This window comes from Perca fluviatilis, chromosome 3 (assembly GCF_010015445.1).
Source record: "Perca fluviatilis chromosome 3, GENO_Pfluv_1.0, whole genome shotgun sequence".
In the NCBI taxonomy this organism is placed as follows: Eukaryota; Metazoa; Chordata; class Actinopteri; order Perciformes; family Percidae; genus Perca; species Perca fluviatilis.
In genome coordinates this window covers 36,836,495-36,898,218 of record NC_053114.1, presented here as the reverse complement: position 1 = coordinate 36,898,218, position 61,724 = coordinate 36,836,495, and the positions used below count along the sequence as shown (strand labels likewise).

At 39.8% G+C, this 61,724-nt stretch overlaps 2 protein-coding genes across 7 annotated transcripts; both read left to right on the top strand.

Annotated features, from left to right (window-relative positions):
* Positions 1-6,914: 6,914 nt before the first annotated feature.
* On the top strand, positions 6,915-14,568 carry nod2 (nucleotide-binding oligomerization domain containing 2). 3 transcript variants are annotated; one of them, XM_039796064.1, is made up of 10 exons: positions 6,916-7,926; positions 8,738-8,864; positions 9,353-11,132; positions 11,263-11,346; positions 11,439-11,522; positions 11,642-11,725; positions 11,805-11,888; positions 12,269-12,352; positions 12,504-12,587; positions 12,797-14,568. In XM_039796064.1, the coding sequence occupies exons 1-10, from the start codon at positions 7,441-7,443 to the stop codon at positions 12,867-12,869; spliced, it is 2,970 nt and encodes a 989-aa protein (XP_039651998.1). In that variant the 5' UTR covers positions 6,916-7,440; the 3' UTR covers positions 12,870-14,568. The 3 variants fall into 3 exon arrangements, with proteins under 3 accessions (XP_039651999.1, XP_039652000.1, XP_039651998.1); XM_039796065.1 differs by lacking the exon at positions 12,504-12,587 and having other exon boundaries at positions 6,915-7,926; XM_039796066.1 differs by lacking the exons at positions 12,269-12,352; positions 12,504-12,587 and having other exon boundaries at positions 6,915-7,926.
* Positions 14,569-15,423: 855 nt separating this feature from the next.
* Positions 15,424-38,672, top strand: cylda (cylindromatosis (turban tumor syndrome), a). Of its 4 annotated transcripts, none has more exons than XM_039795051.1 (17): positions 15,424-15,777; positions 16,565-17,107; positions 19,416-19,727; positions 20,954-21,059; positions 21,892-21,993; positions 22,703-22,819; positions 26,705-27,093; positions 28,475-28,640; positions 28,732-28,873; positions 29,509-29,631; positions 30,330-30,421; positions 30,779-30,845; positions 32,314-32,446; positions 33,686-33,794; positions 34,011-34,129; positions 34,518-34,734; positions 35,609-38,672. In XM_039795051.1, the coding sequence occupies exons 2-17, from the start codon at positions 16,616-16,618 to the stop codon at positions 35,791-35,793; spliced, it is 2,871 nt and encodes a 956-aa protein (XP_039650985.1). In that variant the 5' UTR covers positions 15,424-15,777; positions 16,565-16,615; the 3' UTR covers positions 35,794-38,672. The 4 variants fall into 4 exon arrangements, with proteins under 4 accessions (XP_039650985.1, XP_039650987.1, XP_039650988.1 ...); XM_039795052.1 differs by lacking the exon at positions 15,424-15,777 and adding an exon at positions 15,908-16,033; XM_039795053.1 differs by lacking the exon at positions 22,703-22,819 and having other exon boundaries at positions 15,425-15,777.
* Positions 38,673-61,724: the final 23,052 nt, after the last annotated feature.

The following is a 61,724-nucleotide window of genomic DNA, read 5'->3' as shown; positions in this document are numbered from 1 at the left end:
AGAGCTTTGAAGTGTGGATTGGCACAGCAGGGTGCAAGCTTCTGTAAAGGCAAAATGCTAAACGCTAAGGATGAGAAGGACATGAGGTAGTCTATTACCAATACAGGAGCAAAGAGGGTAAAAAAGGCAAATCCAATGATAATGTACATCTGTTCCAATGAATTTATGAGCTTTGAACATTTTTTCATGTGGGATAAGTAGATCCTTTTTCTTACAGTATCTCAGGACTTCAAAGCAGATTTGCTTTGGATAATGCAAATGATCGGAATATGCCGGTTCCTGCCTACTCAAGAGCATGAAAAGAAAGAGGGGAAAAAAGAATTAAAGCTAATTGGCATGGCAGTCTTTTATGTGTGGAAAGAAGGGCAAAAATAAAACACTTCAATTATTGTCAAGTTCATTGAATTAGGAAACAAGCTGACAAAATATAAAGTTCAGTGTACCCGACCCTTTAGCCGTTTTCATTAAATATCACTTTTTACTGTCGACATTTCCCTTGTTATATCTGATGAAACTATAATTAGCAAGATTAAATCCAACTAGGCTGCTTTGTTCGGCTCTGATGCTATGCTGGCCAGGGCTTAGGGGAAGAAGTTATTTATCTGTTGGTCCAATATTTTGCTGTTCATGCACAGTGCTTATACCATTATTCTATATCCACAACTATCCACTTCCAGGATTGCTAGAGTGCCATCGGAAAGTCACTCTTTTCTGCCGGATGTCCGTTACCTTTCGCTTTCTTTGTGTTGGAATTTTAAAGCTCATAATATGCTTTTTGGCTTTTTCCCTGTCCTTTATTGTGTATATATCTTTTTTGTGCACATTATAGGTTTACAAAGTGAAAAAGCCCAAAGTCCACCCCAAAGGGACTTACCATCTCCAACAGAAAACACTGTTCACAAACTGCTCCAAACAGCTCTATAGTAGTCCAGCCTTTACTTCTGTGAAGAACGTGTGTCACACACGTTATAATGCTCGCCTAGCTGCTAGCATGGCACTGCGTCATGCTCTGCAACTGACAAGCTAGCAGTACTTACTGCGCATGTGCGACTCCCAACAAAGATTGAACAGAAGTGAGATGTCTCACTCTGTAGCTAAAACAGAGAGCTCAACACACAGGGTGAAAAGAGGAGCTGCAGCAATGTGCAGTACAACAGAAATATGGTGTTTTCTGAAAATTAAACCACATAAACCTATTCTGGTACAACCTCTAAATACAATTATGAACCTGAAAATGAGCATAATAAGAGCACTTTAAACTCCGGTCCATTTATGAGGACTATGGTTAAAGGTCCCATGACATGGTGCTCTTAGGATGCTTTTATATAGGCCTTAGTGGTCCCCTAATACTGTATCTGAAGTCTCTTTCCCGAAATTCAGCATTGGTGCAGAATTACAGCCACTAGAGCCAGTCCCACAATGAGCTTTCCTTAGGATGTGCCATTTCTGTGTCTGTAGCTATTGAGGAGGAGAGAGGGGGGGGCAAGGTGGAGGGTGGGGGTGTGGCCTTGACTGAACTGCCACTTTGCTTGTTTGAAAGCCATGATGTCTCTCTCTCATGGGTGGGACAAATTCTCTGGGCGGGCAAAGCAGAGAAAGGGGGGGTAACCTTGCTCCTTATGACCTCATAAGGAGAAGATTCCAGATCGGTCCATCTGAGCTTTCATTTTCTCAAAGGCAGAGCAGGATACCCAGGGCTCGGTTTACACCTATCGCCATTTCTAGCCACTAGGGGACCATAGGCAGGCTGGGGGAACGCATATTAATGTTAAAAAACCTCATAAAGTGAAATTTTCATGCCATGGGACCTTTAACTGCTCCTCAGATCTCTGCAGGGCAAATCCAGACAGCTAGCTAGACTATCTGTCCAAACTAAGTTTCCTGTTGCACAACTAAAACAACTTTTGAACGTACACGTTCCACCAAAACAAGTTCCTTCCCAAAGCTATTTTGCAACGGCACCGTGGCTCTATCCGGCCGCCCAAGACGATTGTGATTGGTTTAAAGAAATGCCAATAAACCAGAGCACGTTTTTCTCCCATCCCGGGAATGCTGTGTGGACTAGCCAGACCCTCCTCAGCAGGGCTGTGAAGGAAGGTCTGGCAAAACGAGGTTACCGAAGAGTTAATACGATGCCCTCAAAAAATGTGTTTACTCATGTTTGAGTAAAGTTATCTGACAGCCTGTAGGGGGACCGAAGAGGGAAAAGTTACATAGTATGCCTTTAAGTGAAAGTCCCCTTCTACTTTATAAGATATGACACTCACCATAGGAAGTGTAATGTTGGAAACACAAACCCCACCACCACAATGTAAAACTTAGTAGACTCTAGTAGACTTAGTAGAGCAAAGTTCAACTTTTCCAAATTTCAAATCTGCTGCCTGGACTTCTAGAGACAGACTCCAGACTTCTAGAGATAGCAAATGAATAAAACAAGGCTCCAGAAAGTTGCATTGGTTTTTAGGAGATCATTGGAGCTCTTTCTTTTTGCAACATCAAAGGCAGCCGCAGCTCTTTGATGTGGCAGCATGCTGTTTAAGGTACAGAGTGAATGGAGAGATGTCAAGCTGCAAGGTGCCTCTGTAGTTTACGTTGAGTGCTGCAGAGAGCTGCAGATGAAAGGAGCAAACAGAGTTTGATAATGAATGTCCAACAAGTAGGACCCATCTCAGACAGCGCACACTCAGCGGGGTGCCCGTCCTAACCTTGAGCGCAGCACCCCAAACCTCGGGGCAGACGCTGGAAACCAGACTCCTTCAACTTAGCCGCTCCTGAAAAAAAAGGGGGCTCTCAGATGTGCGCTTTAATCTTCCCGTCAATTAAATCCTGATTGACACACACATGGTCATGCAGATGTGCATGTTGCTATCCACTTCCTATGTTGAAAACCTCTCTTTCTGGCATGGAGAGGCCTTTTCTAATTATACACTAATCCATCAAATGTATGAGTCAATTTGAGACTCGAACGTCTGCGTTGCTATAGAATTGCAGTACGAAGTGATCCTCTTATGGTTAATGTCTCCATGAATGAATAGAGGACCCTGTCTCAGAGGAATGTGAGATTACAGGTTGTTAATGTATAACTTTTTTTTCATTGTTCTTTGCATTTTTGAATAACACTGGTAATAAACATAACACTCTCAATGCATATATAGAGTCTGAATAAATAAAATAAGAGAGAAAGATGTGTCTCCTAATGTTGATTCATCGAAATATTATCCTAAAGTTTTAGCTACCCATTGCAAATTAGTAAATATACCAGCCCTTTTTGCACTTTGCACTTTAATTATTAGCCTACCATTAATTCTCAGGATGTTGTGCTGTCATGTGTGTCCTTCTTTTGTGTCCTTGTGTCTTAGGACGCTCTGCTGATCTCACTTTATGTTGATTTTATTCTACTGTATTGTATTTTATTTTTTTAATTTGAGAAAGTTTTTATGTTACATATTGTTTGTGTTGTGAAGCAACGGATGTGGCACTGTGTCCAAGACAAATTTCCCCTCGGAGACAATAAAGTGTATTCTATTCTATACTATGCATCATATATGTAGCATAGAACCATACAAAACATGTCACATCTAACAAGTGTGCTTTTGTAGTAACTTAACAGAAAACACTGTGTCAATCCCCATGTCCCTGATATCCAAATGTATTACTGTTTCCCAGAATCCCTAACTGCATTTTGTTCAGGAGAAATCTCTAAAAGCAATACAAATCACATTTTAAATAATGATTATGGAATTCCTACACCTTTCCTACTGTATGTGCATATTTCTTCTAATTAACGTTTAAATGAATTTAACAAGGTAGGTTATTCAAAGGATAGGTTTACACTTAAATCAAAATGTACATGCCCACATAAAGTTTGCTTGTAATTGCCATTCCAATGTAATTGATGGGGGACAAAATCCATAGTCCTTGTTATGTATAAGGCTTCAGCAGTCAAATCAAGTCCAAAGTCCAAAGTCTTTTCAGTATGAAATTCCCTTTTTTATTTTGCTGACACTGCAATGAAAAAATGTGAACCTAACATTGATTGTTCAGTTAATTGATACAATTACATATAGATTGTTTTCATTAAATGAATGTTGATTGTGTTATTGTCTTATGCAATTTTGCTTACAATGATAAAATAAAGTTTTTGTTTTGTGCTGGCTGATTGATTGCATCTTTGTCTGTGTTATTTTGTGTTCCATATTGATGTTATTATGGTTGAGCATTCTTTTCAAGTTCACAATATATATATATATATATATATATATATATATATATATATATATATATATATATATATATATACATATATATATATATATATATATATATATATATATATATATATATATATATATATATAGGTAGGTTAAAAACTGAAAACATGTCTTATATTTTAGATTCTTCAAAGTAGCCACCCTTTGCTTTTTTTGATAACTCTGTGAGCTTCATGAAGTAGTCACCTGAAATGGTTTTCACTTCACAGGTGTGCTTTGTCAGGGTTAATTAGTGGAATTTTTTCCCTTATTTATAAAAAAGCAAAGGGTGGCTACTTTGAAGAATCTAAAATATAAGACATGTTTTCAGTTATTTCACACTTTCTTGTTAAGTACATAATTCCATATGTGTTCATTCATAGTTTTGATGTCTTCAGTGAGAATCTACAGTGTAAATAGTCATGAAAATAAAAAGGAAACGCATTGAATGAGAAGGTGTGTCCAAACTTTTGGCCTGTACTGTATATATAAACATAAACATTATTTCTTAGGATAATTGGTTATGTATAACAACTTGCATGTAGATTTACTTCAGAATTCATAGAGAGACGTTCTGATTTGGGAGTTCTGTGTCTCTGGCAAACCAACCAGTTCACATACTGTACATCAGTCCACCTGGCCTAACACTGAGCTCACCACATGTGCTTTTGATATATGCACAGAAAGAATGCACAGCGATGAAATGACTGGAGCCAAAGTTTTCCATCTCTGCTATGTGAGAGGGGTGGATCCAGCACTAAACTGCACTGTTATTCATTGACATACAGTTTAAAACTGACTTGGGTGGACAAGGTTATTTAGTGCTGGGCAGCAGTTTCAGTGAAGTACACAGAGCTGAACTCACTTCATATGGAGTGCGACTTAACTTTCATGACCAGTGAACTGCAAGCTGAGGAGTAGATCGCCCAGGCCAAGTTTAAGTCAACCCATCTGCGTGTCTATGGTGGAAAAGAAAATACTAACTCATATCCTGATCGTCTGTAAAGGGATTTGGAGGAAAACAAAGACCCAGAATGATTCTTTCTCTTGAAAAAAAGGCCAGACGTTGTGATCTGTCTTGACAACTAACCAAATACAACCCTAAACAGCGGAGGTTTGATGCCTTTTAATCAATAACAGAATGATCAGGCACTGCAACCTCTGACCCTTTGCTATTACAATGCTTAAACCTTTTTTTACTCTAAAAACAGTGCTACCTGGATATGTGACGTATAGTAGTCTGACCCCTCTCAACCCATCTTATCTAAACTAATTTTCTTAATTCCTAGATAGCTGACTCTTTAGAGATATGAGATCAACAGAAAGATGACAGACTATGCAAACATACCTTAATGTAAGTAGAAGAAAATAATTCAGACTTTATCCAATACTTCCTTGATAGTGATCCAAAGTTAATGAGTTACAGCCTTTGGCTACATATGTAAAAAAAGAGCTTGTGTTTCTTGGCTGGTCTAGTCTTAACAGGTCCAAAGATGTCTTCATTAATAATGATGAAAGTTATGTAGTCCCAAATGGATGAAGTTGGAGCCACACATTTCCCTCGCATTGACACATTCTGTTGCAACAGAGGATAGCAATACTCAGAGATGTCTTATGGGACCATATCTGTATTTTCTTTATTGACAATTTCTTACCTTCTTTCTTATCCATTCAAACTTGCCTGGACCCCCTACTGTGGTTTGGATGGCAGAACTCCACATTAGAGCTTTACGTAGGATGCCTGACAGAGAGCACTCTGCGGTACACTCCCCTTGGTGCCTGTTTCTTAGACTAGAGTAAGAAGAGTATTGACTAAGAGAAACTCACTTTAGAAAGTTTTATTCCAGTCTGTCTTTGATAACTCCTGCATGCCTTTGTGTGTTTGAGGATTTCCCCCAACAGGACACAACGAATGAACACAATAAACTAATCATGGTACTCAAGAGGGGGCTATAATAATAGTAATGACAAATCATCTGACTGTCCAAAAAGTCATTCTTGGACTTATTTTATCTTGACATCAAAGAATGCAAGGAGAATAAGAGACAATCACGAGCTGTTTCCAGGGGTGTGTTTTATATGCACTTTTTGAAGTTTACATTAGATACACAGCATGCTGGCTAGGCTGCATGTTCCTACAATATCATTGCTACTATAACACTGTAGAATTATTACCATACAAAAATTATCACATTGTATGTTTATTTCCAACAAACCATTAAAACCTACCAGCTTGTAACAATCAAAGGATTTCTAATGAAACTACTGAACATGAAATTGTAGCCTACATTGTGCACAAAGAGAGGGTAGGGGGTGCGTGTAGGATAGTGAGAAGTGGTCAGCCTCTGAGATATGAGAATAAAGAAATGTGACAAAAAGAGGAATTAAAAAATGTGTCAAAAGGGAAGAAAGTAAAATGTCCCAGCCTCAGGTTGGTTTATTTATGCAATAGTTCCACCAAGTGGTTGCATGAGCAAATTGCAACCAATGGATCTGCTACTTCCGCATTTAGTATATTTACGGAGGCTTTTCCTGTAAATGTGTCAAATTAACCATTTCTGCCAGAGTTTCTGCTTTTAAAAAACTTTAATTCCTCTTTGTGGTCTTCGTAAATGCAGTACACTCACCTTGAAAACTCTGGCAAGAGGATGTTTTAAATGTCATCACATCTCAGTGAAGAGTGGGCATTGGCTGGCATGTGGCAAACTATATTCAATATGTTTCATCTCATTTGCTGGCAAGGTTTAGTTTCTATTTTACAGGAGGGACTTGGTAGCCCAATCAGTATCACTTCAGCTGTGGAATGAGGAAGAGGCAAGTTGTGTAGTGCAGCGTCTCTGCCCAAATGACAGATTGAGGAAAGAAAGCTCTCTGTTACGGAGACTTTGACGTGAGTGATAATCGTACAATGGTGTTACAGTATATTGCTTGCCTCTGCGTTTGAAGTCCTTTAGATCAATCTTTTGTTTTTGTATGTATGTTTTAAGCGTGTAGCACTTACATACACAAACATGGTCAGTGTGTATGAATCAAAAACAAAAAGGCTACGGTGTGGATACTAATCCTGCGATATCTGAGTGAAACTCCTCATGACTAATCATGATAACATGCCGGTGTTCACTGTGTCAAGTTTTCAGACTGGAAGTACACTTTGGATGTACCTGAGTAGGAAAGCTGACATGCAAAAAGCATGTCTGTCCAGGAGCTTGTGCTAAGACAACGGACAGAGATACTGAATGCACTGTGCAGCAGCGGGTCAGCTGAGCTTCTGGAACAGGTTCTGGACATACTACTGGCCCAGGGGGAGCTCATATGGGAGGACTACCAGAACATACAGGTACCGGGTAGGGCACTGTATACCAATGCCAGACAGTTGCTCGACCTGATTTATACAAAGGGTTTGGAAACCTGTGGGCTCTTCCTTGCTGCTCTCAAACAGGTCCTGCCAAAAGTGCATGGCGATGGCCTCACGTTTTCAGGATGCTGTTCAAATCTAGAGGAAAAAGAAGAATATCATAGCACATCTACTCAGACTCTTCTGACTCAAAGACCAAGCCTGGTCAGCAAGCTACAATGCTGCATTGATGGTGCTCTAAAAGCTCTTGTCATATCAGGACACTTCACCTCAGCAGACTGCGATGAAGTGCGGCTACCTATACACACCCCCTCTCAGCAGGTACTGTAAATGGCCCATGTTTTATACACATTATTAAATTGACAACTTCATGTTATTGTTCTTTACCTAATCAATTGTCTTGGAATTACGAACTGAAACAGTCTCATTTTGTTTTGCTTAAAATAGATTTGGTTTGGTACCATCATAGATAGATAGACATTTATTGATCCTTTCGGAAATTCATCTTGCACCATACAGCTCATCACAAAGACAGATAACAGACCATAAACAACAAACAACAACAAGACCACCAACCCCTCCCTCTTCCCCACACAACCCCAATACACAATCCCAAATATCTGCACATCATGAAATGCCTTTGTGCTCATTCGGAAGGAACAGTTGGAAATATGCTTATTCACTTTCTAGCTAAGAAGATACCACTCTTGTGTCAGTATGGTAAATTTGAAGCTAGCTCCAGCAGCCTTTTACAAAGGTAAACATCCACCTACCAGCACTTACAAAGGTCGACTAAACTGAAGTGTTTTCCAGAAAGTTACTGCACCTAGCTAGGCAAGACATAATCTCTCACATAATCCCCCATAACACCGCAGCATGTCTTATTTTTATTTATTTAATTTTTTACACATTTTGGACTTCGCATAGATTCACCAAACAACATACAAGATGTTAATTACAGCCCCAGGCTAGCTGCTTCCTGCTGTTTCCAGTCTTTGTGCTAAGCTAAGCTAACTGTCTGCTGGGGCTAGCTTTGTACTTCGTGTACAGACATGAATTGTGGTATTCATCTCACCTTTGGCAAAAAAGGGAATACTCATATTTCCCAAAATGTCCACCTAATGTCAATCAGGCAAGGCGTTTGCTCGACCATGTCAGATCAAAAGGAGAATCAGCAGCGAAGGTTGTACTGCAGTACATTCATCAAAAACAGGAATCTGGATCTCCACTGAATCAGGAGAAATGGACTCCTCCCAAAGGTATGTCAATATTATAATCATGCTGACAACTATTACAGTATGTATATGTATGTAACTGTAATAGGAGATTCTATGTGCAAGCTAAACCTATAGCAGAAGCACGTGCTTGTTTAATCTTGTGGGTGATCTGTCTGAAATATACAGAATACACACATTTCCTTTGGAAATATAGAAGTGGTGGAACTTCAAAAATAGAACCTTTTGGTTAAAAAAATACTCTAAAAACAAATAATCTAAAAAAATCTAAAAAGACCAGTAGTCAGCACACCACATTGCAGAGATACAGTATATACAGTATATACTGTATATATATATATATATATATATATATATATATATATATATATATATATATATATATATATATATATATATATATGTACACAGTATGTATATAATTTCCCTTGCGGGATTAATAAAAAAAAAAAAAGTCTCATTTTGTGGTGCTATGTATAAAGTTTATCTCATGTGTATGCATTCTGTCACAGAGGTCTTTAAGTATCAGAAGAAGCTCAGCAGTTCTGTGTCTGCTCAGTCCTGCTTTCTCAGTACTTATGGAGGGACCAGCCACATGTCTCTGGATGACATCTACACTAAAGGTGAGCTGGAACTAGCTCATAACTGTGTTGATGTCCATGGACCTTTGGGCCTGGAGGACATACTTGGTACAGTGGGTACAGTGAACGAGGAGGCCGACACGGTGCTGGTGTCTGGGGATGCTGGCGGTGGGAAGAGCACCTTACTCCAAAGGCTGCACTTGCTTTGGGCTCGGGGGTCAGCCCTCCAGGACTTTCTCCTTCTGTTTCCATTCAGCTGTCGCAGGTTGAACTCAGAGACCAGGGAACTGTCCGTTCAGGAATTGCTGTTTCAGCACTGCTGCTGGCCAGACAGGGAGCAGGAGGAGATTTTCCAGTTCATCCTGGACCACCCACATCTCATTCTCTTCACTTTTGATGGCCTGGATGAGCTCAAGCAGAGTTTTTCAGATGAGCACAGGCTCTGCTGCCCCACTCAGCGTGCACCTGTACACATACTATTGTTCAACTTAATCCAGGGTTCCCTACTGAAGGGAGTGCGGAAAGTGGTGACTAGTCGCCCAGAGGCAGTGGGCCCTGTGTTGAAGAAACACCTCCGCAAAGAGGTCCTCCTGAAAGGCTTTTCCCCAAGCGGGATTGACTGTTTTGTGAGGAAGCATCACAGTGACCCCACTGTAGCTGCTAAGGTTTTGGAGTCCCTACAGACAAACACAGCTTTACTTGGACTGTGTCATAGTCCAGTCCTCTGCTGGATTGTCTCCCAGTGCCATAAGGAGCTGCTAGGCTGTGGAGAGGGCAGCCCACAAACAATCACAGACGTTTACCTAATGATCCTACAGCACTTTTTACAGCATCAAACCTCCCCGAAGAGCACCACAGGATTAGATTGGCTTCAGGAGCACCTAAAAACAGTCTTGCATCTAGGAAAGCTTGCCTTTGAGGGGATAGGAGCCACCTGTTACATCTTCTCAGGTCCAGACTTGGAGACATGTGGTGTAACTGAGAAGGATATCTGCATGGGCTTTCTCATTCAAAGCAAAGATATGTCCTCCACTCACAGTAAATGCTATGAATTCCTTCATGTGACTATGCAATGTTTCTTTGCTGCTCTGTACATAGTTTTGTCAAATAATACTGACCGTTCAACTATCCCTAGGCTCTTTGAGCCACGGAACATGAGGGAGACAGGTCTGAGCAGCACATGTTTCATGGCCTGCATGCCTTCCACTGACAAACAAGAGCGGGCTTTAGAGGGGGAAGCTACAGCAGCTGAAACACCAAATCTGCAAATAACAGCCACCTTTGTGTCTGGACTACTGTCCCAGCGCCACCGAAGCCTGTGGCTCCACTGCTGCCCCACTGCTGTGATGGAGAAGAGGGTCAGACAGGTGTCGAGATGCCTGTCCAAAGGCATGCAGAAACACTTTAAGTCTATCCCTCAACCTGTAGAGGGGGAGAAGAAGAGCATGCATGCAATGCCGGGCTTCGTCTGGCTTATAAAATGCATCTATGAGATGCAGGAGAGCAGGATTGCTAAATGTGCCATGAGTAAGCTTGAGGTGGACCACCTGAAGCTGACCTACTGTAACATTGGTCCTGTAGAGTGCACTGCACTAGCCTATGTTCTCCAGCATTTAAGGAATCCTGTAGGCCTCCAGCTGGACAACAACTCTGTAGGCGATGTTGGAGTGGAACAGCTTCTTCCCTGCATGCACATTTGTAATTCCCTGTAGTAAGTATGAAAAGGTTAAATTATTCCGTCCATCTATTATAATGAAAAAAGCTTCCACAATAGCATTTACTATAATGCAAATATACAGTACATGTTATGCTCAATTGTCCTGTATCTTCTCCTTTGTCAGCCTCAGAAATAATAACATTACAGATGAGGGGATCCGCAAACTGCTTGCCAAAGGTATCCAGTGTGACAACTTCCGGAAAATTGCGTAAGTGTTTTTTTAAATTAATTATCGCACTATCATGAAGTCACAAATTTGGTTTGATCAGTTACCTTTTATAATTATTTGTTCGTCTCTAGGCTCTTCAACAACAAGCTAACTGATGCTTGCACACAACACTTTTGTCATCTTCTGAAGACCAAGCAGAATTTCCTCTCTCTAAGGTCAGCACGTACAGTAATTTTTTAGCACTCAATAGATGTGACACTTAAATGGAACTATTATAATATAGTCTGTGTAGTGTAAAATGAAAAGCAAATGAACTTCTCTGTTTTCTTTTTAGGTTAGGCAACAATAATATAACAGAAGAAGGAGCAAAGCAGCTGGCAGAGGGACTGAAATTCAACCATTCACTGCAGTATTTAGGGTAAAAGTCTTCCTACAAAATTCCAATGTGTCTTATTGGCGGTGCATTTCCATTTACTAATCTGTATCTGTATTCCCAGGCTCTGGGGCAATAAGATAGGTGATGCAGGAACAGAGGCCCTTGCCAGTGCCCTAGAGAGCAGCAAATCTCTGGTGTGGCTAAGGTAATATTTACTTTAAATACTGGCACGTTAGGTAGACTTATGACAGTGTGGTATTACAAATATGAACATATTAAAATATGTCCCAGTTTCGTGTAGTTGTATAATGACCACAGTTATATGTATGTTTGTATTGTATTTATTGTAAATTGTTGTATGCACCTATGGTAGAGAAAACGTGATAAAGTCCCTCTAGGGTGCCCTTCCAATAGGCTGCTCTACATGCTAGAAAGCTTTCTGCACACTGTGCCTTTTTTTTTTTTACTTTTTTCGCCCCTGCCCCAGAGTCCGCCACTGTCTGCACCTTTTCGTTAATAGCAATACACTTTTTGCATATGTATTGTACTTGATCTGAATATAATTCAAATTTTATGTAATGGCAGCCTGGTAGGCAATGGTGTGGGGAGTGCAGGAGCATGTGCCCTCGCTAACATTATCAAGAACAGTACGTCACTGGAAGAGCTTTGGTAAGTGAGACAAGTTTTACAGGTATTGACAATGCACACAACAGTTGTATCAACCGAATGGCTGATGACTGATGGCTGATGACTGACATTTGAGCGTTCACTATACAGTAGTGCTTAAACCCTCTCTCCACCCTCTTATTTCCTGTAAAAGGTTGACAGACAACTGCATAACCAGAACAGGGGTGGAATGTCTGATTCAAGCCCTAGAACATAATACTCATGTGATATCAGTATGGTGCGTAATGTTCCCACTGTTTCTTTTTGTAGTTAGTACTTGTGCTTGTTTGCATCCTGGAATTTGGGCAAGCCATTGCCTTACTGCTACTTTCAGTGACAAGAAAGACTGTTGTTGTTGACACTGCATCCTATTTTGGCTCAAATAGAATGTTATTTTGTCTTAATGCCTCACTTCCATTGATTTTGTTTATTCTTATTATACTGCAGGTTGAGAAACAATGACCTCAGTTTGGAGGAGGTAGAGGAGATGACACAACGGGAATCGAGATTGACCTTCTGATTTTGTATAAAGTTGGCCAAGGACTGTGTATTGCATTAAGTACTGTTTCTATTTATTATAGGAAATATTTTATATCAAAATGTGAAATTTAAAATGTGTTTGCTGAAGTGTATCTTGGTTTTCTGCTTAAAAGAGCAATATGCCACTTTTCATCTATTTTTTTCATCCTTTCATCCTTTTTTTATCCAAATACACAAAATATATCCAACTTTATCTTGGGTTTCTTTTGTAGGTGTATGTGATGATAGGATCACAAAAAGCACAACACCACCAGCACTACTACTACAACCCGAATTCTAGAAAAGTTGGGACGTTTTTTAAATTTTAATAAAATGAAAACTAAAAGACTTTCAAATCACATGAGCCAATATTTTATTCACAATAGAACATAGATAACATAGCAAATGTTTAAACTGAGAAATTTTACACTTTTATCCACTTAATTAGCTCATATAAAATGAAATGCCTGCTACAGGTCTCAAAAAAGTTGGCACGGGGGCAACAAATGGCTACAAAAGCTAGCAGGTTTGAAAAGATTCAGCTGGGAGAACATCTAGTGACTAATTAAGTTAATTGATATCAGGTCTGTAACATGATTAGCTATAAAAGGTATGTCTTAGAGAAGCAGAGTCTCTCAGAAGTAAAGATAGGCAGAGGCTCTCCAATCTGTGAAAGACTGCGTAAAAAGTGTGGAATTGTGTAATACTTTTAAAAACAATGTTCCTCAACGTCAAATTGCAAAGGCTTTGCAAATCTCATCATCTACAGTGCATAACATCATCAAAAGATTCAGAGAAACTGGAGAAATCTCTGTGCGTAAGGCACAAGGCCGGAGACCTTTATTGGATGCCCGTGGTCTTCGGGCCCTCAGACGACACTGCATCACTCATCGGCATGATTGTGTCAATGACATTACTAAATGGGCCCAGGAATACTTCCAGAAACCACTGTCGGTAAACACAATCCGCCGTGCCATCCGCAGATGCCAACTAAAGCTCTATCATGCAAAAAGGAAGCCATATGTGAACATTGTCCAGAAGCGCCGTCGTGTCCTGTGGGCCAAGGCTCATTTAAAATGGACTATTTCAAAGTGGAATAGTGTTCTATGGTCAGACGAGTCCAAATTTGAAATCACGGACGCCGTGTCCTCCGGGCTCTGTGAATGCTGAAAGGTATAAAAGGTTTTAGAGCAACATATGCTTCTCTCCAAACGACATCTATTTCAGGGAAGGCCTTTTATATTTCAGCAGGACAATGCAAAACCACATACTGCAGCTATTACAACAGCATGGCTTCGTCGTAGAAGAGTCCGGGTGCTGAACTGGCCTGCCTGCAGTCCAGCTCTTTCACCTATAGAGAACATTTGGCGCATCATTAAACGAAAAATGGGTCAAAGACGACCACGAACTCTTCAGCAGCTGGAAATCTATATAAGGCAAGAATGGGACCAAATTCCGACACCAAAACTCCAGCAACTCATAGCCTCAATGCCCAGACGTCTTCAAACTTTTTTGAAAAGAAAAGGAGATACTACACCATGGTAAACATGCCCCGTGCCAACTATTTTGAGACCTGTAGCAGAAATCAAATTTGAATTGAGCTCATTTTGTGCATAAAATTGTAAAATTTCTCAGTTTAAACATTTGCTATGTTATCTATGTTCTATTGTGAATAAAATATTGGCTCATGTGATTTGAAAGTCTTTTAGTTTTCATTTTATTAAAATTTTAAAAACGTCCCAACTTTTCTGGAATTCGGGTTGTAGGCTACTACTACTACTACTACTACTACTACTACTACTACTAATAATAATAATAATAATAATACAGTTTGTACAAGCAGTTTGTGTCTACTGAAAATGGGTTGCCTGTAGTCAATGGTGGAAAGATGCCTTGATTCACAAATTCACTCAAATTACTTAAGTGCCGTTTTTAGATAGGCCTACTAGTATACTTTTCTTGAGTTTTCAATTTATGCTATTTTCAAAGGGAAAATATTGTATATTTTATTGCACTACATTTATAGCTTGACAGCTCTAGTTACTAGTTCCGAACATATGATCATTTAATAAAATATGACACAAATGTGTTAACCTCAACAGTGTATAAAGTGGTGGTAAATAGTTATGTACTTCAACCTGCGGCAACATTGTCATGCATCATTAATAATAATCCAATAATATATAACAAATTAGATTATGTATAACACTCTGAACGGGGCCAATTCTGAATAATGAGCACTTTTACTTTTGAGTCTAAATACATGTTGCTGATAATAATACTTCTCTAGTTTTTGTTAAGTTAATAAATACATTTTGAGTGCTTATCCTATTTTTTATAATTCAGTAATTGTATCTTTTATTTAAGCAAATATTCAATATTAAAACTTCTTCCACCACAGATACAGCATCATCTGGCCTGAAAGATCCACTTCAACCTAACTATGTGTTCTGCCATTCATGGGAAAACCCCACAGAGTGGGACTTGGTTACAGACACAATAAACAGCCAATCAGCGCTTGAAAACGAAGCGAATGACCAATGCCTGTCAGGAAGTGCATGACGTCATACATTAAGTTTCGTGAGGTCGTCTCCTGTAAATAAAATATTTCATAGCTGTAGCGATACACTGTATTATTTCACGTATTTCCCATGGAGAACAGATTTAACTAAATGCTGATAGCACACTGTAGAGGGTGGCAGTCCTCTGCCAGCCTGCTTGCTGTCGCTCAGCTCGCTAGGCTAACTTTAGCGTGATACTTAGCTGGTTAGGGCGCAGGTATTAGCTAGCCATTTAGCTAATCAGAGGTTATTACGGGAGGAATCTAGCTTGTTTTCAGAGGCCTCTTTCTAATTGAAATGGACATTTGAAATGGCAGTAGCCTCTAACTGAACAGACGCGTATCACAGGTAAGGCGTCCATGTCGTTAACATTGAATGTGTGCATTACTATTTGGTGCCTTTTAGCTGACGGTACGTTAGCTAACGTTACTTCCCTCTGTTAAAGGGCCTATCACTGACAGCTTTTGCCTGGTGATGACACACTGCTGCTCTGGTTGTCAGGGAAAACGTTTATGAAAACCAGTCATGATACTGCTGTCAGTGATGCTGCACTGGAATCAACAAAACTGTAATCAGTTTTGTGGTTGTCACCTCAATGAACACGGTAAATAAATGTCAATTCAGTGCTAGCCCATGTCAGGTTGAAATTACTTTCTTACTGTTAATATGTTGTTACGCTGACGTTACACCATTTATAAAAAAAAAAAACAGCAATACAATAGCCAAGTCCGTCTTACTGTCATGCTTGAAACAAATGACTGATGTACGTTAAGTTAACGGTAGTGAGAACGTGCTCTTGACTGTGTTGAGTGGTTGATCATCATAGCTGAGGTGTCATCAGGGGAAATCCAATTGTCTGGTATCTAAATCTTAGAATAAGTCAGCTGTCTGCTCAACATCTATGTTTAGAATAATCAAATCAGTAGGTATGAGTAATGTCACACGAGGTCCTGCTAAAAAATCAGGGGTAACGTTACTGCACAGGAATGACTGTGTGGTAGACGGGGAGAGTACACAGCTGAGATCAGATTTCTCCCAACAAACCACAACAAGCAAACTGGGTCAGGTATCTGTTAATAAAACAGCAATAATCAGCTAACTAATTTCTATTGTCATGCATTATTTCTTCCTACAGACCACAGGTCAAGCTTGCCTTGATGTTGGACCTCCTGCTTAGCATGCAGCCATGAGCTCTGCCCTGTGGAGCCAGGAGAAGCCCAGTGGGGGCTTCAGGGAGGACTGGCGCTTCTACATGGTCATAAAGGAGTGTACGGTGGAGAAGCCTCCCCAGAAGACCCTGAGAATCCCCCGTGGCAGTCTCGGTCAGGCATGCCAGGAGCGCAACAGCCTGGGGCGAACACTGCCCCCATGCAAGGGTAAAAAAAGTCTCCGCATCCTGGACCAGACCAACGTGGTGCTGAGCCTAGACGAGCGGGATGTTTTGGAGCTGGATGAGAAACTGGCTGAGCTGTTGTTTCCTATTACCAACTGTGAAGAGCGGTATGCACTGCTCTGCAACAAGTCACGGCTAGAGCGCGTCCGTGATATTGACTGTGGTTCGAAGGTGCGCGTACAGCTGCGGTCAGGGGATGAACCTCTGCTCGGTGTGGTCCGCTTCAAGGGCTCGCTGCTTCCTGACAGAGCCCTCTCTGGAATCTGGTTTGGGGTGGAGCTGCTGGTGAGAACTTGTGTGTCTTATTAGTTATTTTGTGTTTCCTCTGTGATCATTGGGCCAGAGAGCTCTACTGCTGTAGAAATATTAATATCTCTCATAATAACACGACAAAAAGAAAAACGGACAAGAACATGAGTTTCAACTTGCACTAGAACCGCAGCTTGACAACAGTAGGTACTGATGTGGAACGAACAGCAGAATTGCAACCAAACCAAGAGTTTTCAATGGCAGAATTCTAATCATTGCAAACCAGCTGTCAAAAATGTCTGACTCTTCACTTTTTAAACCAGTTAAACATTTGCAACCTGTGTTTGTGTGGCTTGTGCATCGATACAAAAGATGCAGCCAGGAAATGGTTCTTGAGAGCATTCTAAAACCATGTGATTTTGCCTGACCCAAGTAAAATTTTTCTAAATTATGTCTAGAGCTTAAAGCTGCATCCGACTGCAAATGAAAACACACACTCCCTGCTGTCTTTATTTATTAGGAGCAGAGGAACAACCATTTTTTGCTACCCATGGCCTTCAATAGTGAAAGTGATCATGGCAAATGCAACGCAATTAAGTGTTTGTACTCCTGTTGCTAATAAATAAGACATCAGTATGGAATTTTGTGAGCAACACCATTCATTTGCCGGAGTGTGAGTCTGCTATTTTAAGCTCAGTGGACTTTAGTATATACATGCATAACAGAGGAGAAAAAATGCAATGAGTACAACTAGATTTATTCATCCAGGTCGTGCACAGTTGTGTGCACGACCTGTTTGTACACTAAGTCTGTGTTGGAAATTAAGTAGATACAACTCGTAGCACATTCGGAAAATAACGAAATGGGCCATGAAACAAATAAAAATGTTGCTGACATTTGTAAAGCTATTTTGATGACCGTTTAGAGCTGTTTGTACAGAGCACAAGGCAGTGCTTCCCAGGCAGAATGAAAAGCTAAATATTCACGTTTGCTATGAGAATGTGACATCTCAGCACCTTGTGTATCGTATTAGTTTTAAAGTGCTCATATTATCATTTTCAGGTTCGTAATTGTATTTAGATGTTGTACCAGAATAGGTTTACATGGTTTTATTTTCAAAAAACACCATATTTTTTGTACTGCACATTGCTGCAGCTCCTCTTGTCAGCCTATGTGTTGAGCTTGCTGTTTTAGCTACAGAGTGAGGCATCTCACTTCTGTTCAATCTTTGTTGGGAGTCGCACATGAGCAGTAGCTAGGCAAGGACAACTAGCCAGTCAGAAGCAGATTATAAGGGCGTACCATGCTAGCAGCTAGGCGAGCATTATAACGTGTGTTACAAAGTGACACACGTCTGTCTCTGAAGTAAAGGCTGGACTACAATAGAGCTGTTTGGAACAGTTTGTGAACAGTGTTTTCTGTTGGAGATGGTAAGTCCCTTTGGGGTGGACTTTGGGCTTTTTCACTTTGTAAACCTATAACATGCACAAAAAGATATATACACAATAAAGGAAAGGGAAAAAACCAAAAAGCATAATATGAGCACTTTAAATGATGTTAAGTGTTCACTTTCTGACTTAGTTGTTTAGCCTCATAATAAGTGGGTTATGTTCTGCAAGTTTATTGTTAATTTCAGCCCTTTCCTTAAGCATTAATAATTGAGACCGGCTAGTAAATGTTAATTTACAGAAGGCTGAAACAAAGCTGTTTCAGCAAAGTTTTGACTGACACGATGGCGAGCAGATAATGGCAACATTTTACTTTTTGGGTTAACTATTCCTTTAATCTCAAGATTAAGTCTGATTATTTGAAGTCGTGCCATTCTTTCTGTACTGTATGTAGCCTACAGAAAGTAACAAAATACATCGGGTTGCTTATTCCAGTACAACGTTGTTTTTTATTTTCCAGCTGGAGTCTTCTTGAGTGGGCTGAGGGAGCTCAAACATTCAGACTGTAGCTCAACATAAACGCCTCAGAGTTTGCACATAAGCTTCAGATAGAATCCTGTTTTTTCTTCATATCTAAAGCCTGCATGTGAGAAAAGGAAGCACAATATGTTACAGTATGCTTTGTGATAGCATCCAGAATCTGAGATTGAGAGAAAGATTTATTTTTTTTATGCATTTATCATGGCAGTAAGTCAAGTCATATTCCTGCTGCAGTAATTGATCATATGCTCTCACAGTTCTATGATGTTGACTTCCCTTCAGTGAAGAAATGCTGAGCAAGCAGCCTCACTACCTGCCCTACTTTATATGACAATAAGTTGCACATCCCTCTTGCTCCTATTCTGTCTCACTCTCTACACTTGTCTCATCATCCTTACTTTACTTCCGTCTCCCAGGAGGAGGGCCGGGGCCAGGGCTTCACGGAGGGCTCCTACCAGGGCCGCCAGCTTTTCCGCTGTGAGGATGAGTGCGGTGTGTTCGTGGCCTTGGACAAGCTTGAACTCTGGGAGGATGAAGACGACGATGCCTTGGGCGAGCTTGAGGTGGACCACGTCAATCTGGTGGAAGAGGACCAGGAATTCCCTCCGTTGGAGATCAACTCCAGGGTCCTGGTGCAGACCAGGGACGGGCCAGAGAGAGGAACCATCATTTTTTGTGACCTGCTGCCAGGAAATGAGAGCCTGGGCTACTATGTGGGAGTTGATATGGTAAGTAAGGCTCTCTAAATAGGTATTTTATCCACAACTGAATGTATAAAAACATAATCAACAGGTTAGTTGATAAAGAAAATGATTGACAAATGCATTTTTCTCCCTGACAATATGAATATTCCCTCAAAAGAAAAGTTCAGCATTTTGGGAAATATGCTTATTCGCTTTCCTGCTGAGAGTTAGATGACAATATTGATACTACTTTCATGTTTGTACACTAAAGCATGCACAACAGCATGTAGCTTTCACACGGCTTAATGTAGACATGCTCTACCCTTAAGTGTCATTGCTTTGGGCAACAATTTACTGGCTGACAATGGAAATGAAGTGTGTTCACACCGGAAGGGAAACTTACGCCCATATTGTAAAATGCTGTTTATAATGACGTCTTTGTTGTAGTTTGCTCATGTGAACTGTTCTCGCCTCAGTAGAGGGCGGCAATGTGTAGAAAGTGACACATTTCAGCTTTAATGCACAAGAGTCAAACTATGAGAGTCATGACTTGCCTGTGTTTTTTTTTTTTTTTGATGACCGTTTCTCTGTATCTTGAGGGAACATGTCTTGTTGCCTGGGATCACAGTAGCTGGTATCTATGACTACTGTTGTCAGGCGGGAGAGGTATTGTAGTCATAGAGAGATTGAAACACATAACTGAGGCATTTGACTGCTGATCGTTAGCAGCAGCAGCAGCAGCAGCAGCCCACTCAGTGCATCTGAGCCACCCACACAAAGGCAAGGCAGTCACGCGGGGAGTGAGGTAAAGACTTAGTGCTGTATGACCCAAAAGCATGGCAAGGGGCCAGCAGGCAGCTGAGGAGAGCCCACTGCTCTGCCTCACTCTGCGTCCAGCCTCGCCCTGCCTTCTCTCGCTAGTGGCACTAGCCTCACACTTGTCTTGGATTATCCCGCTGGAGCATAGTCCTGAATTCCAAACTAAAGCAGAAGACTAGTGTGGTTGTGCCTGCAGAGAAAGTAGAGCATTCAGGTGGAATGATTTGAGCTAGAAGATCCGTTGTTTTTGGTGGAGAAGATGATGAGATGAGCAGTTTGGATCATAACAATACAGAGGATCGAGTCTAAGCATCATTATTAGAGCGATAAGACAAAATACCTTATTAATCACTTAGAAGATACTAGGAGAAGAAGCCCGTGTGGAACCTTTTATTCAGAGATGAAGAACGCCTGGCAGGGTTCTAAGGTTCTCATGTCTCCAACTCTTTCAGGACAATCCTATCGGGGACTGGGATGGTGTGTTCGATGGGAAGTTGCTGTGTAATTTTGCCAGTTTGGAGCACACTCGACTCGTCCCCATCTGTGACGTAATGCCAGGTGAGTCACCAAGTGTTTATTTGTCCCTGTTTTTGGACCATGCGTATGTCGTGAAACATCAGTGTTTTGCGAAAACATTCAGCTGTCCCTCTTTTGGACCAGCGCTAAGCTCCCTCTGAGCGTTTGTGTTTTGCTTGCAGTGGGAACAGAGGGCCTTTTGTGTTGATGTCTCACTTTTTTTTTGAAAGTCAAGTGAGATACTCAGGGTCTTTGTTCTCCACATTGGCATATTGATTTGTTTGTATGTGTGCTACTGCTGCCTCTCTGACTATTCAAACTTGCATCTAGAACATCTTGAAGATTTAAGATTCTTTATTATTCAAATTTGACATTTCTCTTTATCACCCTTTTTTTGCACTCTTTAGACAGGCTACATGAAGTATATGTTTTCACTAAGTAGAGCAACTTTCAAATTTACCCCGAAAAAAACATTTGTTCCTAATTTGCCATGCTTGTGATATTAGACAGTGAAAATCGTCCTCTGTCAGCCTGTGTACTATGTGAGAGACAAAAAAACGTATGGTCAATGTTGTGCTCATGGTGCTTTTAAATACAATATCTTTAGTCTGAAACTTAACTTACGCAATGCACCTGTTGCCATTGGCTTAATGTTGCAGGCCGGGTTCTAACTTCAGTATCCTACATTAAAAGTATGTGTCCTATAGCTAAGGAAACAGAAAATAGAGTCTTGAGAGTTCTTATTGGCTATTTTATTGTGTTTATCAAAATTGTGGTTATCGAACTACAGTACATACATTTGGTGCATGGTAGTTTAGCATAGGCTGATGGGGGTGTTGTGCCTCTAATGTGGGTGTATTTCTGGGCTGTACAGAATATTCCATGCAGGACCAAAGGCTGCAAAAGCACAGTTTTGCCCCCAGAGGCACCAACAGTGACAAGTCGTCCTCTGGCCAAAGCAAACCAAAGAGCAAAGGTACTGCACTGCTGTTATTGTATGATACAAACCTAATGTAACTGACGTACCAGCCCCTTTGTGTGGTGATAATTCTTAAAAGGGCATTCCATCCAAATTGTCCGGTTGTGATTCTGCATGTGTAAAAAACAGTCGAACCACTTTTTGTCCTGAAGATTTTTGCTGGTTTCAAAAATTTGAATTTGCTTTTGTAGTTTTAATGATCCTTCTCATTGCTTTAGAGAACTCTTAAAACAAAACAGTTTGGTCAAAGTTGAAAGATTTTAGCCAAGCAAAGCTGAGAATACCAACAGATCAAACAGTTTTGTTGGAAAGTCCCTTTAAAAGATAATAATAATAATAATAATAATGCTTAACTCCATTATGAACAAAATATGAGACACTCTCTCATTTGATGTGGATGGAATGTGTTAGTGTCTTTGATTGCTTGTATTTTCTGTTTATTTTCTGTTTCTTTTATGAAGAAAATTAATTTACTTTTTGTCTAGGATTTTCTACCCTTTTATTTCTCACTTGGTCTGCTGTTGAGAAGAATAGGACGGACACACACACACACACACACACACACACACACACACACACACACACACACACACACACACACACACACACACACACACACACACACACACACACACACACACACACACACACACACACATATTTTGCTTATCTCTGTGTTTTTTTCATGTACTTGTGTTATTTACAGGATTAGGTCATCAGTGTGGCAGTAGAAGCAAGTCTGAATTTTACTATACTTTAAATGGCAGCTCTGTTGATCCCCCAGCCCAGTCCAAATCCAAAAGCACATGGTACATTGATGAAGGTAAAACACGGTTACTCACGGGATGTCAACCATCTTCCCGGCAAGCTCCTGTTTACAACAAGCTACATACTTATCGGTTTCACTGAGGCAAACCTTTATTGGTGCTGTATAGTTTTAATTTATCAACATTGGCAGGATCAGGGGTTCCATTCCCGCTGAGCCACCCCTGGACTAAAAGACATATATTGTATACTCTGGCACCGAGTTCTAACTAGGAGTGTCCTCTAAAAGAAGCATACAATAGTTGGATTTGGTAAAATTGTTATGAGAACCTATTTCTCCCACCTGCTAAAAACATGGCACATCATTTTTTAATGATCAAGTGAATTTTGTGAATATTTTTTAACTCGTATGACTAAAGGTTTCTCATAAAAAATAATGACATACAAAAGTTACAATGATGAGTTTCTCATGATATCTCATCACATTAATCCTGTATTGTATTTTAAATCTAGGATAAGGTATAGTTAAAAGGCACTTATAATCTTGACATATTGTAGTGTCTCATAATTATGAGATATCTACTGCATATTATTTGTCCAGTAGTTGACTTAGTAAGTGATATTCCTAATATAATTTCAGCACAAGCTAAGCAGAGCTGTGGTGCTGAAACAGCAGTAGTCAGCTGCTGGCTAATACAAGAAATACCACCAACATAACTGATATGATCTGTGAACAGGAAATGTTTTCCAGTAGCTCATAGAAGAGGTACATTTTATATATATACCAGTGAAAAGCTGGGATTATTGTACATGTAGTTGACATTAAGCTCACAACATATGCAAAGTAGGAGATTTGTGTGCGTTGGCTTGTCAGCCTCTCAAGGTGTGTAATACATAATAAAATAAAAACGGAGGTGTTGCACATCAATACGCATCTCTCCGAGTTGGTGTGGAGTGACACATTTGTTGTTATTCTGTAAGATAGATAACTACAATACTTTATAGTATCATAGTGGATCTGCTTGTATCTCAGAATTCTAATATTGCACCTCCATAATCATAAAAAGAGTCCTTAAGTCATAATAAATCCGGAGTATATGAAAAGTTATACAATTAATCTTTTTTTTGTTTTAACAAGTGGGAGAAAAGAAGTTCCATACAAAATATAATTACTGTATTTATGTGTAGTATATGTAGTGTATGTGTTGTACACTAATTATGTATACTGGGATTAAATAAACACGCCAGAAACATAGTTTGCAGAAAAACAACAATCCGTAGTTTGTTGCAGAAGCTTGCTATAAAGACCTTTCCACTAGTCTCGTCCTTCATCTCCATTTTAGTGTGATATTCCACCTGCATGGAATAATCGGTGTCGCTCTAAGGCTTTTAATAATTCTCAGTGCTGCAAATGACTCCTTAACTGGCTGTTGTCTTGTTTTGGCTGCTGATGCACTTGAATTGATTGAACATTTGTGTCAAATACTATTTGCAGGCCAAGTTGTTAGTAAAAGCCTTTAAGTGTCAGGACTGACTGACCGACTGATTCAGTCAGTCAGTACATTGTGCCATTGTTTTTGTATTTTCATTTTCGGGGACACAATTACATTGCTCATTTCATCACCAATACATGTCAGTTGTGAAGAATCGTAATGTCTCCTGTAGTTAAGTTAGTAGAGGCCGTGTTCACAGCATTCTGGATATTAACCCATTCTTCTGTTTATGGTCACATTCTGGATAAGAGTCATGTTCTAATTGTGAATGAATGCATAACTATGGATTTTCATCAAAACCTGGAGACATCACAAATCAACCAAAAAATAAGAAGCAAAACAATATGCAAAAGAGGTTACATACCTCAGTATCATGGCAAATAACACTAACACGGGCAGGCTCTGAATTTTATAGTACTTATCATCAAAATGATTACTGTAAAATGATTGTGGTGTTGCCTCCTGCTACCGCAAAACACAATACTTGAGTTCCTGTAAAAGTATTTCAATACTAATGCAGGAATCGGGAGAAGTCACTTATAAATGGCTAACGTGCTGTTTCACAACTGCTTACTCATCCCGTGAATGTGTAATCATTTGCATCTTCCTCAGGGTCACTTTCCACATTTTGGGTATCCTTTTTGGTTATGGTGCTTTCATTTCCGTCATCAAGTAATCAGGCTAGACTCCAAACCCCTATGGTTGTCTCAGTGAGGGAACAGTTCAAGTGCGGATACACAAGCTTAAAGGTGGATGCCACTTTATTCAAGAATTCATGTTGTCTGTCATGCTGGTTCAGTCAGTACTAGTAACCTTGCACCACTCTTTCTGAAAGATAGAGTTCAGAAAGAAAAGTATAACATTCTGATGTGGTTTCCAAAAGCAGGCCCTGCTGGGAGACAACACATGTTGTGATGACCTTATTGAGCCATGAGATGCTGGAGAATAATCACGAATCAGAATTTAAATATTGATCTGTAATGTATCTTTTAATTAACGTATTATAATGACACTCTGTGTTAAAACATTCCACTATCTATCACGTAATGTTGATGATGAGGTTGTTGTGTAGCATCTTTGACAGTGCCAGTAAACAGCCACTGAACTGTAACCAATCATATTATGTTTGTAATTTCACACATGGATTTCAACCGCAGACGAGAAGCAGAAACGCACCTCTCAGGCTAGAATATGGTTACATTATGATGGCTAATGGCTAACAGAACACCAATTCAGTAACCTCTCACTTCTGCAAAGGGTGATGTGTAAAGTTCCAGTCATCTGCTTTTAAGATTTTGCTTCAAGGGCTTGGAATCCAAAAAAGCTCTTCAAAAAGCTGTTATTTTTTGAGCAGTGGCAGATATTGATTCCCAGGGGCATCACAAATTTCTCCAGTTTTTAGCTTTAGCAAAGAGTGTGCATGTATTGACTCAACTGTCATGGCCGACAGGGATTTCTTCTTTGGTGAATTCTTAGATAAAGTGACCCTCCCCTTCCACAAACACAGTTTTGTGTGATTTGTGCACAACATGCCTTCACTAAGTTATCAAGAAGGCTGACATCTCTGAAAATTGTCCATTTCATACTGCACATAAATTGAATGAAGCGCTTATAGCTATTTCGGTGTGTCATCCTCAAAGCAAAGTGGAACACACTGCTGAACACCATCAGATGGGAAGAGGAGTCTGCACACCAGACATCACTTCTCAACCAAGGGCATTTTCACACTTAAGCTTAAAAACTGTCTGGACAGTGGCTTGTTACTCCAGGAATTAAGGAGGTTCATAAGCAACAGTTTTTACACGTAAGAATCTTTGTTAGCTGTGGATCAATGTTTTCAGCACTATACACTCAACAGCATACCCTATCACAGATACAGTACATTTTTTGTATGCTCTTCTAAATTATATAGTAGACATTCCATCTCAACTGCAGACCAGTCTCTTCAACATGGGTAACCAGTAAATGTCTTTTTAAATACTGTTACAATTCTGAGAATTTTGCTTGTAGTTGAACATATATAGTGCAGCTGTCTGTTTTTCTGAACTGTTGCCATGGCATGAAAAATATGACATATAGGATATTACTTTGCCAAACCCAAATTGGCTCAAATGTGAAAATGCCCTAAAATGCTGAGATTGTTTAGGTAGAAATACTAAAAATGTATGAGAACAGTGGTCTCTCACTATTTAAAATGAAGTAGTTCTTTAAAGCAAAATGCCTCCCGTTGCCAGTGTGCAGGTTTCTTTCTTCCTTCAGTTATAAAACTGTGATTCAACACCATCTGAAAACCTTGTCTTTGCTGACCTCCAGTGGCTGAAGTTCTCTTCTTGTCAGTAAAACGGGGAGTTCTTTTCACTTGGTGTTAAGTTACTCTTTAAAGACTGACATCTCTACAGTGAAGTGTAAAATGGGGCATTAAGTTTTGGTTTCTGGTTTCTCTCCCACAGTTGGGGAGGACCCCGCCAAGTCACTTACTGACACGCCCCCTGACTTCAACCAGTCCTCCCCGCCCTCCAGAGCCCCGCCCTCTGCCTCGTTGTCCAGTGACAACAAGTTCCACTCTCTGCCCTTCAGCCTGAACAGGAAGACCGGGCCCATTGACAGCATGAGCCATGGGCCTCTCTCCCTCTCTGTCCAGTCGGTGATGGGAGAGCAGCCCGAGCCCCCGTCACCTGCTGCCCCTCCCTCGCCGCGGCCTTCGACGCCTCCTCGAGGACAGCCAGGTCTGGAGGTGGGCTCTCTGGTGGAGGTGAAGGAGAACCCCCCTCTGTGTGGTGTCATCCGCTGGGTGGGCCTGCCTCCTGGCCTGCTGGAGCCTTTGGCTGGGCTAGAACTGGTGAGGCAACATGGCAATGTCAATTTTGGATTTAGTTGTCAGTACATGGGGAAAGAAATCCGAGATACTGGATAATATTGGTGGGACTAACAATATAATGATATATCTGGAGATGGTTCGTTAAAAAACGTTATTAGTACACCCATGTCAATGTCATACCTTATCTTGTGATACTGGTGTATCTTCAATGTTTTTTCATTTTTTTTCATTTGATAGATGGTGCTTGTGTGAGAATTGTCTTATCTTCGTCATTCCATCTGACTCTTTTTCTGTTTTGTGTAGAGTTGTACCTTGTTGCTATTTTCAACTTATGATACATAATGACAGGTTACATAAACACATTTCTGGAAGCTCTTACTCAGGCAGAAACATGAAGTGATTAGTGCTGATTATCAGCTTATTAGCAACACTCACCACTCCAGCCTGAATTTATATTCAGTTTAAGCTATTTCTTTTAGTTACCACGGCTGTTGTGGGTTGCTATTCACTGGCCAGTGATTGCAAAGCATTACTACCTGACATGCAACATCCACCAACCCCAGCCTGCACTCAGTTATTCATTTTAAGGTTTTAACGTTTCTACTGCGGTTGGTAACTGCTGTTGCTGCTAATTCTGATTGGCTGATGACAAGGGTTGCAAAGGGTCGGGAAATTTGGGAAATGTTTGCGCAAGTATTAATATAAAAATCATACCTTTTTAATAGTGGACTTATTTGTTGGGAAAATACACATAAAAAGCAACACTAGGTATTGTGGCTTGTTTTAGTTACAAGTTTGCTCATTTAATTGAATTGTAACCTGCACTGCATTCAGCAGCGCTCTTCCATCATGTACTGATCATTTGCCAGCATCTCGTTAAATAGGAATTCAGTAAAATTACAACCCTGTGCACGCACCGTGCATTCTCCCATCGCATGTACAGCCCACACTAGTGCCAACACTACTGCACTGTCTGAGCCACACGCTTTCATGCGTGGTTTAATTATAGTACTGGAGTGAATATATATTTATATTGTTAATGACATTTCAGTGCACCAGCAGATAGTAGCCTACAGCAAAGTACCCAGTTTATAACTTGTCAACACCGTTAGTTTTCGCTAGCTAGATGTTATATAAACACAGTTTGTATGCACATGACACTGTTAATAGATCTGTGTAAGATGCAGCATATTCGTAACTTAACAGCCAATCACTGTTGACAAAATTGGTAAACAAAGTCACTTACAAAATATCTGACAGGCAGTTTTAAATATGACCTAACGCGTTTAGAAAACAACATATATATGAAAGCCAATGCTTTTTTTTTTTTTTTTTACTGCACCTACATTATAGGCAGTACCTACCAGTAGTTGGATAATGTGATCTTGACCTTCTCTTCCAGGAGGAAGAGTGCCCTGGTTGCACTGACGGAACCTTCAAAGGTACACGGTACTTCACCTGCCCCCCCAAAAAAGCCCTGTTTGTGAAGCTCAAGTGCTGCCGGCCTGACTCCCGCTTCCCGTCCCTGCATCACTCCTCCAACCCCATAGAGCGATGCAACTCCATCGGTGAGTCAGTAGCACCAATTGGGAGGATTAAAGGCACCAAATTAACTACTGTCCCCAAAAGCTTACACTTGTACTGTGTCTGTTTATGCAGCATTTGGGGGTTATCTAAGTGAGGTAGTACACGAGAACACGCCTCCCCGCACAGAGAATGATGGTCTGGATGTCATGGTGGGAAAAAAGAAAGGCATCCAGGGCCACTACAACTCCTGCTACCTGGATTCAACCCTCTTCTGGTCAGTACTCCTTTCGTCTAAAAGTTAATACTTTATCAGCTACAGTGTATGCCATGGTATTCTAACGTCTCTGGACTTCAGTCATATTGATTTGACTATATGGTGCTTCCTCAGCCAGCAGTGCTGTGTCTGCCCAGAGGCAGAGGCTTATTAGTAAACTGTTTTGACTTTGCCCACTGGCTCTAACAGGAGGGTGTATTCCTCCTGTGAGCAGGCCTGTGGATAGTGGTTGTTTCTGCCAACACTGCCAAAGGGCCATTGAACAAAGCAGTCAATCCAAACTTCTTCACCAAACTACAGGAAATCCATTGCTTTGAAGATGCTTCGACCAGTTTGGTGTTTTTAATTTTAGCTTTAAATTATACCTTTCCAGAAATAATAAAAAAAACACAGTAAAGTTAGATTCTATGGGAAAGTTTAAAAAGTAGAAAGTATTTTTAATCAACTATCAATTAATACAAATTGAACTGAGCATGCTGCATTATATATTATATATATAATATTTTTGGATGATGTCTGTTTTTTTAGTGTCAGCAAAAGATCATGGTAAATCGTCATACAGTATATCTCATATAGATTTAATAAAACAAACTAACATTAATTGTAATCCCTCGGTTGTGCATTCTGCTCTGCAGTCTTTTCTCCTTCAGCTCTGTACTGGACACGGTTCTGCTGAGACCACGCTCAAAGACCGATGTGGAGTATTACAGAGAGACCCAAGAGCTGTTACGCACAGAGATAGTCAACCCCCTGCGCATGTAAGTCAGAGTGGTTTATTGCAGACATACTCATGACCCACGTTGTAGGTTTTTACTCAGTGTTCTCATCACCTGCTTTAGGCATGCATGTTAGATTTCTCTTTTTTATAGGAAGCTATAACTTAGGACTGCTCGATTATGGAAAAAGTCATTATCACTATCATTTTGGTCAATATTCAAATCACGATTATTTAACTTGATAACTCATTGACTTTTGGAAAGATGTTGCAATTATTGAAATAAAAAAAAACAGTGAAACAAATCAACAGTGAAAACACTTTGAATTGTGAAATTTCCCTTAGTACTTTTCCCGTTTTAAACTTTTTTTTTTCTCATTCAGAACACAAGACAAAATAAGAAGTTAATGTGAAAAACCTAATGTGCAAAATAATTACTTTTCTTTGCTTGGAGCCAAAATCATGATCACTATAAAACGTAATTAATTGCACAGCCTTATTATAAATATTCAAAAGCTGTTCAAGACTAGAATGCTCAAGTTTCCCTTTTAAATTAGAGCTTGCACATGATTTTAATTCAGATGCATAAAACACAATCTGGAATATTATAAGTTGCATTATTTACTTCATCATCCAACCCTGAATGTAACATCAGATGCAAAATTTCACTAGCAGGGCAGATGTCACAAAACCAAATGTGAGTATAGCTTGCTTGTAACTTGCTCACTCTTCTTCATCCAGACATGGGTATGTTTGTGCCACTAAAGTGATGAAGCTAAGGAGGATCCTGGAGAAAGTAGAAGCTGCGTCTGGGTTTACGTCGGAAGAAAAAGGTATGATGGTAGATGAATTGTTTATTGGTCTTTCAACAATTTATTTATTGGTCTTTCAACAATTTATCTGTTGGTCTTTCAACAATTTCTCATACTTTTTCACAGTAATACTTGTCACGACTTTGACTGTATCATGATGATTGTTTCACCTTCTTTGTAATGGAATATGTAATTGGTAATCTGAATTTTGATGTGACTATAACACTGCTGCAAGTCACGAGAGACAAAAGGAATCAACTATTTAACATAGCATACACATTAATGCTATGGACTTCACAGTTTTAACAGCATCTGCACTGGATTGCAGCATTGACAAAGGAACGTTCACAACTCATTTAAGCACATCTTGTACTGCAGATCCTGAGGAGTTCCTTAATATCCTTTTCCATCACATACTGAGGGTGGACCCATTGCTCAAGCTAAGGTAAGGGCCAGTTGCCATTTTGAAAAAAAAAAAACATCTAGTGCATACATACACAAAAAATTATTTAAGCTCAATGTTTTTTTTTTACAGAGCGACAGACATGGTTGAAATAGTTTGGTGATGCGGTTATTAATTTATAATACACGAACCATGTGTATGACATGGCGTAATGAACATATCGTTGCTTATCGCTGCTTCCAAACATATCACTGCTAAACCACAAAACTATACCAGACAATCTGCAGTATGTAGATGTACAGTTTCACTTCTGCAGCAGTGCTTACGCTGGAGATTGAATGGCAGACAGCGTGGGCAAAGTGGTTTAACTGTAGGAGTGTTTTTGGTCACGTTATGAAAACTCCCTTTGTAGTCATGTTTAATGATCTTTGCAATTCAGACGGACAGAATTCGGTCTACTGTGCAATAGTGTTATATCGCAATAGTTTTTCCATAGTCATTTCTATAGTGAGCAACCAAACCCAGGTTCACAATTTCATAGCAAAGCCAAGCAGTGACAGACTCACTGAGTTGTAAAACCACAACATATAACATGACTAATCTGAAACATGTACCTGGCTTAGAAATTAATACTTGAGCAACGTTGAATCTGCCTTTACAGTTCATCAGGGACAGGATTTAGATTTGACAGAAAATGTGTTTATCATATCCCAAACAGTTAATGCCAAGTTAAATTGCCTGTTTTTGACATTAAACTGCTTTTAAAGGAAAAATAAAAATTCCCAATTGTCGTAGTAAGCTAAGGTATATATTTAGGTTATTTTTGCCCATTTCATAGAAACATTTCTTAGAAAACTTCTCAAATTATTTAAAAAAATTTTGGAAAAATAGTGTAGATCCTTACAGCTTTAGTGCATAACTTTTTGATATTAATGAATGTCCGTTACATTCAAGCCGTTGCCAAATGAGTTGCTACAAAGCTAATTAAGACCATCAGCTCCACACAACTCTCTCTCTGTATTTCTCAGTATGGCTATGTTCAGAAGATTGTGTCGTCCGGTGACTTTCCCGCACAGAAGCTCAAGTGAAGATAATTACCTCTTCTGAAGAGTCCATCTCTCATGTTTTTTTTAATCCTCCGTGTCTCCTTTGGCTACTAGCAACTGCGTGGAGGAGGGGTGGGGGCGGTCACGCAAGGCTGTATCATGTGGACGCGCCGACAGTGTTGTTGTTGTTGTCAGAATTCTTCATGGGGGCGAAAGAAACTACGCACTATAGCTTTAACTAACCGGTTCATTCCATATCTGCTACATAAGGATTCTCTTGGGTATAAAATAGTTTGAATTCCATACAGATTGGCCAGAAGTGTTAAAGACAAATCTGTGAGATAATTATCAGTTGCGGGTACTGCAGGAAGTGCTTTTGATGTCTGCACAGACTACACTTGAGAAAGGAGGATGTGAATAAAACTTAAAAAGATACATGAACCAAGACATTGTGTTTTTTCCAGGTCAGCAGGACAGAAGGTCCAGGACTGTTACTTTTACCAGATCTTCATGGACAAGAAGGACAAGGTGGGAGTTCCCACCATCCAGCAGCTCCTGGAGTGGTCCTTCATCAACAGCGACCTAAAGTTTGCAGAGGTGAATGAGCTTGAGTTGAGTAGAAAGATTGGTGGCATTGGGGTATGTTTTGTCTTGACTTGACAGTAAGTATTTGAACTAAGTCTGATCATAAATAGTGCTACCTAAAATATAGACACTACCCAAGTTTTTTTTCACAATTTGTTGTGCTACAAAATTACATCATGGTGAAATGATTTACATTTTTTATACCTGGGTTTTTCAGTTGCACTGCATGGTTCAGTAGGTAACTTTTATAAAAAAAATATATATATTGTTGTCATATTTGCTATAACTGTCACTTTATCCTGACACTGACTGGCACATGAGACAGATAATCTGTGAAAATCATGTTCCTCTGCCTCCTCCTAGTGCTGCTAATGGCATTTGCAAGTTTCCACCACGCCCGAATATTAATAACCAATCAGCACTGAGGAGTCTGTAACACAGTGTCATTGCTCGTGAACTGCAATCAATCTATCAAACTAGGCAGCGCTGATGAAATATTAATCAAGGTTCTGCTATTGCATTGCCTAGATACTTTGAGCGTCTCCAGAGCGGGGGGAGTATTGGCTACCCCCTGTATTTATAGTTTTAGATTAAATTAGACCCCTTTTTTAAAGTTGTTTTAATGTTGATGAGGAGAACAAAATGCTTGTTAGGTAAGAAAGACTGAAAGATTTCATATGTAATGTCACCTGTCATGGCCCATGCAGTGATCTACAGTCCGAGCTGTGATTCAGAGGGTAGAGTAGTGAGAATGCTGTGGAGAAAGGAAAAGGTTTCACACAGCATGTCTATTTCCATGTCCTGTCTTCCTACCAGTCCGCCAGCGTTACTGACCCCACAGGTACAGGAATGAGGGCCTACATTACAGGACTGTGTATCCTAAGCCAACAGCAATACTGAAAAGGACCCTTCCTAGATCAAAAGCTTTAGATCAAAAGCAGCTTTCACTGCTGATCAGACAATTAATTCAAACAAGAAATGCAGAACATACACAAGTTCATATGTACAGTCACATGTCCTGAGGACGAGCCGATTTTTTTTTTTTACCTTTTTAATTACCCAAGATAATGTAAAAACTTGTCTCTATTCACTTTTACAGACTTAATCGTTAAGTTCTGTAATGTTGGAAGTACACTGTGTAGATTATGTTCTGATTTCAGTTTCTGTGTGCACTGAGCTTTGCTGATACGTCCATGTTGCTTTGTTGATGACCACGTAACTTTTCTCTTTCTCTGTTTTTCCTGACCCCAGGCTCCCTCCTGCCTTATCATCCAGATGCCCCGCTTTGGCAAGGACTTCAAAATGTTCAACAAGATTTTCCCCTCACTAGAGTTAGACATCACAGACCTTCTTGAAGACAGTGAGTTGTAGCTAATCATTTTTTCCAGTGTGTAAGCGTGATGTGTCCTTGCCAATCGATGGTGTTTCAGAGCTGTATGGCATTTGGTAATGAAATCCCACTGAGTTGTCACTGCTACTCAACTGAGATGAAGGAAGCTTTTTTCTTTTTTTCAAAACCTGCTAAAGAACCTTTGTGCAGTGTGTCATGCAGAATAAATGTGTTGTTATTATCCAGCTCCAAGGGAATGTCGAATCTGCGGAGGCTTGGCTCTCTACGAGTGTCGAGACTGTTACGAGGACGGGGATATCACGGCTGGCAAGATTAAACAGTTCTGTGAAAAGTGCAATACACAGGTAAACAACAGAGGGCATTACTGCAACACCAGTTCAACAAAAGCTAAGTTGTAAAGTGTGGGTTTCAGGATCGTCCATTTGGTGGCGCCAAATCCAAAGGAATCCTACTGTCCAGTGCAGAAGTTATGTTGCAGAAGAGTGGCTTCTACAGTAGATTGTAACATATGGTCCGCTCCATTTCACTTGCCAACACTTAGTGCATTTACTGAAATATTGTTAGATTTATATCAAAATAGCCCATCTGGCAGTATGAATCCTCAAATGTACTTTAAAGCTTTTATTCTCTGTGATCTCTAATCTATATGTTATATAAAGCACGTAAAACATATTTTGTTCAACTTATATAGGCCACAGTAAAGATGGCGTGTACCTGCTTGTACTGATTTAGGTCCACCTCCACCCGAGGAGGAAAGCCCATCGGCACGGCAAACTGTCTGTCCCCAAGGAGCTGCAAGAAGGTACGGGGCGGCAGGGCAGTTTCCCCCGCCAGAGGATGGAGCTGTTCGCCGTGCTGTGCATCGAAACCAGTCACTACGTGGCCTTCGTCAAGTACGGCACTGCAGATTCCTCATGGCTCTTCTTCGACAGCATGGCTGACCGTGATGGTAAGTGCCATGGCCTTTTGATGCTGCGTTTGTTATGACATCAAACTGATCCTTGAAATGAGAGCCAGGATATGTACAGGAAATTGTTTTTGTAAGACTGTTGAAAGAACCTCACAGTGCGCAGTGACACAGACGGTATTATAGGGTCTCACAAACCCAGTAAACTAATTAATCACCTTACAGAAAACTTTCATAGTCTCATGCAACAACTTTTTGAATTTCGAACCAAAGTTATGGTTTGACATTTTGTATTGCACTGTAAGACTTTGAGGTACAGTGTGACTATTTATTATCTTAAGTACTACTGTAAATTTAGCTCCAATCCGACTTGGGTGAAATTGCTATTACGGCTGCTATAGAATATTTTCATTCTAAATTAATTTGCACTTACATTTTTTTTTAATTATAATTAATAAATGATTGTTTGATCAGTAAAATGTCAGAAAATGCTGACAGTGTTTTTCTGTCATGTCAAGACAGAGAACAGCAGCACATACTCACTCATATTGAAACTACTGCAGGTATTTTTGCATAAACAATGTCTTATTATTATTATTATTATTATTATTATATATATATTATCTATTGACTAATAGTTTTACCTCTAATTGCTGTTTTTTGTTTTTGGCCACAATGTGTGTGCGTAATTATCATAAAAACAACATCACGAGTGCTGGAAAAAAGAGGTTTAATTTAAAAGTTTTTTTTTTTTTTATATTTGCCATTGGTAACTTCTGGGTGACTGTTGGATTTGACTGGCTGCATTAAATCTTAGCCATCAAGTATTCCTCACACTGATAATCATTTGTGAATATGATGTGGATTATCAGAATTGTCAGAATTGTTTCTAATGATCGTGCATGTGGCTTCGCAGGAGGGCAGAATGGTTTCAACATCCCCCAGGTGTCTCCCTGTCCGGAGGTGGAGGCCTACCTGAAAATGACCCCAGAGGAGCTGCACACCCTGGATCCCAAGAGCATCCAGGGCCAGGCCCGACGCCTGCTGTGCGATGCCTACATGTGCATGTACCAGAGCCCGACCATGAGCCTGTACAAGTAGAATCCTCTCCCCAACCCCTCCACCCTTGCCTCTCAGCCACACCACCTCCCCCTCCCCAAGGGCAGGAGATTGCCAGAAAGTCCAAAAATGAAAAAAAAAAACTAAAAGAAGAAAGGCTGCCTGCCAGCAGGGGTGCTGTCCGGAGTTAACCCTCTCCAGCCCACCTCTCCTCGATGCCTGCCCATCTCCGGAGGCTAGAGAGATGGAAGAGAAGCCTATTTGCACTGTGCATTAGTTGTTGTTGTGTTCTTCACGTAGTCCGATGTAGCTTCCCTTTGTCTCACAGCCTAGCGTGGGTGGTGGATGATGAAGCAAAGGTAGGCCTGATGACGATTCACTCTCTGTTCAGGGGAGGAAGGGGGAGAAGATGGGTGGGAGGGCATGTTCGCGTCGCCGCGGCTGACAACACATCTGCAACAAAAACAAGATGAGCTAGTGGGAGGACCCACCTCATTTACCTTAAGAAAAGAGGAGTCCTGCTATTCTTAATCACTGTAAAAAACGGGAGCTTTCCATAACGCCACATTAAGGAAGCAATGCAGTGCGCAAATCCTCATCCAACCTGTGTGTACGGTTCTAAAAACTTGTGTAAAATCTCTTAGTAGCATAGATTTCTCCAGGTAGTAACATCAACAGTATAGATGTCAACCTACTGTGCAGTCGCATTAAGACCAGAGTATTCTGCTCTCTGTGAACCGGTTTGCATATTTTCCCATCACGCTGTGTAAATGTCTTTACAGTACATGTTTTGCAGAAACAGATGTAGCCATTGTAAAAGTCTCATGTTTTACTGCACACTCAACCAATGCTGCACTTTTGCTCCATCCAAAAGTGGACCTATCAGGAAACATTTAGGTTTAGCTCTTCTTTTTTTTTCTCCCATTGGAAGTCACAGTGAGTGCTAATTTGTTGGTTGGGAGACATCAGAGTTTTGTGTTCCAGAATACAAATGTGCTTCTCCTCTGTAGCTGTAAAGAGCGCTCTGCATTGCTAATGCAGAGTAGATGCCAGATAAATGCATGAAGGGAGTACAATGGCTCCTGTTGTAAAGCTGGTTGGTGGAGCACTCCATGCATTCATAGGGTCAATGAGGTGAAATACTGGAAATGTCTGACTGTTTTCTTTAAAGTAAGAGACTATGATGTGAAGAATTTCACATGTGGCGGGTTTTTTTTAATTTATTTTTTTAAGTCTCTGACTCATTGTGTTGATGACTAAATCTAAATTATATTGTGTTTACAAAGCCTTTTCTCTGTATTGACTCTCGCTGCCTTCCATGAAGATGTGACAAGCAATGCAAGTTTCCCGCCATGCACCAGATAACAAAACAATTGTGATCAAATACTATTATTTATTTTATTCTAATCCTATTACAAACTCATATGTCGTCCCTTTTTAAGAAAATGAAAGCAGGGTTTGATGATACTGCTTTGGGTACTCCTTGTTCTCTATCACAATATATTGAAGTGAGTTATTGTAGTTTGCACCACCTCATAGCAACTACTGAATGTTAATAGTGACATGTTAAACAGTGTAGAGTAAAGAAAGGATGGGTAATGAATGGGGGTAAAAAAACAAGGCTGCTAACCTTGGGGCACCATATATATGTATTTAAAGAAAAACATTTTTATTAAAAATGTAAAGGCAGAATGAGTAGGATTTGTTCGTTACGGTTTTTAAACCACATTCAATGTTGGCCCCTACTGAATGATACCGGAAGAGCACGCGCCCTGCTCTCCTTCCTTATCCTCTCCTTCAGTGCTCGCCAGCGGCTGAAAGGCCAACCCCAGATTCACTTTCATTTTGGTTTGAGCTTTGTCCAATTGCCGTTTCACCTCGCTATATTTTTCTATTTTTTCGGCACTGTGTCCACCATTTTAGTCGCGTTCTCTTAGATGCGCGCTTACAATCTGGCACCATTTTTTGTTGTGGAGTCCAGCCCTCACACCTTGCGTGCTGGGGCTTGGGGCTACACACCCAGTGCCCAAAGGCGTACGCCCAGAAACGTCCCGCACACAGAAAAATGAAGAAGGAAAAAAAAGGCAGAGGGCAGGGTCTGTGCGGATACAGACACCGCCACACACTTCTAGTGGGTCATAAGGAATGATTGAGAGGGATTATTTTTGTATTAGTGTAACCATTGATTTTTAGGAAAATCCTACTCATATTGCCTTTTAAAATTTCCTTGATTCCATTGTATTCCAATTGTAAAGAGTACCTAAAGCATACCCGTCATGGACTGAGCTATAAAGTAGTTGGTTTTTATATATCACACAAAATTGGATAAACAAAGTCAAGAAATGCACATGTTTGCATCAGCATTATATATATTTTTCCTAAATCACAACTTAATCATGGATTTAGTTGTGAGTATAAAGTAAGTGTGTGAGGGCGTTTTTATAAATTAGGTTCCAGCTGACAACTTCCATTTTGCTCCGTGGTCGTTTCCACTGTCCCAGGGATCCTGACAGGGGACCTTCCCGTGTGAACGTTTTGTGAACGTTTTCTGCACTGCTGAAGCTGGTCACTGACTGGAGCCTTGTTCTCTATGAGAGAAGTCTCAGAACAGAGGATGGGATCTTGATTTTATTTTATTCTGTTGCATCTGTACAGTATAGACATATGTAACGGGTGAAAAATTAATGTCAGTGATGTTCCTGTAAATGTTAACAAAATAAAGCCCATTTTGAAGGGTACACGGCATGGTTCTGAGTGGTGTGATGACCGATCTTGCATATTTTGCACGGCCAGTGTAGGTGAGCATCAGGGATTGAGGATAATCTTTTGCAGATGCGTTGGGTTGGCGGTGGATTGGTATGTTTTAAGATAGGCATATAGTCACAAATATTTTATCCCAGGAAATAAAATTATGCAAGTGTTATGGTGTTGAGAGAAATTAATAAATGTATTTCACTCACGCAGTACTGCGACACTAGTGAGGGTGGAAAGCCACCATGGAGAGGAGGTTACTTAGAAACTCTCTTTATGTGTAATGCCAGAATGCTCAGTTTCTACATGCAAAATATTGCTTTCACATTAACTTACTATTTCAGTTCAGCAAGTAATTGTAAGGGTCACAATCAGCAGCACATGAAAGGAAAGATGAGGGCATTCACTAACATTTCCCTTTTTTACACCAGCTATAAGCCATGTAGAATTGTACTCCAGGGTGTGTCAGAAAATCATGACATAACTGTTATGTGTGGTCAGAGGTGCAACACATTCTAACATTCAACCTGAGATTTTAGCCCTTTATAAAAGGGACTGTATTCGATATTCAGAGCATTAATATAGCAGAAAACAAATATTTGCTATGTAAAGATATTGTGAATGTCGTCCTGAGCAGAGAATGAAGTTAGTGCATGTGGCCATGAAAAAAAACGTAGGTATTTCACGTATTTTGAAACGGTGTGTAGAGGCAATCCCAATTTTTTCAGTATTTAAATTACAGCCCCTTTAAGTTACTCTTTAAAACATGAGTGTACATTATTGACCTACCAACACATTGCGATGAATTGGGAAATTTTAAACTTTATCATGTACACTTTTTGTCATACTGGTTGTCTGGCTGTTGTGACTGTAAATGCACTGTGTGAGTTAACAAGCAGGGAGTTGCAGCAGCTTTACAGCTGCTCGATTGCTGATAATCGTGGCTACTGAAAGACACTTGAGAAAAAAACAGAAGACCTCCCAAGGTAGCATTTCTAACTGGATATTAAGTTATTTTCTGCTGAGATAACTGCCCTCCAACAAGTTGATATACAGAATGCACTGTACACGTTTTTTTTTTCTCCTGGATTCTGTTATTGATGTTGCTAAAACAGGGTGCTTAAAACTTACCTCGGAAAAACTCTAAGAAACCCCACTGAGTCTTTCTGTAGTTGCTATACATTTATCCAGAATATAATTTGATGTTGGTAGCTTCATGTGGTTAGTATAGCACAAACCCATGAAGTCTCATGTTTTATTGCGAGACTCGCGTTTTAGTGTCCTTAAAGTGAAAATCTCACACATTATTACACTATTAAGAACCATAGGAAACAATGTGTTGTATGTTGTAATCTTAGCTCAGTGATAAACAGACAACACACAATGGAGTTATATGGCTAGCCTTGCTGGTGCTTTCTAGGGGCCTGAGAGTGGCGCAGCACCATGTGGGAGCAGTGGCTCTACATTTCCAAGAAGATGTCACTTTGTTTTGCTTATAATTTATTAGAATTCATTTTATTATTATAGAGTTCTTCCTGGGAGTTGCTGTAGGCTGTAGCAGTAAATCCCTGTAAAACCTGGCTTTTTGGTGTATTTTGTCTGTGTTATCCACTCTTTCAAAGATCCGATTCTTTACTGATAGGATTACCATGATCAAGCCCAATTTAGGCGCCTGACACAGTGATCATCCACTGACTTGTAAACATACAACAACAATATGATCGCAGCTTGTTATGCTTACGGGAAGATGAGAAAGATTACAATAAGTATAGTCTGTTTTGACCATTTGGTTGGCTTTAGTCCTCTATCTGGCCTATATGTTCAGATTAAGTCTACATTCAGTGACCCAATTCCCCAGACAATCTCTGACGAAACGATACCCTGAGATAAATTGGCATGTATTATACATGCATCTCCCCCACAGGAACCCTATTCCACACCTTACCCCGTTTAGTTTTTAGTCAAACTTGAAACCAGCTTAGCAAGCTGACTTCAGAAGTGCCAGATAAGTATTTGTCAACAGAACAGCTGGCACACAATGCCCTCTTGTAGCTTTATGCCACAGCATATGCCAGCCGCTCGTAGCGTGTGGTAATTTAGCCGGGGCTGGTTCTACAGGAACAGATGGGCTCGAGTATTGTTATTCTCACTCCAGCTCAGGGCCCCTGGGGGGAATCACTAAATAAAATCAAAGCAGATGGACCTCTCTGGGCTAGGCTGTGTTTATGATAAACAGCCAGCACAACCAGTGTCCATCTAACACCTCAACCCCACCTCCACACAAACTAACAGGAAACGGACATACAGTAGTTTAGCCTCACCTGTAGTGGGTTTCGGCTCCCCATTCACCTAAACAGTAGGCAAACCCTAACAACAGGAAGTACTTTATGACTTATATTCTGTGGAAGGTTTCAATCATTTATACCCACCACAACAAGCCCCCTTTTACTCCCTTGACCTTAAACTGTAAAATTCTCTCAAAACAGAGATGTTTGACTTCCCTGTTCTTTCTCACTGACAGAGGACTGTTTTGTTCTTTTATAAGCGTGTCAAGATTGCATTGCCGTGGTTCTCACATCCATGACATGGACACAGGCCTTGGTGGCAGTTTGGTCATAGTAAACACCGTCCCATAGGGTAATAACTGTATGGTGTCTGCCCGTTGTTAGATACAGTGCATGAGAATGCAGGACAGTTCTCAGTTAGCACTGAACTCCAAATCTACTTTCATTCCCATGGGAAAAGACAGCAATAAACAAAGGAATCCTATCAGTGCAGAAGGAAGGTAAATGTCTAAGGCCATTAAGACAACAGGAAAGCAGTGATTTCCGGCACTAAAGATGAAAAAGAGTGGAGCATGAACGGTTTTAAGCCAATCAGTCCTAACTCAATATACCACTTAGGTGTTGTTTTAACTCCATCATGATAACCAGTTTTATTTACTGTCTTCAAAGGTCAGTTTTTGATGAAGTCAAAGTAGTGTAATCAACCTAAATGTTTATAGCCAAAATTATTAACTCAGCAGTTACTCAGTCACTGTAAGCTATCTTAAAATCTTTCTTTTAGTTTTTCTTCAGGCTTCACCAGACAGTTGTTTTTCATCATTACCCAGATCGGTTTTCTCTCTGTGGACACATGCCCCTCTAAATTTAAACTCAGCCAGACACGTAGCCTATCTATCTATTTAATTCATTAGTCGAGAGGCATAAGTACCTTAGGCTTGAATCTTGTCAGGATTCAACATTCCTATCTCTTGTCATTGTTGTCTCTGACTTTTTTCAAATCAGTGATTGCAGACATCCAGGTGTTATTAGTTCTGAAACAGCATTTAAAAAAATCCTATTGTGTTTTAAATACTTTCATATTTAATAAACTAAATTTAATTACATGTTTTAGATACAGTAAGACAATTGTTTTCCTTCATATTATCTTTAAAATGTAGAGCATGTATTCAAATGTTTTTATTTTAAATTTTTTTTATAAACATCCAACAACACACATCCACATTTTGATTCTTTCTGATGTCTTTGGGTGCTGCAAAATTAATATTAATGCCAAAAGTTGACATTTTTGTTTCACCAGTGGGTATTGATGTTACTAAACTGCATTGTAATCTTTACATTTGTACTCATCTAAGTAACACATAACTCCTACTCCACATTTTCAGAGAGGACCATGGCCGGTTGGATGAAGAATTAATTGCCTCTAAAGCAACAGCTACCAGATGTTGTTGCTCCTAAGAGCCAGGTGTGGATAAATTGCATATGCAGAATGTGTGTAAAATATTTAAAGTCGTATCTTTCACTTAAGGTGTGAAGTGTTTTTATTGCCCATCACTGCTTTGTGGTATGGCGAGAGGAAAGGCCGGCGGCCCCCCTGGGCCTGCCATGCTGGAGCTCAGCACCTGTGGTGTTAAGACTGCGGATGGTGAGGTTGACAGTGAGACTTGGCATGGCAGCGTGTCGTGGTGGGGTAGGTGCATGGGTGGGTGTATGGGTGGAAGGGTGGAGGGGTGCGGGTGGGGGTCTATCCACCTGTTCGCCCTGTAATTCTCTCCTGCTCTCCTGGCTGCCACCTTTAACACTGCATTATTTACAGGTCCTCTCTGGATGGAGACACAAGCTGCTGTCTGATTTAAATATGGATGTGTGTGTGTGTGTGTGTGTGTGTGTGTGTGTGTGTGTGTGTGTGTGTGTGTGTGTGTGTGTGTGTGTGTGTGTGTGTGTGTGTGTGTGTGTGTGTGTGTGTGTGTGTGTGAGTGTGCATGCAGACTGGCCTTCTATCCACACTGAGACATTTTCCAGTAACAAAAACTCAGTTTTTCCATAACACACTCTTAAGTGGATCAACTTCAAATTGCTGAGTTTGCGTGGTGGTGTCAACTAAAAAAGACAAAGAGTTCAGCTTTTTGTTTAGCTGTCCAGCTCACAACTTTACGTTTTAATTGACTCTTTCCGATCTCATAGCATCATTTTCAGAGGAAAAAGCTCTAAAACCCAGTATCCACTGCCTGCTCAGCACCTAAGAGCAGAACATATGAAGCATTCAGCAACTAAAGAGGCAGATATTTCTATGGCGCTACAACAGTCTCATAAGTATTTACAACTTGTAAAACACAATGCACAAATGAATGCAGAGTGATTTGTATTTGTAAATCTGTGTTGTATCTGTGCCTCTAATTTGTGACTTGTAAAACACAATGTAAAAATGAATGCAGAGCGATTTGTATCCGCAAACACAATTCACAAAGACTAGGCAAAGCCCATGTTACAGGGCTGACTTTGAGGTGCTAAGTTAGCATCGCTGTTCAAGCTGTTCAAGAACGTGAACGCTAGCACGCTCCAAAATGTAGCAAACTGTCGCCATAACAACATGAAACAAATTGTATATGCACTGCAACAATGATGCTGAAAACATAAATGTAATTTATTTGACGACAAAGTCCTAATAATATCAACTTACCTGGAGGAACGTCAAGGAGATTCTGCCAACCGTCTCTGAAACATTTGAAAAGGCTTCTTCATAGTCTTCATGTTTAAGCTATATAAACAATTCAAAAGACATCTGATATACTGACCTATTTTTAATAACTTAAAAGTAGATTTTTTGGAGATCTATGGTTTTTACAGGACAACAGCGATGTGTGTGTGCCTGCTGTACTCTCTGCAGGCTGTACACAATACAGGGAGCAGTGAGAAGTGGATCTGTGACCATCTACTTGTGGGACGAACAGCCCCTCTGATGTCCTCTGATGTTCCGTGCTGTAAGACCCATCTGAGGTAACATCCAGCACTTAACCTACTGTAATTTCTACTATAGGTAAGTAAAATGATGCACAGAAATACTGATTCCAGATAAAATCATTGCAGTATGTGCCTATCACAGGTGGAAAAAGTACTAAAATATTGTAAGTAAAAGTACCAATACTTTGATGAAATATTACTCAAGTTCAAGTGAAATTATCTATCTGAAAAATGACTTGAGTAAAAGTAATAAGTAGTTCATTTAAAATGTACTTTAAGTAAAAGTTACTTAGTTACATAAAAAAAACTGGAAAATGTAGTGAAAATAGGACATGGGGTCATAAATCCAATACTATTTTTTTTTTAATTAAAGAAAAATCTATACAAATGTATAAACATCTATACAAATGTATACACATGTAATAACAACATAACCCTTAGAAAGGTATAATGTGCAATTTTTGTTCAGACCATCCAATAAAACGTTTTCAAACAATCAAAAGTGCCTCATGCTACAATCCTCTCCAAAAAAAGAAGCTACTAGCTTCTACACACCTAAGTAGCCCTTATGAGCTAATTAGATAAATTAATTTAGCCAGTCTCCTACATACGATGTCCTATGGGTTGCTAGTTCTAGACAAACATGTTGTTTTGCTAATTGGCAATTTGCTATTAGTCATGAAAACTTTGTTTGAAGTACCAATGCACAAATACTTACCAAAACATGCTTCCGCAGATAAGATGTGGAGTTGTTGAATGCTGCCAGTTCAGTCACCTTTGGCAGGCACATCTGGCATTGCATGATCATACTATTGGCCCTGTTGAATTTAAATGAAAAACAGTCTTTCAAATGTGGCCAAGGATTTTTGTCATTTTGGGAAGCAGAATTCAATGTTTCAGCTAGCATTTCTACTGAAACAGTCTCTGAACCGTCGTCGCTCATTCGTCACTGTAGTGGTTCTGGGCGTGGAAATCTTTTTTTTTTTTTACTCAGTAACGGATGGGATTTGTAATGTAGGGAAATACAATAGTTCACTCAAAACGTAATCAAGTACATGTTAAATTACCAATTTTAAAAATGACTTGAAAAATACAAAATACGCAACAAAACTACTCAATACAGTAAGGTGAGTAAATGTATTTTATTACTTTCCACCTCTGGTGCCTATATGAGGACAATACATGACTGGCCTTAGACAGACTCTACATATTGTGCTCTTACATACTATCCTCCACTGTAATGAGTATAAAATGACTGTGAGGGCGATTAGGCTAAGTTAAGTATGTCCTGTTCAATGACCTTTTATAATCTCCCTCACAATTTCCTCCCACAAACTAAGCAACATTCGTTAAATTGGACAGACATGTTCAAAGAGACTTGCACTTATCTGAAGCAAATAATCATTTGTTCAAAGGCCAATTCAATTATTAGTCTGAGGGGCACTTATTGTCCTGAAAGTTTTTGTTTGGGGTTTACTTTAGGAAGTATCCTAAAACAGGATACGTTCACACAATTGTTTAGATAAAAAAGCAGATGGATCAGGAGTTTGCAAAAACTCACACATTAGGCTCTTAGTTTGTGCATTATATTGTATTATAATGTCATATATTTTAATGTATGACATTTGTCATTAAATACAATGGTTAAATGTCTTCATACATATCTGAAAATTATTCAGAAAATGTGTTCATTAAAACAAACGAAAGAAAACATTTTACCCTTCCCATATGACCATGTCATTACATCACTGATCAGAATTACCACTTGATGCAATATCTCTTCTCAAAAATGACTCTACGCTGCCTGCTGGATGGGCGAGGTACACCCTGTACAGATAAATGCATAAACACTCCTTGTGCCCAAACAAAGGCATCAAGCAAGCATTTCATTAGACCATTGTGTGATATGGCAGGCCGCTGCTGTGAATGTATTTATTAGTTTGCGATACATGCCTTTTCCTGTTGTTCCTGGGGCAGTGGATAATGCTGGTTTTGTTCACGGCCCAGTGTGAACGGCGCCTCGGCTGCCAGCTGTCAGAGCTGATACCGTCTCATTTGGATTCCCAGCCTGCTTGCTGAATGGCTAATTAGATTAGTCATTTTCAATCCACTGATTGCTATACATAGCAGGACAAAGGAGCTGACAGCATGTAGCATTCAAATCCAACTGTAACAATTAATAACTATGGTAATTAACATGTGTGTTGGGCACCATTGATTATGACATTACCTGCAGAACGGATGGCCTTGCCTCTGCCATTTCATTAAGGAGCACAGATATAGACTGTTATTAATAAACTGCTCTCTGGAGCTGAGAGGGGGTTATTAATTACACAAACTAGCGGGTGCATAGGGTAATCGAGTTAAAGCGGTTTCGTTCACAATAATTGATCTAATTTTTACTGACCATTCCTGCTGGATCGTGTCACACGCCCCCGTGTGAAGAGAAATCACCTCATTAACAAAAGTTTAATCCTAATCATAGTTTTTGGTCTGCCTGGCTTTAAGGTCATATCTGAATGTCAGAACCGTTTGCAATTGATTGGTGGTAAATTGAATCAATGTCATGTTTAGAGAAAACAATAACAACTAATGGATGAGGCAGGCCAGCCCCAAAACAAATAGGTTTATTGGGAGGTGTGGGATAGTGTGCACGTGTATGTATGTTTATGTGTGTGTGCAGAGGGAGGTTGGGCTTGGTCTGACACTTTCATAATTCATTATGTCCATAGTAAGAGAAATGTCAGGATCAGGGCAATTAGCAGCAGCTGCAGGGACCTGGTGGTTAGTGGTGGAGGAGGGGGGCTGCTTACTGGAGAATAGACAGAGATGGAGCAGACACAACTACAGTGAGACTGACTGAACTCTGGCAATGAATGGAGAACTTACAGTTTGACTTTTTTCATTTTACAGTTCAACAACAGTTTGCTTATATTTCAAAAATGGTGTAAACAATGGGGCTGCTGTGTGACATCCCAGTAGCATTTTATACAGAGGATGATATGTTCCATTGTATGTATCTGTGTATTGTAAGACAATAAGGCACATATTTATACAAAAGCCCAACGCAGATGTCAACATAATGATGTACTTATGCACAAATGGTACAGTAATACAGTAAGTCTACAGAACTATGTGACAGGCAAAAACCTTCACCAACAGTTGGGTAAAAATAAAAAAAACAATCACCAGAGCCATGCATGTTACATTTTTCTAATTGTTTTTGACCCGACTCAAGTAGCAGACATTTGACATTTGGCATCACTTGTGGTTGGCAAGGCCACAACCCAGGAGTCCCTTTTCTTTAGTTGACTTTTCTGTTTCAGGTGACGGGCAAACTGCCAGCAGAAACAAATCCTCTTGATCCTTACAAAGCTGCAAAACATGAAGGGAAATGGCCAGTCTCAGTTTTACTGACAGGCCCACAGTGTAGTTTATAATAAAACCCTGCATCTCCCAACCCCACAACACATCGCCTCTACCTCTTTGCACATCACACATCAGATTTCTATTTCCCCTCCACCTGGCAAAACAGCAGCCATTTTCATCATCCGAAACGTGTGAAATTTCACACTCATTTTTCACAACACATCTTTTGATATGCACTGCTCCTCCTTTTTACTTCCTCTCCCCTCCCGCATATGAAATCCTTCCATTCTTGGCTGCCAACACCAAAAGATGCAGCCAATCATCTCCAAGCGATGGCAGGTACAATTTTCTGTGAACAATTTGCTCCCTTAAGAGGAAAATTGCTTTCAATATAAGCTCCCTTTGACAGACAACAACAATAAAAAGATACAACTGTAATGCTGTTGCCTCTGTTAGCACTTGGCTGGGACAGCTTCAGTAGGAACGTATGACTGGGGGATGAGGTGCTTACAAGTCAGACTTGTAATATCAGCATCTATGTGAGACAGTGCTGGCAAATGAATCCCACTTTGAACATAACAGCTTGGCATCACATGAAAATTACTGCCATGAGCAGTAGTTGTCAGATATGCTCTGCCATTGTGATGGTGAATTGTCATTTATTATATGTTGTGCCTGCCTCTGTCAGCTCCTGTTGGCTGTGTATTGATTTGCAAGAGCAGAGGGGTGCAGAGGTCACTTTGATCAACACTGCTACACACAGGAATCACACCAAGCTGACATTCCATTACCTGAGACAAAAAGGTCTCAAAACAAAGAATATGTTAAGGAACGCTTGACTTCAATACAGCAATATGACTATAATTAACAGAGAAATGGATGGCGTATGTTGAAATGACAGAAGCTGTTTGCTCCTGGAGGCTATTGTGCACTGGAGACAAGTACACGTCTTCTTGATATTACATGCTTGACCTTTTGGCTCTACCACTCTCCTAGTGGCCTTGTTGCATTTCCTGAGCTTCTTCAAATCAAATATGGTCCTTTCAGGTGCTTTAAAATCACACCTGCAGAGCAAGCAAGGCAGTGATTGGACACATATACTGTAGGTACAAACTAAAAACACTATTTTTATTCACTTGTAGCAATACCTAAAAATATTTCTGCAGTCAGAAACGTTTTTGTTTGGGCACTGGCTTTCTCGCACCACGAAATGGAAGACAAATGGAGGGGAAAGTCCTATACAACTAATACAAAGAGTTACATAGTGAGTTATATATTATTAACTAATAATATCTAATCCTTAGTAAGAAAAAATACTATTGCAGTGTGATTGTAGCTGCAACACTGCAGATTTTCACTTTTCTAGTTTGAATGTGTCCGAGATCAATTACATTTAAGAACCTATGTTATTTCTTAATTGCACAGGGAAGACAAAACAAGCATCATTTTTGTGAATCCTGAATCGTTTTCAAATTCAATAAATACAAATATCCCCCCAAAAAGTAATGTAAATCCTACACTGACATATCTATTTCAAATGATGTGTAGATAATGTACCATTTTTATTTAGGAACACTCAAGGTTTCCAAACATTAAGAACACATTTCATAACCATTATGTCCTTAATAAACCTATCCAAAACACATTATACTATTGAGAATTGCATGTTTGTTTAACTGAAATCCTATTTTTAAGGCGTGTGCTACTGATCTGACAGCAGCAATATGCCTTTATTTATTAACAAGCTGTTGGCAATAATTAGGAGCATGACTGTCAGCGTAGGTGTTTACTTTGACTGCATTGTTGCAGATGAAACGTGTGTCCCAGTGCTGTGCTTTGAGCGAGAGCCTGGTTGACTGGCGTTATTGCGTGGGCCAGCCCTGCTGCTGTCTGTCGTGCCTGTCAAAGTCATGAGAGGATCACTTTATCATCGTTTGTCTGCTGTGTCTGACGCTATTGAGTAGGAGGGAGCCCTTAGGGAAATGGGGGCAGGCTGCTGTATTTGCTGTATGCTTCGTTTTTACTTAGTTGTGAGCTTGGCTTTATCAGCATTGTTGTTCCAGGCTGTCAAATTGCTTGGTAAGGTTTGTTACACGTCTCCCAAAAACCAGTAGCCTGGTCTCATGTGGTATTACTCAGTATGAAGGCTTGTCAAGGGCTGCTTTGTAAGGCCTGGCTGCAATCAGAAAACATGATCATAAAGCACTTTCATTGGACAAAGTTGCAGTGCAACTGTGTGTGTGATTTCTATTGGTTTGCCATGTTGCACACATACACAATTAATTTATTTTTCAAGCATTCTTTTTTTCGATTATGTTCTTTCTATGTGGTTAGGCAACTACTTTGAGAGAAAAAAGTTTGGAAAGTAGATAGTTAGGTGTTTAAAACTGTGACTATTGCTGCCGTTACGACATGGGAAGGTCGTAGGGCTGCAGCTATCGATTCTTTTTGTAATTGATTAATCTAGCACTTTATCGATCGATTAATCAGATTTTTTTTTTGCGTTTTTAAACAACCAAAACTAGGGAAAAAAGCAACATTTTCAGAAAAAAAGCTACATTTGTATTGCCTACATTGCTTAAAATATCATCTCTCAAAAAACTAAACATATTAAGTGCATTTAAGTGCCACATTACATTGTTTTTAAAGATTTTTTTTTCAAATATCAACCTCAAACTAAGGCATACATTAAACATACACAAACATTACATTAAGTTGTGCAACTTAACTTTCAGAACTACAAGTTTCAACCTGAGACTGATCTGTATATACAGTAGGCCTATATGTAAATATTAGTTATACTCAACCTATTTTCATTTATATATTTAAGTATAATGTCACACAGCTCTGTTACACTTATGCTATTAGATCGTTGATCAGCTGTTTCGCCGTAGAGAGAGAGAGAGAGAGAGAGAGAGAGAGAGAGAGATGCGCAACAATCTGCTGTTTTTCCGAAGGGATAGTCAACGCGTCAGTTCTTTAGATAGGATCGTGATCATCACTACGTATTTTCTTGTCTTTGATTTTGGTAGTTGTGTTTGGTGTAGTTTCATCGTCCATACGACTGTGATTTACTTTTGTCGGTCCGCTTCGTGAAATGGATGATTAAGTTAGACTCCATGTTTTCTGTTGAGATGCTAAAGCACTGATGTCGTGCTATTATCGTGTAAGCTAGTTTGATTTTGCAGTAGACACACTGTACAGAGTTTTAGTTTTAATTACGTTTGAACTGATTCCAAACTTTGGACACTTTCTGTCGTTTTCTCCAGCCTGTCTCTTATGGTGCATTCTTTTTGTCTTGTAATCGCGACTAGTAGCTCGAGTATGACGTCACATCCATGTTGAAAAACGAATAACCGCGGGTTGTTGCGTTCTTTTTGTCACACAATACTACCAGTCGGAGAAAAGATGGATTTTTGTAACATTTTTAGTAACATTTAGGATTCTATTCACCCAGTTATTGACATATTACACAAATATATCTCACAGTTTGATACATGAAAATTACGTTTTGATTAACGTTAGGCTACTGTTGCATGTTGGTGAATAAGGACGCTGCACAAAGCTCTGCTTTCTGCTCAAGACTCGACTTAAAGCCATTATTGTCATATAGCAACCGAGCGTCTCTAGCCAATTTCAGCTGCACAAGCTACAAAATAACTAATTAGGCGGTATTTAACTCATAATAAGACTGTAGCGACATGCCTATAGGTAGCAGTATACATGTGTACGACTTCTTCATTTGGTTACAACAATGACAAAAGTGCTTAAAATTGTAGAAAACCACAATGTTTACTACGTGTGATGCACGATGTAGCCATCTTTGAAAGTGAACTCGGGGTCCTCTGAGTTCAGACGACTTGACGAGTTGTATATACGACCTCTGGGGCGTTCTTTTTGCAACTTCCGGTTCGTAACTCCAGAAAACGACTCGTAGATCGACTTCGGTGGACAAAAAGAACGTACCTTTAGCCCCTCGCTATTTACGCTCTGGCATGTGTCGCCAACAGCAGACTGATGGTGCGTTCTTTTTGTCTTGTAATCGCGACTAGTAGCTCGAGTGTGACGTCACATCCATGTCGAAAAACGAATAACCGCTGGTTGTTGCGTTCTTTTTGTCACACAATACTACGTCGGAGTCGGAGAAAAGATGGATTTTTGTAAATTTTTTAGTAACATTTAGGATTCTATTCACCCAGTTATTGACATATTACACACATATTTCACAGTTTGATACATGAAAATTCCGTTTTGATTAACGTTAGCGCTACTGCTCTGCTTTCTGCTTAAGGACTCGGGCTTAAAGCCGTTTTTGTTGCATAGCAACCGAGCCGTCTCTAGCCAATTTCAGCTACACAAGCTACAAAATAACTAATTAGGCGGTATTTAACTCATAATAAGACTGTAGCGACATGCCTATAGGTAGCAGTATACAGCGCTATGTGTACTTATCCTTCATTTGGTTACAACAAAGACAAAAGTGCTTAAAATTGTAGAAAACCACAATGTTTACTAGCGTGTGATGCGCGGTAGCCATCTTTGAAAGTGAACTCGGGGTCCTCTGAGTTCAGCGACGAATTGATCGTATAGTACGAACTTGGTGGCGTTCTTTTGCAACTTCCGGTTCGTAACTCCGAAAAAATGACTTCGTAGATCGACTTTCGGTGGACAAAAGAACGCACCATGAGCGCGCGTCTGGTATGCCCCCCCCCTCCAAAAACCCCCCCCCCACCAACCAATGATTTAACGAAGCTTCGAGGCAAGTCATTTTGCATCGAGGATTTTTTGTAATCGAATTATTCGAGTTATTCGAGGAATCGTTTCAGCCCTAGAAGGTCGAGCGCACAATATGCTTGGCATTCAAGTGGTTAAGTTGTGAGAACACCGCTGCTATTTAACGGCAAAATAGCAGACTCCTCCTTAACGTTATTGTCGGCATCTATAAGCCATTAAGGCTAACAATTTAATAAAGCTAGTGACCGGGTAACTCACTGCAGGAAAATGCAAAGGCATAATGACAGACGAAAAAGATGAGGCCATTGGGAATATCAACATTTTCCTCAGACATATACAATTAACTTCCATGTCCTCCGCCATTTCTGAAAACGTCAGCAAACGTGAACTCTGAGCATTCCAAAAATGTTCACTTACGAGGTTGTGAATACCATAACAGGGGGTCGTCCATATGGACTCTTCTCGTGAAGACAGTGAACACAACACAATTTGAAGGCAGCATAAGTGTTTACAGCCAGGCTAGCGGCTATGTGGGCTGTACACCGGAACTATGGTGCTTTTTGAGCTAAATGCTAATGTCAGCATGCTAAAATGCTCACGATACATGCTGACGTTTAGCAGGTATAATGTTTACCTTGTTCACCATCTTAGTTAAGCGTATTAGCATGCTAATATTTGCTAATTAGCACTAAACACAAAGTACAGCTAAGGCAAATAGGATTGTAATAAGTTTTAAATTTGGATAGTAATTTAATTTTTTATTTTGACCAAATGTTGGACCTGGATCAAAAGTGCTTTGGGTGTCTGTACCAAATTAATGGCAATCTATCTAACAGTTAATACTGTCTAATAATTTCACTCAAAACCCTAAACGTTAACCTGATGGTTGCGCTAGAGGAAAATTCGGGGGTCACCAAATCCATCAGAATAAATCATCTGGTAACCTTGAATGTCTGTACAAAATTTTGTGCCAATCAATCTCGAAGATGTTGAGATACTTATGAAAAATCATAGTCACAAGAAACAGTTCCTTCTCCCTGGATCACCATAGCCTATATATTTTCTTTTCTTTCTCCACAGAAAAATACTATTATTACCATATTTTATAATCTTTGTAGTCATAATATTAAGACACAAAACATTAAGACATTTCCTTGCTAAGCCAGCCATGAAGAGAAAAGCTCAGTGCATACGTTACTAGCAGATGGACCAACACAACTTAAATCCATCTCAGCTTCTAAAGCTCTGTAACAAGGCCGAAGACAGTCTCTCGCCATCACGAGCAGATGATATTAGCCGTGCCCACCCTATGAAAACATGACACAACATTGGGAGCTCATTAGAGCAACATTATGATGCTGAGAAGCAAATTACATGGGCTATCAGCCTGAGCACAGGAAATCACAGTATTATTCCAATGCATTACACTCAAGTGAAACTGATGTAGCTTCCTGTGAAAGTGAATAGCCATGCTGCGGCCCATTGGAGTGAGGTTAATAAGTTCTGACTGGTATGAACATTAACAGACCATGTCGGCTGAAACAGACCAGTTTGCATGACTCAGACAAACTTCAGCCGGTTTATGAAAGATTATCATGAGTGGTTCAGTAGGTATTATGAGCTAAATAGTCAGTGCCAGTCTTGGTTAGACGATATGGATGATTCAGTTTCAGTTAACACATGTGCAACTGCCAGTAAGCCAGTGTGCCAGCTGGCTCTGCAGACTCTTTGTAATCATCCATTAGAAAGGTAATATCTACTACTTTAAAAATGAGTATTTCCTTGTGAATTTCAATGAAAGCAAGCAAGAAAAATAAGTTATCCTTCGGTTACCAGATTAATCGCTGGACTTGGGTAGCATCAATCATAAAGGGAATTAGCATTAGAGAAAAAAATGTTTTCTCAGTAAGTAAAGGTATAAAAAAGGCCCCAAAGTGGGTCATGGCAGGGCATGTGTGCACCTAATATGATAAAGCTTAGTGATACTGAGTCCTCTTAACAGTGCAGCCTCTCCACAGTTATCACAAGAAGTTTGAGCAGAGAAGCGTCTGCATCCATCCATCCAGGGAAAGACACCGCATGTATTACACACTGCTCGGGGACAATCCACAATGCAAAATTGATTAATATTTGCTTTCAAAATGACACGGCTTGATGCATGTGGGCTCTCCACATGTAAATGAACACTTTAAAGGAGATGAATAGCCTCAAAGGAGGATTGTAAAGTTCAAGCAGCAGATTTGCATATTTATATTACAAGTAACTGATAATAAGCAGGGCAGGAAGAAGTAAATGCAATCCGTTTGTCAATGTACAATTCCTACATTACAAAACTAGGTCTTATTAGCTTCTGTGAACTGATATGTTCAATTACTTGCTGTGATAGCTGTGTTGATGTATTGTACTGCGTTTTGGACTTTATAATACAATTTAGATAAAGAAAAAGACATGAGACAATTGATGATTCATTTACGATGCCACGCCGAACATGGTGAAAGAAAATAAATCTCATCTCAGCAACATTGTTATTTCTCACTAATGCTGTCCATAATAACAAGTATTAATTGAAATTCACAATCTGCCAATATTTAAAAAAAAATATTCATAGAGAAATGAAAGTGCTTCAACTTATTTTTGTTGTTGTGTGCTTGTACAACTTCCAAAACCATTACAACAGTTCAACCTGAGCAGCTATGACTGTATTTATGTTAAAAGGGTTTTCTCTGCAGTCATCACTTTCTTTTGGAGAGCCCCAGCTTGCCTCTAGCATGGATTTCCTGTTCCTGAGGAGAGATACAAAGACTGGACACCACTATAGAGACAAACTGCCATTATGTTTTGTGAGGTGAAAATACAGGAAGCTTGTGGTGTCCAGTAGTGTCCAGGATGATGTCACTTTTCGTCCTTCCGCAAAGCATTATGCCAGTGTTTCCAGTGCTCTGTTGTCTCTGCTGTTGCTTCATTGCACTGTGACAGAGAGAGTTGCAGGCTGCAGCCAACAACGTCACTGGTTTTTAAATGTTAAGGTAAAGATTCAGGGAACTAATATTAATCAAAATGAATAGCTGTTAACTGCTGTGATCACAACCAACACAATGCATAACTGTAATAGTAACACTGTAGTACTACATTACTAGTACTACAAAATAATAAAGTCTGGCTCATGCATTAAGTGATAATTTATTATAACTGTAACAGTAAAGTAAGAACAAAAGTAAGAAAAACAAATACTGCTGGCTCATTTAACAAAATTATCATTACTGATATTATCTTATCAGTTAAATTACTGTAAAGTTGAAAATAAATGCTTTTTTTAGCTATGTGGTTTTAGTGATTGCATTGTCGGTTGATTGGCCGGTCTAAATGTTGGATCGACTGCAATTATATTTTGTTGAGACATTCATGTTTCCCTGGAGGATGAATCCTAATGACTTCTATAATCCCCCGACTTTTCCTCTAGCATCACTATGAGGCTGATGTTTTTTTTTTTATATCTTGATAGCTATTGGATGAACTGCCATTCCCTCTCACAATTAATTGTAATAACTTTGTTGATCTCTTAACTTCATCTAGCACTGTCACCAGGTCATTTATTTGAAGAAAAAAAAAACTACTTAACTTTATGTCCAAATTCCTGTAAAGCTAATGACATTCCCATCAGCCTAAGCTGTATTTTGTGTTCAGTGCTAATTAGTGAATGCTAGCATGCTAACATGCAAAATTAAGATGTTGAACATGGTACATGGATAACATTCAGCCATGTGCAATTATGCACTTTTTCATATTCTTATCCTTAACCTCTCTAACCTTTTTTTCTAAGGCTTTTTGAAATTTAACTTAATTTAACCTTTTTATTTAAGCATTTCAGCTACAAATTAATTTAGATTAAGGCATTATGATTTTTTAAGTCAAGCCAGTGTTTGTTTCCTCTGTGAAGAAAGGCATATGTTAATAGCCCCTTTCAGACATGGACTACATAACGTTGCTGGCTTCATCTATCTGTTAAGGTGATGGCTTTTTGTCATTCAGATATATGTGACATTTACGTTAATGTTACAGCTTTATTCAGACATGACAGGACAAAGAGTTGCCTGCGTGCTCAATATTTTGCACCTAGTCCTAATTAAGAACCATTGTGAGCTCGAGGGACGCTTGTCCTCGCTTCTCACAGTGATATAGTCCACTGATATATTTTCAGCAGTTTCATCATTTAACGTTATTGGAGAGCATATTCTCCAGACTATTTAATAAAGTCCAACAGTGCACAAGAATCGAATGACTGGATGTTAAGTTGTGCGTATTTGCTTTATTGCATTTTGCTGGCAATTCATTTTTTCATCTATGCAGTTGTCATAAATGAACATTGAAATGATAGGAGGGAGTGATCATATTATTACTCTAGTTGTGTATGTTTTTTAACCTGTTTTCCCCCGGTCACTCTGTGAGGTTAAATATACTGAACAAAATTATAAACGCAAAACTTTAGTTTTTGCCCCCGTTTTTCATGAGCTGACCTCAAAGATCTAAGACTTTTCTATGTACACAAAAGATAAAACTGCACATTTTAGAGTGGCCTGTTATTGTGGCCAGCCTAAGACACACCTGTGCAATAATCATGCTGTCAAATCAGCATCTTGATATGCCACACCTGTGAGGTAGATGGATTATCTCGGCAAAGGAGAAGTGCTCACTAACACAGATTTAGATAGATTTGTGAACAATATTTGAGAGAAATAGGCCTTTTGTGTACATAGAAAAAGTCTTAGATCTTTGAGGTCAGCTCATGAAAAATGGGGAAAAAAAAGAAGTGTTGCGTTATAATTTTGGTCAGTATCTGGTCTGAGAAAAAGCTCCACAAGAACTTAGTGACGATGAAAAAGATCATATTTATTACAGTGATTTGATAAAGTGCCTATTCAGACATAAGATCGACATGTCAAATTGCCGTCAGATTTACATAATAATAATAATAATAATAGGGTCCATGTCTGAAAGAGGCTTGTGACTATTACGACAGGTCTGTGCTACTCGTAAATTGTGTTCGTACCTAAGAGAAAATTCAAAATATGGGAAAATTCCCTGAAATCACTTGTAGAGTGCTTGCCACTTGAGAGAAAACCTGTTGGTTCTTGCACGAGGCCCGATATTAGCTAAACATAAGCATGCTAACATTTTCACTGTGAGCATGCATGTTAGCATGCTGACGTTAGCATTTAGCTCAAAGCATTGCTGTGCCTAATCCTCACAAAGCCGCTAGCATGGCTGTTGACTCTTAGCCTTGTAAATGTACAAGTCAACTGGTTTGAATAGGAAGATGTTCTCCCTCAACAACTACCATTGAAGTGCTCTTAAGCAAAGCACTGAGCCCCAGTGGTTCCAGTTAATGTGCCTGATTGCTCCAAAATGTTAAGCCTGTAGGTGACTGTGTTTGCAGCGATTCCCAATGTTCATAACAGGTTCACAGACAAATGTTTTGTTTTAATAGAAATACAAAACACCTGTCAGTTACTCAGAGCTTAGTGGTCCTTAATGTAGATATAAAGTACTATAATAGCTGGTATCAGATGCCAGATAGCTGGTGTGATATGAGGAATAGGAGAGAGCATATGTTGCATGAAGCCACAGGATGAGAAAGATGACACTGCCAAAACAAAACACAATATATAAGTAATCTAATATGTGCCATATGTTGACCATACATATACGACCTCCTCTCTTTGCTGAAGTGAAAAATGAAATCAAATATCACAAATGAGGAGAGGCCATTAAATTAAGATGATTGAGACTAACCGCAGTGTAATACACACCAACCTTTGAATGGGACATTTTTGTGTTTGGCTGACACTCAATATCTCAAGTTGTTTTTCCCCCTCTCTCTCTCTTGCATCAGGTGAATTGCCTCTATTGAGCTCCTTAACAAGTCATTATAGTGTGGTGCTTGGAAAAGGCCTAGCCAGGACTCCAGGTGTTAAAACGCACTTGGCTCAGCTATCAGGCCAGGCCAGCAGGAGAGTCAGCCAGCCAGACTGCTCCTCCTCACCTCCTCCACTTCTTCATGCTGTTAGAGGAAACTCCAGCTCTGCTTGCTGCCTCATAGAGACACACATTCACACACATATTCTGAGCACATTTATGCACAAAATGACACACATCTGATTCACTATACAATAGCCTACCATCAGGTGAGGATCTTAACTTAGCACATTAATTCTAAACACTAACCATCTCTACTACATCAATTACTAACATGAACCCTGGTGTAAACACAGTCATTCCTCTAAATTAACCCTAAAATCTAAACTAGCTCTTAAGGAACATGTGGATGTAGTGAAGTAATAATACAAGAACACACACAACCATAAGTCCATAATAGGGAGGCCAACTCTTATTGGAAGTGCTTATTATTATATCAAACATGTTTCCTACTAGGCTACAGTAAACCACTCAGCAGGCATTTAGTCAAGTGCTCCACTGTGCAGAACATCCACTCTCACTATCTAATAAGAATGTTAGTTTTGCTAATGAATTGGACATAAAAATCATCAGGAGAAAGATGCAGATTTAATTTAATTTGCTACAACTGCTCTGACTGTTGGAGAATGAAACATTGTTGTTGGCATATTTATAAAGCTGATGTTGGTAAGGACAGGCAAACGGTTGAGACCTTGTGCTATGGCCGAGCCATAAATCTCCATCATTTTAACAAGAAGAGACAGGAACCAATTTGTGAGATTTATGTTTTTTTCTTTCTCTCTCTCTCTCTCTCTCTCTTTCTCTCTCTCCAATATGAATGAAGAAAAGGCATATCTGTGAAGCAATGATGATAACATTAAATCTAATCAGAGTGTAAAATGAATTTTAACTGGCTTGTCGTTACAATTTAAGTCTCATATGGAGTTACCCCTTCAGTCACGTTAATTCAATTCCCGATCACGATGATCTCCACAGAACGCAGAAACTTCTGAACCATAAAGAGGGGCTTTAAGGGCAAGCCTTGCATGTTTGAGGGAGAAAGAAATGTCCTGTAATAGAATAATAAACAATGTCTAAATTGCATTATAGTCATCCGGAGTAATAGGATTAGAGGAAAAATGCAAGTAAACCACATAATAATAACATATAAAAGAAATGGATTGAGAGCAGTATGCTGGTCATTGATGGGACAGGAAGGGTCTGTGCTGAGCGCTGCTGTAGCTGTCTGAATGTGCCACTTTGAGCCTGCCTTGTCAGGCGAATGAGCATGGACAAGCTCGCTCACACTTTAACTGTAAGTAAAAACATATAAAATTAAGTGTCAACTTCAGGTTCTGCTTATGAGAGACTGTTCCTTCACAGCCTCTGACTCCAGTTTAAACAAATATTATTAAAGCAGAATCCTTACTATATATTTATTATTGTGAAGTTGAGAAAGTAGTATTAGAAAATTATTTTACAGATGAAAGAGTCTCTGACCTCATTATTTGAAGAAAAGGAAAAACCACAAAACCATAAAATAATGTTAATGTATTGAGGTGGAAGAAAATGTGAAGTGCTCAATCCAATCATTACACTTGGGAAGTTCATATAAATGTGGAGGAAATAAATCAATGGGGGATGTACCGACTTAGATTTCAGCAAACCTATTAATTTACCCGAGTCAAGCTGAGTCAACTGCGAGGATATTTTCACACCTTCTGCAGCAGAGTCAGAATTATCGGCATGCCTTCGGACCAGATGGAAACTCTAACATGCCTGGGTACATAGCAGTAGTAACATGAATCTTTTGTATTAGCTTCATGGGTCTCCATCCTTAATTTTTGTAAAGCTGATAAGGTTATATTTCTGAGCTTTATTTTTGTCATCGGGACCTCTAACACGTGCACCAACTCATTACTTATCCCACACACACACACACACACACCCCCCCACACACACACACACACACACACACACACACACACACACACACACACACACACACACACACACACACACACACACACACACACACACACAACCACTTGCACCTTCACCTCTTCACCACAGACACCATTTTTCCCACAGGAGGACTTTAGGGAGACAACCAGAAAGAGTGAATACCTCAGCTTGGCTCAACCAGCATGCCTTGTTGTGCATGGCGTAATCTGATAATATCAATCATAATTGTGTTAGATGTAATCCATCTGACTTTCAGTTTGTCGGGGTCAGGGTAGGAAGCAAGGCCCCACTTGCCATCAATTATCAGACATAAGAGAGTAGTGGATGGAGCTCTCCTCTATAAATAATATGGTGGGGCTCCGGCGCTGCCGATCGATGCCGTACAGTTCCACTGTCATGGCTTTAATGGCAGCTGGCTTTCTTGGCTGTGCGGATCAATAGCGTGTCTCCTCAGGGCTCAGTCTGGGTCCAGGTCATGCCTGGTGACGGGGACGTAAATGACACCTCTGTTGTGATTGGAAAAATGCAAGCCTTTTGGGTTGTTTAGGGTGCTCGCTCTTTTCTCAGCACCTAGAGGGAACACCTGTTGAGATGAGTTGGATCTTCTGTGATTATCTGCTACTTTCTTCACCAAAATGTTCAAACAGAAGGCATTACCTTCCTTTCTAAATAAAATCCCTGGTCATGTGCACTTGTTTTGTACTACCAAAGAGCACTTTCAGTCACTGCTAAATGTATGTGTCTCTCAATCTCTTTTACTCTGTCTCTTCCCATACACACAGACAGGCAAACATCACTGGTACTGAGTAAAGTACAGTACAAGGACACTGGGAAAAAGGATGCATATATCTCTATGTTTCTTCAGAAAAAAAAAACCCTCACTGCGGATTTTCATTCCCCATGTTGCCAGGGTGTGTAAACAGGGAAAGTGAGCCCTTTAAATTCCAAACAGGGTGGTTTGACGTGATGTCTAATTGAAAAACATGAAGAGGCACAGCTGCTCAGTCTGAATGTCAATGGAAGCAAGAATGACAGACAGCACAGCAGGCACCCAGGCCAAGATTGCTTGGCCAAGACTTACGAGACACATAAACAAACACACACAAACCGAGTTAGCATGGAGACACTGACACAAAGCCAAAGTAGGTGGTATCAACTGCAAAAAAAGGAGCAACAGACAAATAAAACCAAGAAGATGGGGGAGATGGCTAAAGTGTTCTGCCTTTAAAGGATCACAAGGATAGAGGTTAAAAAACCTGACCTTTGAAAACCAAGATGTTAATGAAACAATTAATCAATTTCCTTTGAAGAAAAACAGGAATAAATCATCAACATCAGGCTAAAAGAGATGCAGCGAAAATATGATATTTAGCATGAAGAAAACATGTTCTCAAATGTCAGTGTCACATGTAAAATACTGCAATCAAATCTCCGGGGTGAACCGATAGACGTGAGATAAAAGTTGTTTGTGTCACAGAGAGGCCACAGAACTGACATAAATCTGTGTCCTTGTCCATTTTTAGGTGGGATGTGGCCTCCCTGTAAAGGCTGGGGGTGTGAGAGATAAACTACATTTGTAATTTACAGAGATATGGGTCAGTTGGCAACCGAGGCCTCGTTTGCCAATTGGTCCTTTCTGTTGTTCTTTTTCCTCCCTCATTGTTCTAAAAGGGATTGAAATGAGAAGTGAGTCTCATCTTCCAAAATACAGACATTTCTGTTTCAGTGTGGCTAAAGAAAGACCCTGATGTGAATGAATCAACCTCTGGTGAAGCACTCAGGGTTGGGAGGAGCTCCAGAGAGCATGTCTGACTTTGATGTTAACACAATCCTTCTCTATAAAAGTGTGCCGTGCAAACTTTTGTTCTCCAGCGGTTCAAATGCTTAGACAAAATAATATTAAAGAGCTGCTTCACACCTAATACATTATACTGATACTGGATCAGCTTCATTATACAG

What these genes read in the sequence shown, in the direction of transcription:
- nod2 (XM_039796064.1), top strand. Translation starts at nt 7,441, where the DNA reads ATGTCTGTCCAGGAGCTTGTGCTAAGACAACGGACAGAGATACTGAAT. An exon ending in CAGAATTTCCTCTCTCTAAG is followed by an intron (nt 11,523 to 11,641) that starts GTCAGCACGTAC and finishes TTTTCTTTTTAG; the next exon opens with GTTAGGCAACAATAATATAA. An exon ending in ACTCATGTGATATCAGTATG is followed by an intron (nt 12,588 to 12,796) that starts GTGCGTAATGTT and finishes ATTATACTGCAG; the next exon opens with GTTGAGAAACAATGACCTCA.
- cylda (XM_039795051.1), top strand. Translation starts at nt 16,616, where the DNA reads ATGAGCTCTGCCCTGTGGAGCCAGGAGAAGCCCAGTGGGGGCTTCAGG. An exon ending in GTTTACGTCGGAAGAAAAAG is followed by an intron (nt 30,422 to 30,778) that starts GTATGATGGTAG and finishes CTTGTACTGCAG; the next exon opens with ATCCTGAGGAGTTCCTTAAT. An exon ending in CAGCATGGCTGACCGTGATG is followed by an intron (nt 34,735 to 35,608) that starts GTAAGTGCCATG and finishes GTGGCTTCGCAG; the next exon opens with GAGGGCAGAATGGTTTCAAC.